A 72,089-nucleotide genomic window follows, 5' to 3' on the forward strand; every position below is an offset into this window, starting at 1 on the left:
TCCACAGATTGATTGGGCCAAGGGATGTATCGTAGGGTGGAGCACCCGTTGCCATGAGCAGTGTTTACGCTCTGCTGTGCCGGGTTGCATGTCAGACGATCTTGCGGGGCCGCCTTCTCGCCTCGACTTGTCAACCGTGCCAGCCGAATATCATGATCTAGGTCGAGTCTTTAGCAAAGACGGGGCCCAATCGCTGCCCCCCCATCGTCCGTACGACTGCGGGATTGATTTGCTCTCAGGCGCCCCCTTGCCCACTAGCCGACTCTACAGTATCTCGAAACCTGAGCGCGAGTCTATGGAGCGCTACATCACAGACTCCCTGGCAGCAGGCATCATCCGTCCCTCCACCTCTCCCTTGGGTGCAGGCTTCTTTTTTGTTAAAAAGAAAGATGCGTCCCTACGCCCCTGCATTGACTATCGGGGACTGAACAAGATCACTATCAAAAACAAATATCCTCTACCTCTGCTCACCTCAGCTTTTGAACTCCTTCAAGGAGCCACCCATTTCACCAAACTTGATCTCCGCAATGCTTATCACCTGGTCCGCATCCGCGAGGGGGACGAGTGGAAGACGGCCTTCAACACCCATCTGGGCCACTTCGAGTACCTGGTAATGCCGTTCGGACTCACTAACGCCCCTGCCATTTTCCAAGCCCTGGTAAATGACGTCCTACGAGATTTTTTAAACCACTTCGTGTTCGTCTACCTTGATGACATTCTGATTTTCTCCAGGTCCGGAGCTGAGCATGTTAAGCATGTGAGACTGGTGTTGCACCGCCTGCTGGAGAATCGGCTGTTTTGTAAAGCGGAGAAATGTGAGTTTCATGCCTCAACTGTCTCTTTTCTGGGTTTCATCATTGAACAGGGCCGGTTGCGAGCAGACCCGGCTAAGGTCAAAGCTGTGTTGGAGTGGCCTGTGCCCGGCACTCGGAAGAAGTTGCAAAGTTTTCTGGGATTCAGCAACTTCTACAGACGCTTCATCCGGGACTTCGGTAAGGTGGCATTGCCTCTTACCCAACTCACGTCGCCCAAACAGCCGTACCAGTGGTCTCCAGCGGCTCAGCAAGCATTCGACCGTCTCAAGAGCTTGTTTGCCTCGGCCCCCATCCTGGCCCAGGCTGACCTCGCCCTGCCGTTTGTGGTGGAGGTGGACGCTTCTGATTCTGGAGTTGGGGCGGTTCTCTCTCAGCGCAAGGCAGGTAAATTACACCCCTGTGCCTTTTTCTCCCGTCGGCTCACTCAGGCTGAAAGGAATTATGACGTGGGCGACCGGGAGCTTCTTGCCATCAAGTTGGCGCTGGAGGAGTGGCGGCACTGGTTGGAGGGGAGCGAACATCCTGTTATCGTGTGGACGGACCACAAGAACCTCGCCTACCTCCAAGCGGCTAAGCGCCTGAATGCCCGACAGGCCAGGTGGGCACTGTTTTTTGCACGGTTTAACCTAACCATCACCTACAGGCCCGGGTCCCGGAATACGAAGCCAGACGCCTTGTCGCGCCAGTTCACGCCAGACACGGACCCTGAGGAGAAGGAGAAACCCATTCTGCCAGCCTCATGCATCGTGGGGACCCTCACCTGGGAGATAGAAAGGGTGGTCCAAGATGCTCAGCGACAAGAACCCGACCCCGGCACCAGTCCAGCAGGTAGATTGTACGTTCCCTCAGCGGTCAGGGGTAAGGTCATCCACTGGGCACACACCGCACGGTTTACCTGCCATCCGGGCAGGAACCGAACTGTCACCTTCTTACAAAGGCTGTTTTGGTGGCCCTCTCTCTCTCAGGACGTCCGGGAGTATGTGGCCGCATGTCCTGTGTGCGCCCGAAATAAGACGTCCAACTCCCCTCCATCGGGACTCCTCAGACCACTGCCTGTCCCCAGCCGGCCGTGGTCGCACGTCGCTCTGGACTTCATCACTGGCCTCCCTCCGTCCTCTGGTAAAACTGTTATACTCACCATCGTTGACCGTTTTTCTAAGGCTGCCCATTTTGTTGCCCTTACCAAACTTCCCACCGCTCTAGAGACTGCCCAGCTCTTGACCCAACATGTTTTCCGCCTTCACGGCATTCCTCTGGACATTGTTTCTGACCGTGGGCCCCAGTTCACCTCGCGGGTATGGAAGATGTTTTGTACCGAGCTGGGGGTCCAGGTCAGCCTGTCCTCTGGGTTCCACCCGCAGACTAATGGGCAGACTGAGCGAGCGAACCAGGAGCTGGAGGCCATGCTGCGCTGCGTCGTTTCCTCCAACCAGTCGTCATGGAGTGAGCAGTTGGCGTGGGCCGAATACGCCCATAACTCTAGCACGTCGGCCGCTACGGGTGTCTCTCCCTTCGAGGCGTCCCTGGGGTATCAACCCCCGCTCCTCTGCATCACGGAGGGAGAGGTGGCCGTGCCTTCCGTGCAACATCACATGAGGCGCTGTCGACGGATCTGGCGGGCAACTCGAGCGGCACTGCTGCGTACGAGCGCTCAAAACAAGAGACTGGCTGACCGCCGCCGCGTCCCTACACCGGCCTATCGGGTGGGCCAGCAGGTGTGGCTTTCCTCTAAGAACATCACTCTGCGGACTGAGTCCAAGAAGCTGGCTCCCCGGTTCCTTGGACCCTTTTCTGTGCAAGCCATCCTGAATCCAGTGACTGTCCGACTGGCCCTCCCGCGCAACATGAAGGTACACGACGTGTTTCATGTTTCTCAAATTAGGCCGGTCCGGACCAGCCCGTTGTGCCCGCCTCCCAGGCCCCCGCCACCCACCCTGGATATCGCTGGCGCTCCGGCGTATTCCATTACTCGCATAATGGATGCCAGGCGCCGCGGTAGGGGCTTCCAGTTTTTGGTGGATTGGGCGGGGTACGGTCCGGAAGAGCGTTCCTGGGTGCCGCGGTCTGCGGTTCTCGACCACGCTATGGTGAGAGAGTTCCGCCGTCGGCACCCTGACAAGTTTCGTGGGTCGCCCGGGGGCTCCCGTTAGAGGGGGGGTACTGTCATGGTCGGACGGTCCTTCCCGGAGCGACCTGTCTGTGTGTGTATGTGTGTGCTTCTCTCTCTCTCCTCCTCCACCCAGTGGCTGACACACCTGCACCTAATTTGCCATCCAGCTGTCACTGATCATCCTCGTTGTGGACTGAGGTACTTAACTATGTGTCTGGATGGCAGTCGACGCTGGATTGTACTGGAGGCTCGGTAGTAAAGAGTGTTTTCTTACTTTTAACATAGCCTTAGCCGGCTACCCTTCTCACCTGTAGCTGTCGTCACTTGTTTATAGGAGGAAGTGATACGGAGCAGAAGGTTGGAGAGAAGGAGTCCGCTGGATTAAGCCCTCGGAGGAGAAACACACTCAGATAATCACTTGGGAGACTCACCTGCACACCACTGGGAATTTGGAGATGATCACCACCGTTGGATTTTTGTACTTCGCTTTGTGACTGTTTTGAGCACTGTAAATAAACGCACTGTTTGCTTCGCATCCAGAGCTCCGCGACTGAGTCTGTATTTCCCCCATTACCCGTGACAGAACAATCCAGCCAGCTATGGACTCAGCGGACTCAACCCCCGTCCAGCGCGAGCTCGCGCTTCAAGCTGAACGGTTGGAGCGGCATGAACAGATGCTGCAGCATGTTGCCAAGGAGCAGTCCGCGCTACTACAGGTGGTATCTGAACTGAAAGGTATGTTGCTTGCTACACCTAGGGCACCCATTCAACCACCAGAGCCCAGTACACCACCACAACCACCAGTGGAGCTTCTAAATATAGCGGCGGCCTGTCCCCTTCCCCCATCTCCGCCTCCGCCTCAGCGAGAACACACGTTCCCTATACCTGAAAAATTCAGTGGAGAGTTGGACAAGAGCCGGGGGTTTTTGGCTCAATGCTCTCTGATTTTTAGGCAGCAGACTCGAGCTTATGCCTCTGATATCGCCAAGATCACCCTCATGGTGGAGCTCATGACTGGACGAGCGCTACTCTGGGCTCAAGCAGTCCTGAGCGCCCAATCCTCCATCTCATATAGTGATTTTTTGAGCAAATTTCGGTGTGTGTTTGACAAAGGCTCTAACCCTGACAGTGCTGCTCATCGCATGTTTACTTTAAAGCAGGGCCGGCGAAGCGTGGCAGACTTCTCCGTGGACTTTTGGATCCTGGCCGAGGAGACGGGTTGGGAGGAAAAGGCGCTCCGAGGAGCATTCCTAAACAGCTTAAATGAGAATGTCAAACGTGAGTTGGCCACTAAAGAGCTTCCTAAATCGTTAAGTGCCCTGGTTAACATGTGTATCAGTCTAGACGACCATATGCGGGAGTTTGGCAGGCGGACTGGAGATGGGCGACGGTCAGTAGGGGTCGTAGGAGTTTCGACTGGACTCCCCTCTCTCGAGTGGAGAGAGGAGGGAACGGACTCACCTGCTGACGAGGAGCAACCCATGCAGCTCGGACGGACTAAATTCACCCGGAGCAGAAGACAACTGGTGGGTGAGTGTTTTGTGTGCGGGAAGAAGGGGCATTTCGCGGACTCCTGTCCCTCACGGCTAAAAGACTCAGCCCGTCAGTAAAGGTGGGGATACTGACGGGTGCGCCGGTGAATACATTCCTCCACCTCAGCTGCCCTGCTAAATTATGGTTTCTTTCCCGCACCCATTCTTGTGATGCACTAATAGACTCAGGAGCTGAACAAAGTTTTTTGGATGAGGCCTTGGCCCACAAGATGGGTTTGCCTGTTGTTCCTCTCCCGGAAACACTCCAGGTGTCAGCGCTTAATGGCAGGCCTTTAGCCGCTGTCACTCACCGCACTCAAGAAATCACACTCACTCTCTCCGGCAACCACACTGAACAGATGTTCCTGTTTCTCTTCAAGGCACCTGACACACCCTTAGTTTTGGGATTCCCCTGGCTCCAGCGACACAATCCACAGATTGATTGGGCCAAGGGATGTATCGTAGGGTGGAGCACCCGTTGCCATGAGCAGTGTTTACGCTCTGCTGTGCCGGGTTGCATGTCAGACGATCTTGCGGGGCCGCCTTCTCGCCTCGACTTGTCAACCGTGCCAGCCGAATATCATGATCTAGGTCGAGTCTTTAGCAAAGACGGGGCCCAATCGCTGCCCCCCCATCGTCCGTACGACTGCGGGATTGATTTGCTCTCAGGCGCCCCCTTGCCCACTAGCCGACTCTACAGTATCTCGAAACCTGAGCGCGAGTCTATGGAGCGCTACATCACAGACTCCCTGGCAGCAGGCATCATCCGTCCCTCCACCTCTCCCTTGGGTGCAGGCTTCTTTTTTGTTAAAAAGAAAGATGCGTCCCTACGCCCCTGCATTGACTATCGGGGACTGAACAAGATCACTATCAAAAACAAATATCCTCTACCTCTGCTCACCTCAGCTTTTGAACTCCTTCAAGGAGCCACCCATTTCACCAAACTTGATCTCCGCAATGCTTATCACCTGGTCCGCATCCGCGAGGGGGACGAGTGGAAGACGGCCTTCAACACCCATCTGGGCCACTTCGAGTACCTGGTAATGCCGTTCGGACTCACTAACGCCCCTGCCATTTTCCAAGCCCTGGTAAATGACGTCCTACGAGATTTTTTAAACCACTTCGTGTTCGTCTACCTTGATGACATTCTGATTTTCTCCAGGTCCGGAGCTGAGCATGTTAAGCATGTGAGACTGGTGTTGCACCGCCTGCTGGAGAATCGGCTGTTTTGTAAAGCGGAGAAATGTGAGTTTCATGCCTCAACTGTCTCTTTTCTGGGTTTCATCATTGAACAGGGCCGGTTGCGAGCAGACCCGGCTAAGGTCAAAGCTGTGTTGGAGTGGCCTGTGCCCGGCACTCGGAAGAAGTTGCAAAGTTTTCTGGGATTCAGCAACTTCTACAGACGCTTCATCCGGGACTTCGGTAAGGTGGCATTGCCTCTTACCCAACTCACGTCGCCCAAACAGCCGTACCAGTGGTCTCCAGCGGCTCAGCAAGCATTCGACCGTCTCAAGAGCTTGTTTGCCTCGGCCCCCATCCTGGCCCAGGCTGACCTCGCCCTGCCGTTTGTGGTGGAGGTGGACGCTTCTGATTCTGGAGTTGGGGCGGTTCTCTCTCAGCGCAAGGCAGGTAAATTACACCCCTGTGCCTTTTTCTCCCGTCGGCTCACTCAGGCTGAAAGGAATTATGACGTGGGCGACCGGGAGCTTCTTGCCATCAAGTTGGCGCTGGAGGAGTGGCGGCACTGGTTGGAGGGGAGCGAACATCCTGTTATCGTGTGGACGGACCACAAGAACCTCGCCTACCTCCAAGCGGCTAAGCGCCTGAATGCCCGACAGGCCAGGTGGGCACTGTTTTTTGCACGGTTTAACCTAACCATCACCTACAGGCCCGGGTCCCGGAATACGAAGCCAGACGCCTTGTCGCGCCAGTTCACGCCAGACACGGACCCTGAGGAGAAGGAGAAACCCATTCTGCCAGCCTCATGCATCGTGGGGACCCTCACCTGGGAGATAGAAAGGGTGGTCCAAGATGCTCAGCGACAAGAACCCGACCCCGGCACCAGTCCAGCAGGTAGATTGTACGTTCCCTCAGCGGTCAGGGGTAAGGTCATCCACTGGGCACACACCGCACGGTTTACCTGCCATCCGGGCAGGAACCGAACTGTCACCTTCTTACAAAGGCTGTTTTGGTGGCCCTCTCTCTCTCAGGACGTCCGGGAGTATGTGGCCGCATGTCCTGTGTGCGCCCGAAATAAGACGTCCAACTCCCCTCCATCGGGACTCCTCAGACCACTGCCTGTCCCCAGCCGGCCGTGGTCGCACGTCGCTCTGGACTTCATCACTGGCCTCCCTCCGTCCTCTGGTAAAACTGTTATACTCACCATCGTTGACCGTTTTTCTAAGGCTGCCCATTTTGTTGCCCTTACCAAACTTCCCACCGCTCTAGAGACTGCCCAGCTCTTGACCCAACATGTTTTCCGCCTTCACGGCATTCCTCTGGACATTGTTTCTGACCGTGGGCCCCAGTTCACCTCGCGGGTATGGAAGATGTTTTGTACCGAGCTGGGGGTCCAGGTCAGCCTGTCCTCTGGGTTCCACCCGCAGACTAATGGGCAGACTGAGCGAGCGAACCAGGAGCTGGAGGCCATGCTGCGCTGCGTCGTTTCCTCCAACCAGTCGTCATGGAGTGAGCAGTTGGCGTGGGCCGAATACGCCCATAACTCTAGCACGTCGGCCGCTACGGGTGTCTCTCCCTTCGAGGCGTCCCTGGGGTATCAACCCCCGCTCCTCTGCATCACGGAGGGAGAGGTGGCCGTGCCTTCCGTGCAACATCACATGAGGCGCTGTCGACGGATCTGGCGGGCAACTCGAGCGGCACTGCTGCGTACGAGCGCTCAAAACAAGAGACTGGCTGACCGCCGCCGCGTCCCTACACCGGCCTATCGGGTGGGCCAGCAGGTGTGGCTTTCCTCTAAGAACATCACTCTGCGGACTGAGTCCAAGAAGCTGGCTCCCCGGTTCCTTGGACCCTTTTCTGTGCAAGCCATCCTGAATCCAGTGACTGTCCGACTGGCCCTCCCGCGCAACATGAAGGTACACGACGTGTTTCATGTTTCTCAAATTAGGCCGGTCCGGACCAGCCCGTTGTGCCCGCCTCCCAGGCCCCCGCCACCCACCCTGGATATCGCTGGCGCTCCGGCGTATTCCATTACTCGCATAATGGATGCCAGGCGCCGCGGTAGGGGCTTCCAGTTTTTGGTGGATTGGGCGGGGTACGGTCCGGAAGAGCGTTCCTGGGTGCCGCGGTCTGCGGTTCTCGACCACGCTATGGTGAGAGAGTTCCGCCGTCGGCACCCTGACAAGTTTCGTGGGTCGCCCGGGGGCTCCCGTTAGAGGGGGGGTACTGTCATGGTCGGACGGTCCTTCCCGGAGCGACCTGTCTGTGTGTGTATGTGTGTGCTTCTCTCTCTCTCCTCCTCCACCCAGTGGCTGACACACCTGCACCTAATTTGCCATCCAGCTGTCACTGATCATCCTCGTTGTGGACTGAGGTACTTAACTATGTGTCTGGATGGCAGTCGACGCTGGATTGTACTGGAGGCTCGGTAGTAAAGAGTGTTTTCTTACTTTTAACATAGCCTTAGCCGGCTACCCTTCTCACCTGTAGCTGTCGTCACTTGTTTATAGGAGGAAGTGATACGGAGCAGAAGGTTGGAGAGAAGGAGTCCGCTGGATTAAGCCCTCGGAGGAGAAACACACTCAGATAATCACTTGGGAGACTCACCTGCACACCACTGGGAATTTGGAGATGATCACCACCGTTGGATTTTTGTACTTCGCTTTGTGACTGTTTTGAGCACTGTAAATAAACGCACTGTTTGCTTCGCATCCAGAGCTCCGCGACTGAGTCTGTATTTCCCCCATTACCCGTGACAGAACAATCCAGCCAGCTATGGACTCAGCGGACTCAACCCCCGTCCAGCGCGAGCTCGCGCTTCAAGCTGAACGGTTGGAGCGGCATGAACAGATGCTGCAGCATGTTGCCAAGGAGCAGTCCGCGCTACTACAGGTGGTATCTGAACTGAAAGGTATGTTGCTTGCTACACCTAGGGCACCCATTCAACCACCAGAGCCCAGTACACCACCACAACCACCAGTGGAGCTTCTAAATATAGCGGCGGCCTGTCCCCTTCCCCCATCTCCGCCTCCGCCTCAGCGAGAACACACGTTCCCTATACCTGAAAAATTCAGTGGAGAGTTGGACAAGAGCCGGGGGTTTTTGGCTCAATGCTCTCTGATTTTTAGGCAGCAGACTCGAGCTTATGCCTCTGATATCGCCAAGATCACCCTCATGGTGGAGCTCATGACTGGACGAGCGCTACTCTGGGCTCAAGCAGTCCTGAGCGCCCAATCCTCCATCTCATATAGTGATTTTTTGAGCAAATTTCGGTGTGTGTTTGACAAAGGCTCTAACCCTGACAGTGCTGCTCATCGCATGTTTACTTTAAAGCAGGGCCGGCGAAGCGTGGCAGACTTCTCCGTGGACTTTTGGATCCTGGCCGAGGAGACGGGTTGGGAGGAAAAGGCGCTCCGAGGAGCATTCCTAAACAGCTTAAATGAGAATGTCAAACGTGAGTTGGCCACTAAAGAGCTTCCTAAATCGTTAAGTGCCCTGGTTAACATGTGTATCAGTCTAGACGACCATATGCGGGAGTTTGGCAGGCGGACTGGAGATGGGCGACGGTCAGTAGGGGTCGTAGGAGTTTCGACTGGACTCCCCTCTCTCGAGTGGAGAGAGGAGGGAACGGACTCACCTGCTGACGAGGAGCAACCCATGCAGCTCGGACGGACTAAATTCACCCGGAGCAGAAGACAACTGGTGGGTGAGTGTTTTGTGTGCGGGAAGAAGGGGCATTTCGCGGACTCCTGTCCCTCACGGCTAAAAGACTCAGCCCGTCAGTAAAGGTGGGGATACTGACGGGTGCGCCGGTGAATACATTCCTCCACCTCAGCTGCCCTGCTAAATTATGGTTTCTTTCCCGCACCCATTCTTGTGATGCACTAATAGACTCAGGAGCTGAACAAAGTTTTTTGGATGAGGCCTTGGCCCACAAGATGGGTTTGCCTGTTGTTCCTCTCCCGGAAACACTCCAGGTGTCAGCGCTTAATGGCAGGCCTTTAGCCGCTGTCACTCACCGCACTCAAGAAATCACACTCACTCTCTCCGGCAACCACACTGAACAGATGTTCCTGTTTCTCTTCAAGGCACCTGACACACCCTTAGTTTTGGGATTCCCCTGGCTCCAGCGACACAATCCACAGATTGATTGGGCCAAGGGATGTATCGTAGGGTGGAGCACCCGTTGCCATGAGCAGTGTTTACGCTCTGCTGTGCCGGGTTGCATGTCAGACGATCTTGCGGGGCCGCCTTCTCGCCTCGACTTGTCAACCGTGCCAGCCGAATATCATGATCTAGGTCGAGTCTTTAGCAAAGACGGGGCCCAATCGCTGCCCCCCCATCGTCCGTACGACTGCGGGATTGATTTGCTCTCAGGCGCCCCCTTGCCCACTAGCCGACTCTACAGTATCTCGAAACCTGAGCGCGAGTCTATGGAGCGCTACATCACAGACTCCCTGGCAGCAGGCATCATCCGTCCCTCCACCTCTCCCTTGGGTGCAGGCTTCTTTTTTGTTAAAAAGAAAGATGCGTCCCTACGCCCCTGCATTGACTATCGGGGACTGAACAAGATCACTATCAAAAACAAATATCCTCTACCTCTGCTCACCTCAGCTTTTGAACTCCTTCAAGGAGCCACCCATTTCACCAAACTTGATCTCCGCAATGCTTATCACCTGGTCCGCATCCGCGAGGGGGACGAGTGGAAGACGGCCTTCAACACCCATCTGGGCCACTTCGAGTACCTGGTAATGCCGTTCGGACTCACTAACGCCCCTGCCATTTTCCAAGCCCTGGTAAATGACGTCCTACGAGATTTTTTAAACCACTTCGTGTTCGTCTACCTTGATGACATTCTGATTTTCTCCAGGTCCGGAGCTGAGCATGTTAAGCATGTGAGACTGGTGTTGCACCGCCTGCTGGAGAATCGGCTGTTTTGTAAAGCGGAGAAATGTGAGTTTCATGCCTCAACTGTCTCTTTTCTGGGTTTCATCATTGAACAGGGCCGGTTGCGAGCAGACCCGGCTAAGGTCAAAGCTGTGTTGGAGTGGCCTGTGCCCGGCACTCGGAAGAAGTTGCAAAGTTTTCTGGGATTCAGCAACTTCTACAGACGCTTCATCCGGGACTTCGGTAAGGTGGCATTGCCTCTTACCCAACTCACGTCGCCCAAACAGCCGTACCAGTGGTCTCCAGCGGCTCAGCAAGCATTCGACCGTCTCAAGAGCTTGTTTGCCTCGGCCCCCATCCTGGCCCAGGCTGACCTCGCCCTGCCGTTTGTGGTGGAGGTGGACGCTTCTGATTCTGGAGTTGGGGCGGTTCTCTCTCAGCGCAAGGCAGGTAAATTACACCCCTGTGCCTTTTTCTCCCGTCGGCTCACTCAGGCTGAAAGGAATTATGACGTGGGCGACCGGGAGCTTCTTGCCATCAAGTTGGCGCTGGAGGAGTGGCGGCACTGGTTGGAGGGGAGCGAACATCCTGTTATCGTGTGGACGGACCACAAGAACCTCGCCTACCTCCAAGCGGCTAAGCGCCTGAATGCCCGACAGGCCAGGTGGGCACTGTTTTTTGCACGGTTTAACCTAACCATCACCTACAGGCCCGGGTCCCGGAATACGAAGCCAGACGCCTTGTCGCGCCAGTTCACGCCAGACACGGACCCTGAGGAGAAGGAGAAACCCATTCTGCCAGCCTCATGCATCGTGGGGACCCTCACCTGGGAGATAGAAAGGGTGGTCCAAGATGCTCAGCGACAAGAACCCGACCCCGGCACCAGTCCAGCAGGTAGATTGTACGTTCCCTCAGCGGTCAGGGGTAAGGTCATCCACTGGGCACACACCGCACGGTTTACCTGCCATCCGGGCAGGAACCGAACTGTCACCTTCTTACAAAGGCTGTTTTGGTGGCCCTCTCTCTCTCAGGACGTCCGGGAGTATGTGGCCGCATGTCCTGTGTGCGCCCGAAATAAGACGTCCAACTCCCCTCCATCGGGACTCCTCAGACCACTGCCTGTCCCCAGCCGGCCGTGGTCGCACGTCGCTCTGGACTTCATCACTGGCCTCCCTCCGTCCTCTGGTAAAACTGTTATACTCACCATCGTTGACCGTTTTTCTAAGGCTGCCCATTTTGTTGCCCTTACCAAACTTCCCACCGCTCTAGAGACTGCCCAGCTCTTGACCCAACATGTTTTCCGCCTTCACGGCATTCCTCTGGACATTGTTTCTGACCGTGGGCCCCAGTTCACCTCGCGGGTATGGAAGATGTTTTGTACCGAGCTGGGGGTCCAGGTCAGCCTGTCCTCTGGGTTCCACCCGCAGACTAATGGGCAGACTGAGCGAGCGAACCAGGAGCTGGAGGCCATGCTGCGCTGCGTCGTTTCCTCCAACCAGTCGTCATGGAGTGAGCAGTTGGCGTGGGCCGAATACGCCCATAACTCTAGCACGTCGGCCGCTACGGGTGTCTCTCCCTTCGAGGCGTCCCTGGGGTATCAACCCCCGCTCCTCTGCATCACGGAGGGAGAGGTGGCCGTGCCTTCCGTGCAACATCACATGAGGCGCTGTCGACGGATCTGGCGGGCAACTCGAGCGGCACTGCTGCGTACGAGCGCTCAAAACAAGAGACTGGCTGACCGCCGCCGCGTCCCTACACCGGCCTATCGGGTGGGCCAGCAGGTGTGGCTTTCCTCTAAGAACATCACTCTGCGGACTGAGTCCAAGAAGCTGGCTCCCCGGTTCCTTGGACCCTTTTCTGTGCAAGCCATCCTGAATCCAGTGACTGTCCGACTGGCCCTCCCGCGCAACATGAAGGTACACGACGTGTTTCATGTTTCTCAAATTAGGCCGGTCCGGACCAGCCCGTTGTGCCCGCCTCCCAGGCCCCCGCCACCCACCCTGGATATCGCTGGCGCTCCGGCGTATTCCATTACTCGCATAATGGATGCCAGGCGCCGCGGTAGGGGCTTCCAGTTTTTGGTGGATTGGGCGGGGTACGGTCCGGAAGAGCGTTCCTGGGTGCCGCGGTCTGCGGTTCTCGACCACGCTATGGTGAGAGAGTTCCGCCGTCGGCACCCTGACAAGTTTCGTGGGTCGCCCGGGGGCTCCCGTTAGAGGGGGGGTACTGTCATGGTCGGACGGTCCTTCCCGGAGCGACCTGTCTGTGTGTGTATGTGTGTGCTTCTCTCTCTCTCCTCCTCCACCCAGTGGCTGACACACCTGCACCTAATTTGCCATCCAGCTGTCACTGATCATCCTCGTTGTGGACTGAGGTACTTAACTATGTGTCTGGATGGCAGTCGACGCTGGATTGTACTGGAGGCTCGGTAGTAAAGAGTGTTTTCTTACTTTTAACATAGCCTTAGCCGGCTACCCTTCTCACCTGTAGCTGTCGTCACTTGTTTATAGGAGGAAGTGATACGGAGCAGAAGGTTGGAGAGAAGGAGTCCGCTGGATTAAGCCCTCGGAGGAGAAACACACTCAGATAATCACTTGGGAGACTCACCTGCACACCACTGGGAATTTGGAGATGATCACCACCGTTGGATTTTTGTACTTCGCTTTGTGACTGTTTTGAGCACTGTAAATAAACGCACTGTTTGCTTCGCATCCAGAGCTCCGCGACTGAGTCTGTATTTCCCCCATTACCCGTGACATATTTAGAATCACCAGTTAATCTAAATTGCATGTCCTTGGACTGTGGGGAAAAGCTGGCATATCAGGAGGGGATCCATGCAAAACCAAATCAACCTGGCCAGCTACTGGATTAAAATTCCGAACCTATGATATGATGGTGCCACACCACTATGCTGCCAAAAATGATATCCTTTAATTAAAAAAAAGACAAGCAATGTTAGTAAACAGATGAGTCATTGTTGTGAACTACAGGCAGACAAACTGGTAAAGTGAGTTTTTCTACCTCTAGGAAAGAAGGAAAGGGATGGAGGATGTGCAAACTGAAAAATAAGAAGAGGAGCAAGAATCTTAATCTGCATTTTATAAATTGTTACCTTTCTATCTGCATTTCCTGGATGGCAAAGTTAGTCCATCTTTGGCTCAAACTCAAAAGCCCCAGCTACCTGTTGGCTGGGGCTTCCCTGTAGGCCAGCCTTTCTATTTATCCTTAAAAAACAACTATTTGAAGACTAGAAACACACGTACAGACGTTGAGAAGTTGGGGGTAAAGTTGACCTCAACCTACTATAGGACATCTCACCGAGGTTCATCCTGCTGGTGACTGCATTTCCCAAACACCCACATTGATGGTTTCGAATACGTTACCGTTTACTCTGATCACTCTTTACTTTACACAATATTACTCTGGTGTCTCTGTTTACATTACTTTGGTCATTTTGTTTAATCTACTTTCATTGCTCTGTTAATACATTGCTGTGCTAATATGGCACAAACACTGCACAATGTACATTTTTGTTTTTTTAATTTAAAGTTTCTGTTTTTACTTTTTAATTTAAATTTAGTTATTGTTCATAATGTTTTGCACAGTCAAGGAGCAGTTCAGGACAGATTTCACTGTGTGTTGTACTTGTATGACTATGCATGTGACAAATAAAGAATCTTGGAATCTTGAGTATCACACACCCATTTGTCACACCCATCATACTTTACCCACTTATTAAATTTACAGCCATATAGGGCAGGAGCCTGTTCGATCATAGTGGAAAAGACAGAGTACATCCATGCTTGGCACAAAGTCAAGCCCATTTCAATGAGTGCTGAAATCCACCAGGGTTGCCTCTTGTCTCTGATCCTGCTTTTGATTTTCATGGACAAGACCTTAAGGCATAGCCAGGGCAAGAAGGACATTTCTGGGGGGACCCTCATAATAGTAGTGTTGGGTTTGACTTTTATTTGGGATTAGTAGAATCTTTAGTTTCTTAAGGATTGAATAATTACTTAGAATCTTGCAGATATATCAGTATAAAGGAATGTGCCATGGCCGCTGTAGACATGATAACTGGTGCCTGGCAGCAGACAAAAGGAAAAGAATGACAGTCCCTATTGAACAGACCTTTTATTGGTGAAAAAGTTGGACGAAAGCAGTGATTTAAACCTATTGGTCTTCAGTACTGTGTCTCACTTTCATCTTCTGCACTGGGCTTGTCTAGCAAGAGAAGGCCAGACAACTCCTCCCTACTTCACATTGGGAGCCTCTTGTCCTCAAGTCATGTAGAGAGAGAGAGAAAACCCATCTCTAGAAGCGGTCTTCTTTCATTTTGTGGGGGTTTGTTTGTGAGTTTGTCAGAAACACTTTAAGGCCAACCAAAACTCGTGCTATGTTCCCACACACATATATATATATATACATACATATATACATACATACATACATATATATACACATATATACATACACATATATACATACATATATATATATACATATATACATACATATACATATATACATACATACATACATACATATATATATATATATATATATATATATATATATATATATATATATATATATATATATATATATATACACACATATATACATATATACATACATACATATATATATGTATATATATAGGGTAATCAGTTGACAGCTAAGGTTTTCTTTAAAGTCTTCTTTCATGATCAGTGATACCTATTTATCTGCAGTGATACAAACAATGAATAAAACATGATAAGGAAATTTAGACTAATTAATAGCACACATTAACCGCTATGTCTCATAAGAAAATATACAGTGGGGCAAAAAAGTATTTAGTCAGCCACCGATTGTGCAAGTTCCCCCACTTAAAATGATGACAGAGGTCAGTAATTTGCACCAGAGGTACACTTCAACTGTGAGAGACAGAATGTGAAAAAAAAAAATCCATGAATCCACATGGTAGGATTTGTAAAGAATTTATTCGTAAATTAGGGTGGAAAATAAATGGTAAAATGGTAAATGGCCTGTATTTATATAGCGCTTTTACTAGTCCCTAAGGACCCCAAAGCGCTTTACATATCCAGTCATCCACCCATTCACACACACATTCACACACTGGTGATGGCAAGCTACATTGTAGCCACAGCCACCCTGGGGCGCACTGACAGAGGCGAGGCTGCCGGACACTGGCGCCACCGGGCCCTCTGACCACCACCAGTAGGCAACGGGTGAAGTGTCTTGCCCAAGGACACAACGACCGAGACTGTCCAAGCCGGGGTTCGAACCGGCAACCTTCCGATTACAAGGCGAACTCCTAACTCTTGAGCCACAATCGCCCCACATAAGTATTTGGTCACCTCAAACAAGGAAAATCTCTGGCTCTCACAGACCTGTAACGTCTTCTGTAAGAACCTTTTCTGTCCCCCACTCGTTACCTGTATGAATGGCACCTGTTTGAACTCATCATCTGTATAAAAGACACCTGTCCACAGCCTCAAACAGTCAGACTCCAAACTCCGCCATGGCCAAGACCAAAGAGCTTTCGAAGGACACCAGGAAAAGTATTGTAGACCTGCACCAGACTGGGAAGAGTGAATCTACAATAGGCAAGCAGCTTGGTGTGAAAAAATCAACTGTGGGAGCAATCATCAGAAAATGGAAGACATACAAGACCACTGATAATCTCCTACGATCTGGGGCTCCACGCAAGATCTCATCCCGTGGGGTCAAACTGATCATGAGAACGGTGAGCAAAGATCCCAGAACCACACGGGGGGACCTGGTGAATGACCTGCAGAGAGCTGGGACCAAAGTAACAAAGGTCACCATCAGTAACACACTACAACGGCAGGGAATCAAATCCCGCAGTGCCAGACGTGTTCCGCTGCTGAAGCCAGTGCATGTCCAGGCCCGTCTGAAGTTTGCCAGAGAGCACATGGATGATACAGCAGAGGATTGGGAGAATGTCATGTGGTCAGATGAAACCAAAGTAGAACTTTTTGGTAGAAACTCAACTCGTCGTGTTTGGAGGAAGAAGAATACTGAGTTGCATCCCAAGAACACCATACCTACTGTGAAGCATGGGGATGGAAACATCATGCTATGGGGCTGTTTTTCTGCCAAGGGGACAGGACGACTGATCCGTGTTAAGGACAGAATGAATGGGGCCATGTATCGTGAGATTTTGAGCCAAAACCTCCTTCCATCAGTGAGAACCTTGAAGATGAAACGAGGCTGGGTCTTCCAACATGACAATGATCCAAAACACACCGCCCGGGCAACAAAGGAGTGGCTCCGTAAGAAGCATTTGAAAGTCCTGGAGTGGCCTAGCCAGTCTCCAGACCTCAACCCCATAGAAAATCTGTGGCGGGAGTTGAAAGTCCGTGTTGCTCAGCGACAGCCCCAAAACATCACTGCTCTCGAGAAGATCTGCATGGAGGAATGGGCCAAAATACCAGCTACTGTGTGTGCAAACCTGGTAAAGACCTATAGTAAACGTTTGACCTCTGTTATTGCCAACAAAGGTTATGTTACAAAGTATTGAGTTGTATTTTTGTTATTGACCAAATACTTATTTGCCACCCTGATTTACGAATAAATTCTTTACAAATCCTACCATGTGGATTCATGGATTTTTTTTTCACATTCTGTCTCTCACAGTTGAAGTGTACCTCTGGTGCAAATTACTGACCTCTGTCATCATTTTAAGTGGGGGAACTTGCACAATCGGTGGCTGACTAAATACTTTTTTGCCCCACTGTAAGCAAATGTCTGCTATTATCGGTCACCTTTACCAGAGTTTGCATTTAACACCTAAAATAAAATACAATCTGCTTAAAGCTTAATTTTCATGTTGTTGTTGTTGTTATATACACATTTAGATTTCTTAAAATGTAAAACTGCCATGTATTGGTCAAGATGAACAATAATTAAGAAGTGGCACATATAAACAGTTTGGGAAGTGGCCACTCAGTGACATTACACAGGCTGGATCACAACCTGATTATCTGAGTTTACCCATGACACACTTTCCTGATCAACACGTTCTCGGGCTGTCCTGATGAATTGAACAGAAACACTTTGAGGCCAACCAAAACTCGTGAGGAAATCTTGGTTCTGAGCAGGGTGAAGGAACTGCCTCTGATTTTGGTGGATGGTAGAGCTAGCTAGCACATCTGCTCTATAGCCCACCGTGCACCACTGCCTTGGCACAGAGACAGAGAAAAAGTGCCGGGGCATATTTTTCATCCACAACTGGAATAATTAGCTCCATGCGCTTGAAACATCCTTCAAGCGCATGGAGCTAATTATTCATTTTTGTGCACTGCAGTACACATTTAGTTTTTTCTTGTACCTCTCATACTCTACTTGCCACTCTTCTAAGTCCTGATGTTTCTTAGAGAGGACAACAGTACCTTTAAAATGATATCACATGTGTGGGGGTGTGGCCTTGCCAATTGTCTTTTTCCCACCTTTTCAAAATGGCTGGCATGCCCACAAGCACATTTTATGGAAGAAAGAAAGGTAAGCATGATATTTACATTTAAAATGTTTTTTGAAATCGGATTTTGATAAATTTTCAAAAATAAACATCTAGTAAGTAATTTGAGGTGTTTTTAAGAATTAAGCTTATTTAATTTCACAGAGGACTTTGTACTTATATTTATTTCACTTTTTCCTAGTAGACAACTCTTTGACAAAGGCGGAGAGAATTCTTAACAGAATCATTGAGGGAGATTCAAACATAGATTCTTCAGAAGATGAGAGTCATGTGAGCCAGATAGGAGAGGGTGAGAACCCAGGAGGAGCCACACAAAGATTATCAAGATGCAGTGGCAGATGTAATAGAGAAAGACACAGGGCCACCTGAAAACTGTCATTCTATCTGGTCCAAAACCAACATGTAGGAGAATCTGGAATTTTTGATTTTGAGTTAAAAATAAAATATGGGTAAAATGCAGGAATGTTTTCCAGTAAAGTAAAAAAACAAGAGTCGCAATTATAGCTGAATCCATGACACCTGATTGTTTCTACAAGATCACGTCGTTGCTGAAAGTTGTCAATGATCTCAATCTGTGAAAAGAACTCACAGTTTCTGGAGTTCAAGCTCCTCTTGGCTGAGAAACCTGGGAAAAAAACATGTGAACAAGACCTGAATAATACCAGTAATGAAGAGTTCTCTCCAAAAATCAAGAAAAGGAAGCCCCAACCAGATGAGAGTAACAAAATATGGTTCACTCCACTTGCCTGAAATGGTTAACAGTCCAAGGCATTTCAGTTGTAGAATGGTTGGGTGCAACAGTAAAACATATGTGAGATGTGGGAAGTGCCAAATGTTCCTTTGTGTCTCCAAATAAAAAAATCACATTAGTTCCTCAGATATCATAAATGAATTGACTTTTGTGAAATAGAAAGCCCAGTGCAATCACTTGTTCCTGAACCAGTGGCTTACAGCTAGTGAAGTGTCAGTGACTTCTAAGTTGACCCATGATCTACATTTTTATGATATTGTTATATAAATAAGTTTTAATATCCTGCTTACAAAAATTTCAGTGGAGCATTTAATTTTCTTAAATAGCTCTTGAATTTTGTTAGTTTCACATTCGTGATCAATGAACTCCCCTTGTGCACTGAAGTGCACATGTTGTAAAATTTAAATAAAATTAGTTAAAAACAATTTTGTTTTTGTAATGTGTTTTTTACCATCCCAACACTTGATTTATCTGGAAAAAGATCAAAATTAAAATACTTTTTTTCCCCTGGGTCTCAGGAGGATATGAAAGGCTGAATTGTAATTAGTTAGGCTACCCTTTGAGTGAGACAGAAACTATGAATGGATAACTACTCTTCACCTCTCCTTCATCCATTCATCCATACCTTCCTCACAGCTGTGACAGAATCCCCCCAGCCAGTTCATGGTTTTGAATTGAGGTGGTAGTGCTAATCACTGCACTTCCAAAAATGGTGTCCTTTAGTTCGCAATAACAATTGGTGTGCTTACTAATACTGATTGTCTTTTTATTAGAGGTAGACAAACTGGTCAAGTGAGTTTGTCTCCCTCAAGGAAATGAAGTCAAAGGAATCAAGGATGTATAAACTGAAAAATAAGAAAAGGGAAAACAATTTTTTTTCAGTGTTGTTTTAACTGTTTCCTTATTATCCACATTTCCTGGATGACAAAGTTAGTCTCTGCCACAAACTCACAAGCCCCAGCTAATTGTTTGCTGGAATGCAGACAAACTTTTTCAGCTCTTTCACATCTGTGAGTCCTACCCTACTAAGCATGTTATGTTTTTATTTTTGTCAGTGTCTGAACTAATTATTTCATGTGAGAGACCAACATATCAGAACCTCCGACTGTGAAGTTGGTGAAAACCAGCTGACTTAAACATTTAGTGATGCTTTGTTCTCCTGAGGTTATTCCTGCGATCAGTTATGTACATCTGGTTTTAACTTTTAATTACAGCATTTAATTTAATACAAAACTAATCTTATCTCTCTGCAATGATTTCGATGGGTGACTGAGTACTTTTGTCAAATGTGGTCTATTTGGGCAATCATTTTGAAGCACTTTTAAAACTAACTACAATTTCAATGAAAATAAAATTGCATATACAAAACCATCAGTCAAATATGAGGAAAAGATTTGCTGATCTTATTCCAATATAAGCTTTTTTTTCATACCATTTCTTTTTCTTAAAATGCCTCAATCATTAACTGAAGCTTGACTGGTTGATTGTGACTGTGAAAGTGAAAAAAAATTGCTGCCTCACCTAAGTGAAAGTGAAAGTATTCGCCTAACAATATAAAAGGAGAGCTCAGAATCACCATCAGTACACTGCTATAGGGACAGTAGCAGTAGACTGTTACAGGGATAGAAACAGAACAGCAGTTTTACTGTGAATATTGTAGAAAAGAGGAAAGAAGAAAGAAAAAGAACAAACAAACACTGGATCAGAGAACAGCATTTTGCCGTGATCAGATATCTACTATAAAGGTAGGTTGTTTTATAGTCTTTTTTTCATCAGTGATGCTTTCATTATGCATACGATTAGGAAGACAAAAACACAAAACAAAAAAACTAGCTAGTGAACCATCAAAACTGATTTTCCAGTCCATTGTGAAGCCACCTTTGGCACACTGACCACTAGCAGACAACCTAGGGAATTTATGCTTCCGTTACCTACACATAATCTGAAATGCACCTCTTGGTGATGTGCCAGCAAATACTGTTGCACAAGTATAAATGCTATAAATGCAAAAATGCTAAGAAGTGGATTGTTTGTTAATGCTTTCAGCCCATTCCAACTTTATACATGTCTCTCAATGTACTACAGGTGCCATGTTCCTATAATTACCCATTAGTTAAACTTACGTCTTATGAGCTTTAGTATTCTCTTTCCAAAGTCATAATAATTATTTTTACAGTATGTAAATTAGTGCTGCAGTGCAGTAATTTGTGTAAATTATTGTAAAACAAATACTTATTAATTATTAATAATTAAATTACTTTAATTTACATACTGTTAATTAATTAAAGTTCAACTCAATCTATCTTGTTTATTATGATCCAGGAATATAATACATATGATTGAAATGGGCTGGGTTTTCACCAGGGCTGGACTGGGACAAAAAATTGGCTCCGGCATTTCTGGTCCACAAGCCCCACCATATGCATACACATACTATGTATATATTTAATTTTGTTTATTAATAGATATTGAAACAGCTTTTAATCAGATTAGTACAGTCGTACACTGCACTGCAGTATGTACCAATGTCTCAATTAACAGCTACACTTTAGGTATTAACCCTGTAAGACCCAACCCATCAAAACATAGCCAGAAAATTCAGATTTTATGGAACTGAGATGTTTATATATATATATATATATATATATATATATATATATCGCATTTGATACATTGGACGTCTTTGGCAACTTTTTCTTAACAACAATGTTAATTTTAGACAAAAAAAAAAGAGTTATGTCCATAACAATTTGAAATTATAGCAAGTATTGATCATGTTAATGAGCTAGAGGTCTAAGAAGCTCATGTATCACATATGATACAAAGTGCATTATAGGGTTAATATGGCTCGTCATGAAAGCAGCCTTTTGTTTTTCCTGAATCCTTGAATCTCTCCCTTCTTAATTATGTGCTTCCATCTATTCCGGAAAATCATGATCAGTGTTTTCAGATCCAGTTTTCATATTTTCTCTTCTTGCCTTGTTTTTGAAATATATATATTTATATATGTTTTATATATCCAAATTAGACCACTACTCATTTTTTCACCCCTGCAAACTAGAAAACCAACTCCACGGAGAGTCGGGGAGTTGGTTGTCTAGTTTGACATTTGAGTTTCATTTTGACAGCTAAACTTCCATTTAGGAAATAATCTTTGAAGAATAATCACTTTACTTTCATTATAGTAATCAGAGAGACACTGCTGGAATAACCTAAAGCAACAGTGGGGTGTTAGGGACTGCACCCACAATGAAGGTAAGCAGCTACTTTGTACTTGAATAAAAAATTAGGAGATTATTATGTATTTGTTTTTTAATATAGAATTAATCATTTATCAAAAGAAAATCAGTGCCGAAGACTTGTTTGTTGAGCTTTACTGCGAGGAAGTAGAGACCCCTCCAACTCCATGCAGTATCTGCAAAGATCCCCGCCAACAGACTGATGCAGGAGGTAAAATACATTTTTATGCAATTTCATGTTTCAGCAAAAAGCTGCATGATGAAATCTCTATAAGTCGTTTAAGTAAAAACATTATCAATCACTATTACTATTATTTTTCCCACAGCTCCTTGTCATGTGAAAAAAACACTGTTTAATATCGACAGTGAGTTAGTGTCTCAGCATTTGGAGACTCCTGCTGGTGAAGCTAAGACCTACATTGTGACCAGCTGCAGCAGACATACACACACAAGTAAGTAAATTTAAGTCATAGCTATTTAAAATACAAAAAACAAACAAAAATGTGTTACACAGGGAACGGGTGCATGGACTTGCTAAGTCTCAGTGTAAACATGGAAATGTCTTTATAAAGTAATTTCATTATACTTTTTGTTTATTTGAAAAGTTGTGTGATAATACTGCACATTCAAAATAGGTGAAAAACAAACTTGTAGGTTGGAAGTAATATTTTAAAGTTCCACTGTAAGGTTATCCCAAATATAACAGTTATCAGTGTGAATTTAGCTAAATTTAATGCTGTTTCGTATAATTTGTCAAATCTAAATTTTAGAAATTTACATTCATGGTACAGATACTGAGAAAATTACTATTACCTATCCATCCATCTACCCATTTTCCTCGGCTAGTTGTTTAGTTTAATCTGTACAGTGGATAGCGTTTTTGAAGAATCTTAAAAATAGAGTTAGCCAATTTTGAACAGGATCTCTTTCCAGACGAGTTTACTATCTGAACAGCATAGTGGAATCTAACTTTAGTATTTGTAGATCAGCGAAATAGTATGACTAGAAAAGAAAGACACTCTAGATTAGCAATATTTAAAGAAGACGATACCCCTAAAATGAACCTATCAACACATCACTAAAACTAAGAAACTAAACTTAAAGAAATGCTTTTATAGCTTTTATTTGTTTTGTTTTTTAAAGCTTTTATAATACAAAACAAATCACAGTGATGAATACTTTGCATAAACAAGTAACTAAACATTGTTTAAACTAAGTATAAAAGACTAATTTGATGATTTTAATTTCTAGGAAAACAAACGATTTAAAAAACCCTCCCAATGTGTAGTAAACACTTGAACAATGATACGATATACCTTGCAGTATACCTATGTATATATATGAAAGCTATAAGACTACCACAGGAAGTGGTCGTTTTATGCGAACGATGTTATTAGATTTGTATGTGTAAGAAACATACCGGTAGTCATTAAGATGGTTACAGAAATAACAAAATTTTTTATATCAACAGGGAGGCACCTGGTGAGCATACTGGAGGACTTGAACTTGAAGCGGTACTACAGGGAGAAACAATCACGTAGCAAATTACTTGAGATTGATGAGCAGATGATTAATGATGAACCTGCCAAGTATAAATCAGACCTCCCATGGTATTTTCTAAAGGAACTGATGATGGTTAATGTCACAGCTAGAAATAGGATAAAACATAATGATCAATCATTGATCACAGACATGCCAAACCCACTCGACATAATCACTGCTCTCTTTCTGTGTTCTGATGGTTTTGTACAGCAGGAAATGGCACTAAAAATGTCCATGTGTCAGTTCTCTGTTCCTCTGCTGCTTCCCAATTGTGACACCAATCAGTGCACACTCATGCTGTGGGCCATGAGAGACATTGTTAAAAAGTACAGACCTCAGTCTCTGTCAGAGTCCAAGGGCTTCATTGAAGACAGAATCGTTCTCTCTGAACTTCCAATGATCTCTTTTGTCAGACTGGGTGAGTGCTCCTCGTCCAAGTCAGAGATTCTCAATAAGCTTCTGAGCAATTCTCAGCAGTACCATGACACCTTTGTTCACCGCAACATGGAGTGTGGTGACAGTCCAAGAGCAATATCCAACGGACTGACTGAGATTACTTGGTATCTTCCTGGTGGAAACACAAACATTGATATTTTCAGTCAGCCAGTGGCTGTAGCTAACCTTCGTGGGGACATTGAATCTTTTGAAACACAATACTCCTTTCTGTGTCAGACATCTGCAGCAGTTTTTGTGTTCTTCGGCGATTTGGATGAGTCTGAGTGCAGTCTACTCACTAACATAAACCAAAAGACACAGATCTTCTTGGTTGGTAATGGTGAAAGTAATAACGAGGTTTTAAGAACAGTAGCAAACAAATTGGGCTTGAGTAACAACAACATCATAACTAAGAAGAAACAGAAAAATGATGCAGATTTTGTACAAACTTTGAGAAAAAAAGTCAGAGATGTGGTGAAGAACTCAAAGATTAAGATGACAATAGAGCAGATGGCAGACATTGCCTATAAACTGGGAATCCTGGTTGATGAAGACTCTCCAGAGTGTCAGACTGCAAAGACAAATGCAGAAGCCATCACTGCTGAAATTCATGACATCCATAAATACAAAGAAGATCAGCTTCCACGTCAAGGTGAAATATGGAAAAAACTGACCTGCTTAGAGAAGGAAGAATTTCGACTTCAACATATCGGGTCTAGAAATATTGAAGATTACAGAAGTGAACTTCTGTTACAGAAAAAAGAACTGCGGAAAAAGCAGAACTCTTATAACATGTCGACAGCTATGACATGTTTCATCAATGCAATATCAAGCCCAGGAACAGAGAGGTTTTATTTCCTGAAATTGATGCAAATGAACCTCGATAACCTGTCTCATGTAAAATTGTCTGAACTTCGGGAAAAATATAAAGAAAAATTTAAGAACTCTGAGAACAAAGAAGAGATCAAGGAAATTGACAGACAAATTTCCAACAGCTCACTGGGGACTGAACACTTCTTCCGTGAAATGGGTCAGATCTATGAAGCCTCACTGTCCCTTCCACAAACAGATCCAGAACGTCAACAGCTGCAGCATCTGCCCAAACTGTGTGCACAGTTGTTGCTTGATGGATTTCCCCTTGAGCTTGTAGATGGAGATGCATCCAACATCCCTCTCAGATGGGTGAGTGATGTTCTCTCTCAGCTCAGTGACTTGGTTTCTCCAAACAGAAAGATCCTGGTAGTCACAGTTCTTGGAGTTCAGGGCACAGGAAAGTCCACTCTCCTTAACACCATGTTTGGAGTGCAGTTTGCGGTCAGCAGTGGTCGATGTACTCGAGGTGCTTTTATGTCGCTCATCAAAATCGATGAAGATATGAAAAAAGTCCTAAACTGTGACTTCATGCTGATCATTGACACTGAGGGCTTAAAGTCACCAGAACTTGCACAACTGGACAACAGCTATGAGCACGACAATGAGCTTGCTACACTTGTTGTGGGGCTGAGTGATGTCACCATTGTCAATGTTGCAATGGAGAATTCTACTGAAATGAAGGACATCCTACAAATAGTTGTGCATGCTTTTCTCAGGATGAAGGAGGTGGGCAAAAAGCCTAAATGTGTGTTTGTTCACCAGAATGTGTCCGATGTTTCAGCCCATGAGAAGAACTTACGAGACAGGAAACTGCTCCTGGAACAGTTAAATGAGATGACCCAGGCAGCAGCTAGAATGGAAAAGAAAGAGGAGAACAAGAGCTTCACTGATGTGATGGAGTACAGTCCAGACACTGGGAACTGGTACATTCCTGGACTCTGGAATGGAAACCCGCCAATGGCACCAGTCAGTGCAGGCTACAGTGAGGCTGTATATGAGCTCAAGAAACACATCATCCAACTGCTGGGAAACTGTCAGTCATCGGCCAAGGATATCTTGGATTTTAAAGAGTGGATGTCAAACCTATGGAATGCAGTAAAGCACGAAAGCTTCATCTTCAGCTTCAGAAACAATCTCGTAGCTGATTTATACATGAGACTCTGCACAGAATTCAACAAATGGGAGTGGGAATTCAAAAAAGAGATGTACACCTGGGTAACAAACGCAGAAACAAGAATTTCCAATTTTGGTACAATTGTAGCAAAATCTCAGTTTTCTGACATCAGAGAATTTCTCAAACGTTTGAAAATTGAAGCCTCCACAGTGCTGTCCACATGGGAGACAAGACTTCTAGAAAATCTGAGACAATATTTTAAGAAAACAGACGGTCATGTTCATCTTGTCGAAGGATATAAAGAGGAATTTTCAAGCAATGTAAAGAGCCTTCGGCGTGAAATGGAAAGGAGTGTTTTTAATCAACTCACAGCAGCAGCAGAAATCACACAGGAAATGATAGAAATTGATCGAATCAAAGAGAATCACATAAAAGAGATTGAAAATGCAGTTTGGCTACTGATTAATAAGTGTTGGAAAAATAATGTTCCGATGGGAGAGACAGAACTTGAAAATAAGTTTCTCAAGATGTGGTGTGAAACACTGAAGAAACTTCCTTGTTCTGAAAAGCAAGCTGAGCAAATCTTTACCAATGCATCATCTTATCTGAGAGAAAGCCTGAAACATAAAGGGGACGTTACACTTGAACTCTTAGAAAAAAGGCTGGAAGATTGTGGTTTGGTACCTTTCAGATATACAGCTGAAAGATACTCAAATAGAGTTGAGGAAGTAGGTATGTTTTTCGACATTCAAGATTACATAATGGCTGCACAAAAACTGGCTGACAGCATCATAGATGTTTGCACTCAGTTTGTGAGTGAAAAAGTGAGAAGGAAAAAAATGTACTGTGACACATACATCAAGGAGATCCTACACATCACTGATGAGAACCTTGAGAAAAACCAAGACGTCAAGGGAGACATTATGTTTGAAGTTTTTCTAAAACAGCACATCTGTGGAATTGCAGCCATAGAGTTTAAGAAAGTGTATGAAGAAAATGATCCCTACAAATGTTTGATTAAGAACAAGGACAGGTTTTGTGATGATTTCAAACATGTGGTTAATAAAGAAGACCAATGTCAAAAGAAAGCAGAAGAATTCACCAACCAGTGCTTGAAGCCTGCTGTTGAAGACTTTATCAATCAGTCCCTGGGTCCTAAAATCATTGATGAAATGCAGACATGTGAGCAGTTCAGCACACGAATGTCCTTCCAGTGTTCAATTTTACTGGATCTGCTTTCGAAGGAGGATTTTAAAAACTACCAGAGATATATTTTCTCATATCAGGATTATGTAAAGACATGGCTACTCAACCAAATACTGGAGCACTGCTCAACAATATCTGAGTTTGAGGACAGACATCTCCAGTCATGTATCAGAACCATAAAAGATGCCATCAACAAGGCAAAAACAAGAAAGAGTGATAATGTGAAGACATTTGTTGAAGATATTTGTAAAGAACTTGGTGATAAACTGGTAATTTCCAAAGATGCTCTTGGTGCTTTCATGTTTTTGAACAATGCTGACAAGAAACAATTTGCTGACTGGCTCACAGTGTCTGTGAATGAGATGGAACAAGTTCTGAGAAAAGAGTTTCAGACACTGAACTTTGAAGTGAAACTACAGCAGCTCCATGTGCAGCCTGAGAATGAGCTTTTCAACAAACTGGTTGGTTGTGGCAAACAGTGTCCATTCTGCAAAGTTGTCTGTGATGCAGGAGGAGGAAAACATAATGAGCATTTTGCTGCAGTGCATAGGCCACAGGGTCTGGGTAAATACACTTGGCATGTAACAAACAAACTTGTCACTGACATATGCTCTTCCTCTGTGATCAGTGAGCAGTGTTTTAGCTGCATTGATACAAATGGTAGATGGCACCCTTACAAGAATTACAAGGAAATTTACCCAGACTGGAAAATCCCTCCAGATTCGAGCCTTGAGGCATCAGACTACTGGAAATATGTAATGGCAAAGTACAACACGGACCTTGCCAAAGAATATAATGCAAACCCTGCTGATATTCCTGAAAGTTGGAATGACATCACAAAAGAGCAGGCAGAAAAAAGCCTCAAGAAATCATTTAACATCAAGTAACAACTTACATACCTTCTCATTTTTGTTCTTGTGTACAGAAGAACACATCCCAGATATTGTAATTTTTGATTTTGTGAGATAGAAAGAAAAACTAGTATTTCATAAGACAAACCTTAAAATATTTTAACACCCACATACATATTAAACAATATGATTTAAAGCAAGTTTTTTAAAGAAGTTTTTGGTTACTTTTACCTCTGTTTGAAAAATAATCTGCTCACAGGTTTTTTGCACTTTTAAGTAATTAATTCAAGTAATTATATTAAAACTAAAAAAAAATTTAACGCTAATCATTAGCTCATGTACATTCGCACATGCATATGAACATCCCTTTGCTTTGTTTCAGATAGTCACTATGTGTGTTATAGATGACTCAGTCTCCATTCTTTTAATAGGACAGTCAAAATGAAAAAGCTAACAGTGCTGTATCTGGGGGATCTGATGTAAAATATTTACATGTTTGAGGTTTTTGAAGCAAATCTGAGTATATGCTAAATATTTGACTTTGTTATTCTGTATTTAAAATTATCTTTTCCTGCTCTGACATATGTAATCTTATATGTATCTATATGTATTTTTTAAACGTTTTAATGGAACATTCATTCTATATCTGTCATGATCTGCAGAGTTAAACTTCGGTCAGTGTTAAGTTAAAATGACCTCAGTGATGTGGATTTAAAATTGTCTTTCTGTCCATAGAATGTCAATCAACAGATCTTGAAATTATGTTAGTGATGTATTATTGCCTTCATTTTTAATGTGTTGGGAGAATTTAATTAATTAATTCAGACAAACTGTGTGGCCAAAGACTCATTAGTGTTTCCACATTTGTCTGATCCAGTCCACTGAGATGGGTCTGAATATAGGCTTGGTTGAACCCCAAAAGAGACTGCTCAAAGCTTCCTGATGAGAGTTTTAGATCTAAAGCAGAACGTCTTATTTGCTTCCCAAGAATCAGAGTCAGGACTCAAATACGACCCAGCTTTTGTCCAGCGTATGTGTTTGCACACCATACTCACAGGCTTCCAGAGTGACAGTGTCAGGATAGATATGCAGCCACTCCTGTTAGACTCTAAGACACCTGATGAACTCCTGTTAGAGAGGTTAAATATGGCTTGTGCCAATGAGGCAGAAAGGAAAAACAAGAAGAGATGTTTAGCATCACAGACTGCTACAAGTGTGAGTGCAGTGCAGTCAGATGATGTGTCACCGGCTAAGAACCCTGTAAAAGAAGTTAAAGCTAAGATACCACCCGAGCTTTTAACTGAGTTAGCGGAGCTTAAGACAGGTGTAGCCTCCCTGAAAGGTCTCAGTGCAGAGATAGCTCAGATTAAAGAGACTCTACAGCAGCCGGTGCCTGGTCCTCAGTCATATGCCCCACCACCAGTTATGCAGTATGATAGGGACCAGCAGTATTATAGCTTCCAGGGCCCCCGTCAAAGACCACCACCCCCTCAGTATCCTGTACAGCACTACACAGGTAGTCCAGCCTGCTGTGAGAGGAGGTGCCACATCTGCCAGCAGAATGGAGTCAACAAGCGCTGCACCCACTGCTACCTCTGTGGGAGTAGAGAACACTTTCAGGCTGGTTGTAGAAGCAGAGGTATGAGACCATATAAAGAGAAACATTTAAACCAGCAATGGTTACCACCGAGGGACGAGTGTTAACCATGCCCATCATCCACAAGTCCCAACATTGCTCCAACTATAAACAAGAAAAGTCAGGCATGAGACAGTGTTCAGCATGTAAAAACGCACTTTATTGTTCAAGAACATGCCAGAAACAACACTGGAGACAACATAAGAGACAATGCACTGGCTTAAAGACCAAGAAAGAAAATGAGACTGTCCAGGTACCACTGTCGCCAGCTCAGGAAGGGCAGAGCAGACCCGGCCCCACTTTACATTCACGGGAGCTGTGTGGAGAGGGTACACTCCATGAGGTTTCTGGGCGTGCAGATATCTGATGACCTCTCCTGGACTGCAAATACTACGGCGGTGGTTAAAAAGGCCCAGCAGCGTCTCCACTTTCTGAGAGTGCTCAGGAGGAACAACCTGGAGGAGAGGCTGCTGGTGACATTTTACAGAGCCACCATAGAGAGCATCCTAACGTACGGCATAACAACATGGTATGCAGGGTGCTCAGCTGCGGACAGGAAAGTACTGCAGAGGGTCATCAACACAGCCCAGAAGATCACTGGCTGCTCTCTGCCCAGCCTGGAGGTCACTGCAAACTCTCGGTACCTCAGCAGAGCTGGCAATATCATCAAGGACCACTCTCACCCCAGCAACCAACTGTTTGAACTATTACTGTCAGGCCGACGGTACAGGTCACATAAAACCAGGACAAACAGATTCAGGGATAGCTTCTTTCCCAGAGCCATCACCGTAGTAAATAAGCACAAAAACAATTGAACCTATTCCATACCGTCACTGTCATTATATTATGCTGCTATTCATACTGTCATTATATTAATGATGCTATCCTGTATATATTGTACATACTATTGTTTGAGTACTTACGATTGTTTTTTTGTACTTTTTATATTTTACATTTATATTTATTATTGAAACTTGCACCAAGGGAGTGGCACTCCAATTTCGTTGTACTCTGTACAATGACAATAAAGGCTATTCTATTCTATTCTATTCATGTAAATTCCCCTCACAAAGTCACATCTCTGGTGGGCAGGCAATGTCTGGTTGAGTGTCTCCTGGACGGCCACAGGCTTCAAGCTCTATGGGACTCAGCCTCACAGGTATCAATCATCGATGAGAAGTGGAAAAAGTACTATCTGCCACACACAGAGCTGAGAGATGTAGCAGATATTATGGATACATCTGAACTCACCCTGACCGCAGCAAATGGGACCAACATGCCATATCTTGGGTGGGTTGAGACAACCTTCCAACTTGTTTCCGGAACTGAACAAACTGAGAAATTGACCATCCCCATGTTGGTAATGAAAGGTTTTCAGCTCACATGCCCTATTATAGGCTACAATGTAATTGAATACATTGTGAATAAGACTGACCAAAACTGTACAGCACAGTGAGAAAAGCATTTCCCAGCCTCAAAAGACACAAGGTGAAAGCTTTTATACAGGCTGTTCAGGCTGTTAGTGCAGATGCAGTTGACGAGTACAAAGTGATGACAAAGAAAGACTGTATTACTGTACCTAAAAAAAGCCACATGCATGTTGAGGGTCGTATAGCAGCAGGGCCATTTAAACAAGACATGGTCATGATATTTGACCCAGACTTAAGTAAGTAAGTAAGTAAACTTTATTTATTAAGCGCTTTTCGCAGACAGGCAATCACAAAGTGCTGTACACAAATATTAAAATATTAAAATAAACAATAAAATCAGTAGACATTATATACAATGTAAAAGATCAAATGTAAATAATGTAAAAAAAATAAAATAAAATATGTAGATCAACAAAAGGCTTGTTTGAACAGAAGAGTTTTTAACTGTTTTTTAAAAGAATCCACAGAGTCAAGCAAACGTAATTGTAGTGGTAAACTGTTCCACAGCCTTGGTGCAACAGACTGAAAGGCTCTGTCCCCTTTTGTCTTCAATCGTGTACGGGGAACAACTAAGAGACTCTGAGTCTGTGAGCGGAGATGACGAGCAGCAGTGTATTTTAAAAGAAGCTTGGATAAGTAATCTGGAGCCTGGCCATTTAGTGCTCTGTATGTTAAAACAAGAATTTTAAAGCGAATTCTAAACTCTATTGGGAGCCAATGTAGAGAATATAAGATGGGAGTGATGTGAACACGCTTGGTAGAGCGAGTTAGTAATCTGGCTGCTGCGTTTTGTATTGTCTGGAGGCGAGAGAGAGATGATTTATCCAAGCTTGTAAACAGGGAATTACAGTAATCTAAGTGTGATGACACAAATGCATGAATGAGTTTTTCCAGTTCAGCTGAGGAAACCATATGTCGCAGTTTAGATATGTTTCTTAAATGATAGAAACAGGAACGAGACAAAGATTTTACATGAGAGTCAAGGCCCAGAGAAGAGTCAAATATTACTCCAAGATTTCGAATATTTGACTTGACAGATGGACAGAAAGAGGCAAGAACCTGACTGATTTTAGAATGTAGCTCAGGAGGAGCTATGATCATGGTCTCGGTCTTGTTAGTATTTAGAACAAGGTAGTTGCTTGAAAGCCAATCAGAAACCTGGGTTAAGCACTGGACTAGGGTGGACAGCCTATCCAGCTGATGAGGCTTAAAGGACATATGGAGCTGAATGTCATCAGCATAAAAATGATAAGACAGGTTGCTAAAAGATTGAATGATACTAGCTAAAGGAAGCATATAAAAAGAAAATAGTAATGGACCTAAAACTGAGCCCTGTGGGACACCACAGGACACCACCTTGTGCCACGGCCGCTCTACCAAGAGATGAAAAGTTACCTGCATGATTTAATAGCACAAGGCTGGGTCAGAAAATCAGACTCGTCATACTCCTCACCAGTTGTTTGTGTTAGAAAAAAAGATGGTACTTTAAGACTGTGCATAGACTACAGAGACCTGAATCGGAAAACCCATCCTGATCGCCAGCCCAACCCAAGTGTCCAGGACATTATGGACAGTTTGGGTGGAAACTCCTGGTTTTCGCTTTTAGATCAGGGGAAAGCGTACCACCAGGGGTTCATGTCAGAAGAAAGTCGTCCACTCACTGCTTTTGTGACGCCCTGGGGATTATATGAGTGGATTTGCATCCCCTTTGGACTTATGAATGCCCCTGCAGCATTTCAGCGCTGTATGGAAGAGTGCCTGGATGGGCTTCGCGACAACATCTGCATCCCCTATCTGGATGACACATTAGTTTACAGCAAAACGTTCAAAGATCACTTGGAGGACGTGAGAAAAGTGCTCCAGAGATTGAGAGGCTTTGATATAAAGCTTAAGCCAAGTAAGTGCGACATGTTTAAGTCTGAGGTGCGCTATTTGGGCAGAATAGTGTCTGCAGAAGGCAGTAAAGTGGATCCTGCAGACTTTGAAGCAGTCAAAGCACTCAAAGGTATAAAACCACAAAATGTTGGTCAGCTCAGAAAAATGTTAGGCCTTCTCTCCTACTACAGACAATACATAAAAGACTTCTCAGTTGTTTGTATGAACTGTTAAAAGCTGACAAAACCCCAGAGAACTCAGACACCACAAAAGGGCCAAGGGCAAGACCAAAGAGAGCCAGTCAAGTTGTGCCCTCCTCAAAACAAATCGTGTGGACTGACCAGCATCAACGTGCGCTTGAGGAACTACTAGACTGTTTGCTCCACCCACCAGTGCTGGGGTTCCCAGATTTCACACAGCCGTTCATCGTACACACAGACGCCTCACACAAAGGTCTAGGCGCAGTGTTGTACCAGAGACAAGATGGTAAGCTGCGAGTTATTGCTTATGGCTCCCGTACTCTAACAGCGGCTGAAAAAAAACTACCACTTCCATGCAGGAAAACTAGAATTTTTAGCATTGAAGTGTTCTATCACTGACAAATTGAGAGACTATTTGTACTATGCCCCAACATTTACTGTCTACAGCGATAACAACCCGCTAACGTACATTCTGTCAACAGCCAAACTGAATGCCACCACATCAAGATGGGTTGCTGAGCTCGCTGATTTTCACTTCACCATTATGGTAAATGGCCTGTATTTATATAGCGCTTTACTAGTCCCTAAGGACCCCAAAGCGCTTTACATATCCAGTCATCCACCCATTCACGCACACATTCACACACTGGTGATGGTAAGCTACATTGTAGCCACAGCCACCCTGGGGCGCACTGACAGAGGCGAGGCTGCCGGACACTGGCACCACCGGGCCCTCTGACCACCACCAGTAGGCAACGGGTGAAGTGTCTTGCCCAAGGACACAACGACCGAGACTGTCCAAGCTGGGGCTCGAACCGGCAACCTTCCGATTACAAGGCGAACTCCCAACTCTTGAGCCACGATCGCCCCATTAAGTACAAACCAGGGAAGGAAAACAGTGATGCAGATGCTTTATCAAGAATGCCACTTGATGTAGAAACCTTAATGAGAGACTGCTCTGAGGAAGTGCCACCGGACACTATTGCAGCTGCTATCCAGGCCATTGAGGTACAGAAAGACACACCTGCCGCATGGACACTCTCAGCTGCAGCAATGTCAGTCACAGCAGAAGGTGAGCCAGCAGAAGCAACATTCACACCCATTCCAAAAGAACAGCTTAATGAAGCGCAAAAGTCTGATCCTGTTATAAGCCCTGTATTACAGTGTAAACAGACAGATTCAAAACCACTGCCCAAAGAGCTAAGAACATTTGACCCTAAGACAAACTGCTTGTTCAGAGAGTGGGGCAAGTTAAGACTAGATAACAATGGCACCTTGTACAGACTCACTTCTGCCCGGAAACAGCTAGTCCTACCAGATCAGTTCAAAAAGACTGTACTTGAAGAGCTGCACAATAATATCGGCCATCAAGGTGTTGATCGCACAGTGTCTTTGATACGTGAACGCTTCTTTTGGCCACACATGCAGGCAGACATCGAGCATAAAAGAAACCCAAAAAATGCCAAGAAGCTGTTGTATTATTAACTGCAATAGCTGGTCGCATGACAGCCATGGAAAGCCGACGGGTAAAGAGATCGTTTTTTTTTTTTATCGGATTACGTAGTTGAAGAGAAATTTTTTAAGCCATGTTTCCGAAGTAAGAGCCGACGGATGGTCTGGATATACCAAATATAACGTCCCAGAACACTCCAGCTCACATGTTAGTCTGCTCCAAGCATTCCCACAGAGTTTTGTAGTAGTTAATACGTCATTTTTCTTAACATAATTGGTGATATAGGTTACAAGTCTGGCGCTGAACAGAAATGGTCGCGCTATGCTCCTTTATTTATTGTGCATAAATAGTAAATTGTCCTGACACAATATTGCGTTTCGCTTCTGTTATTACCATGGTACACTGACAAAAACATATACTTTTATTCACAGGATAAAACTGTTGTTTTGTATCACTAATTCCCCAGTGCGATTACAGCATACAATATTATTGTCATTGCTACATTTCTGTAATGCTACCAGAAATTATTTCCACTACTAATTAATTACCGTTGAGCTCAAAGGTCCTATTAATAAACGGTTAACGAATGTGTATTTATGACAACGATTTGTGAGACTGGTAAACTTACCTTTGTTCGTACGATGGTCTTTCGTTCTACACGGTGCATTTCAAGGTCCTGCACCCATCCGTCGGTAAACTGTACCTGGGCTTGTTGCAGTGACCTGAAGTTACTAAACTTCATGAGTGTGTGCACTCACTCCAAGAACCGTATGATTATAAATATGAGCGTGGTGAAAGTTGGGCAGCACGCTAACGTCTTTTGTCCCTCTGTGTGCTCGTAAGGGTCTGACCCTTTCACTCCTTTGATTTTTCCTCGTATCTTTTCTTTGTCTTTTCGTCGAGTCTGTCTTTGTACGGACCAGCATTGTTCTCCTTTTGTTTTGTACATTCCTTTTTTGTGCGGCAAAGAAAAAACAAGAAGGTATTGGAACCGGAGAATGAACGTTTTGCGGTGCTGCAAACGCTTGCATTTAATGCGGTACTTGGATTGTTTTGCCACGAGTTCCCGGCATGCAATGCGCGAAAATCACGTGATTGCTAAATAGGGGGGAGGGTGCATCCGGCCTCCTCGGCTGTAATTGGTCCAGCCCAGAGTCGATCATGACCAATTGGCCAATCCAACACCTTTCATTATATATACCCTTCCTAAAAAAAAAAAAAAAAAAAAAATCCATCGGCCCATAAAAACAAAAAATCGCCAGCGGCCCACCGGGCAATTGCCCGGTATGCCCGATGGCCAGTCCAGCTATGGCTGGTGTGTATAGACTTTCTCCATCTTGAAAAATGCAAAGGCGGTTATGAATATATTCTAGTGATAACTGACCACTTCACACGTTTTGCCCAAGCCTATGCCACCACCTCAAAGTCAGGCAAAACTGCTGCAAACCTGATATTCAATGACTATGCCCTAAAGTTTGGCTTCCCCTGTCGCATTCACCATGACCAAGAAGGTGAATTTGAAAATCAGCTATTCAGTCAGCTCAAGAAACTTTGTGGCATGGCCGGTTCTAGGACAACACCCTATCACCCAATGGGGAACGGTCAAGTTGAACGTATGAACAGGACATTGTTGCAAATGCTTAGAACGCTAACTGAAACACAAAAGTCAAACTGAAAGGAATCTATCAACAAGTTAATGTATGCATATAATTGCACACGTTGCGAAGTCACTGGCTACTCCCCATTTTACCTACTGTTTGGACGGTCACCCAGGCTACCAGTAGATATGCTCTTTGGACTGTACTCAGAAACAGATTTTAGTGACCACAGAGACTATGTTGAAAAATGGAGAAAGGGCATGGAACAAGCATACTCTATAGCAAAATGAGAATGCAAAGAAAGCTGCTGAAAAGGGCAAAAGACACTACGACACAAAAGTAAGGAGTTCTGTGTTACAACCTGGCGAGAGAGTTCTGGTCAAAAACCTGACACCTAGAGGAGGCCCAGGGAAACTGAGAGACTATTGGGAGGACACTGTTCACACAGTAGTCAGAAAAATGGGGCCTGACCTCCCCATCTTTGAGGTAAGACCGGAGAGAGGCAGAGGGCACTCTAGAGTGCTTCACAGAAACTTGCTTATGTCATGTGACCACTTACCTTTTGAAAAAGTGCCTGAAAAAGATAATCGTACAAGACATGAACAGAAAAAGACTGATAAACCTGTCGCTGTTGTGCCAGACTCTGATGATGAGGGCAGTGTTGATGAATACCGCTGTCATTACGCACCACCTCAACCTGTGTCCCAGCCATCAGAACAAGAACTTCTCACAGCAACGTCTCAGCCTGCAGCTTCAGCCCCTACTCTTGCACCAACACCAACACAGCGAGAGAGACACCCGCCAAGACGGATGACGTATGACCAACTGGGCACCCCATCTTGCTACAGTGTTCAGCCAGCACTGCAACTGCTTCCTGTGTACCTGGGCCTGGTTCCATGGTTTCCAGCTGTGCAGTCATACTGCCCTGTATGGACTCCAGCAAATGTAAGTTGACACTTTTTCACTGATGACTTGAGAACTGTACTTACAGACTGTCATCAAGAAAAAGACATGAACTTTTCCCCATCTGTGGATTATAACCATAGACAATAGACTTTGTGAAGACTCACATATGGACTGGTTATAGACTTTGTCTTCAATCACCAGTGATGGACTGTGGTGAAACAGATCTTAAACCTACAGAATTGAGGACATTGGTTCACCCTACTGTTGATGTCCTGACTACAAGAGAATATAGACTGAAAAGCATCTTGTTGGTATAATGTCGGGACGACATTTTTTGAGTGGGGGAGAGTGTGACAGGTTGAAGGACTACTGCGTATAAAACTGTTCAGTTAATACTAATTCATATCAGTTGATATAAGGATGAAAATAATGTAAATATGGTAAGAAAATGGTTAAGAGTTTATTATTTTTCATGTTATATTAATGGCTTTCATGTTACTTAAGAGAACTACAATCTATACATCAGTGATCGGCTAAGCCTTTTCTGGGATTGATTAGTAGTGTCTCTATTCCCCACTAGGGGGCTTTCGCGCGTTCTCCTCACTGCAATAAACTACTGCATGAGAGACGCAAGTCATAATCACTCTCATGATTCTTTTCAGAATCAGAATCAGAATCAGAATACTTTATTGATCCCTGGGGGAAATTATTTTTTGTTACAGTGCTCCATTTTAAACCAACATTAAGACAAGACAGACAATACGCTAACTAAGAATAGTACAATATATACATATACATACATACATACATACATACATAAGTCACTTATAAATAAATAGTTGGAAAAGAAACATGTGTAGTTGTAGCAGCAAACAGTGTGTTAAGTGGATGCGTTGTACAGGGAGATGGCCACAGGCAGGAAAGATTTCCTGTGTCGTTCAGTGGTGCTTTTCGGTAATCTCAGTCTCTCACTGAACGAGCTCCTGTGACTGACCAGCATGTCATGGAGTGGATGGGAGGTGTTATCCAACATTGTCTTTATCTTGGACAGCATCCGCCTCTCCGACACCACCTTGAGGGAGTCCAGCTCCATCCCCACAACATTGCTGGCCTTACGGATTAGTTTATTAAGTCTGTTGGCATCTGCGACCCTCAGCCTGCTCCCCCAGCATTTTCCCCCTGTTTTCAGGTAAAAAGTGTTTAAAAGTTGATATATTTCCAATGTGTACACTGTTAACATATTTAAGAGGTAATCCTTCATTGTTTTGTAAGCGTTAGAAGCATTACATTACAGTTTTGTGCACATATACGTGGCGGTTTTGAGCTGTGTTTTGTACTGTGTAATGGCCATTAAGATAACTGCAGGAGCTAAAAATGCTGCGATTGTCAGCCATTTTGTCAGGAAACCTGCTCAAGTATATGTATAGTAAGCACTTCAGTATTTCGGTTTATTATTTAGTGTTTTTCTTCCACCGTGTGACATTTAGCAGTACAGAATGTGAAACATTTCTGCTCATTTTTGCTGCAATAAACTACTCCATGAGAGACGCAAGTCATAATCACTCTCGTGATTCTTTTCCCCCTGTTTTCAGGGGTGTAACAATTCTGATGGTTTTCTACAGCAGGAAATGTCACTAAAAATGTCCATGTGTCAGTTCTCTGTTCCTCTGCTGCTTTCCAATCAAGACACGAAACAGTGCACACTCATGCTGTGGGCCATGAGAGACATTGTTAAAAAGTACAGACCTCAGTCTCTGTCAGAATCCAAGGGCTTCATTGAAGACAGAATCGTTCTCTCTGAACTTCCAATGATCTCTTTTGTCAGACTGGGTGAGTGCTCCTTGTCCAAGTCAGAGATTCTCAATAAACTTCTGAGCAATTCTCAGCAGTACCATGACACCTTTGTTCATCGCAACATGGAGTGTGGTGACAGTCCAAGAAGAATATCCAACGGACTGACTGAAATTACTTGGTATCTTCCTTGTGGAAACACAAACATTGATATTTTCAGTCAGCCAGTGGCTGTAGCTAACCTTCGTGGGGACATTGCTTCATTTGAAACACAATACTCCTTTCTGTGCCAGACATCTGCAGCAGTTTTTGTGTTCTTTGACCATTTGGACTCTGAGTGCAGTCTACTTACTAACCAACACCACAAGGCACAGATCTTCTTGGTAGGTAACTATGAGAGCCAGAGCTTCAGTTTAGATACTTTAGAAACAGTAGCAACAATGTTGGGCTTGACTAACAACAACATCATTATTAAGACAAAACAAAAAAATGCTGCCAATTTTGTCAAAGGCTTGAGGAAAACAATCAGTGATGTAGTTGAGATGCAAACAGAGCAGATGGCAGAAATTGCCCATGAACTGGGAATCCTGGTTGATGAAGACTCTCCAGAGTTCCAGATATCAAGGAAAAATGCAGAAGCCATCACTGCTGAAATTCAAGATATCCATATATTCAAAGAAGATCAGCTTCAACGGCAAGGTGAAATATGGAAAGAACTGACCTGCTTAGAGAAGGAAGAATTTCGGCTTAAAAAAGTTGGCTCCAAAAATATAGAAGATTACAAAAGTGAACTTCAGCTGCAGAAAGAAAAACTGAGGAAAAGGCAGAACTCTTATGACAAGTCCACAGCTATGACATGTTTCATCAATGCAATATCAAGCCCAGGAACAGAGAGGTTTTATTTCCTGAAATGGATGCGAATGAACTTGGATAACCTGTCTTGTATAAAACTGTCGGAACTTCGGGAGAAATATAAAGAAAAATGCAAGAACTCTGAGAACAAAGAGGAGATCAAGGAAATTGACAGACAAATTTCCAACAGCTCACTGGGGACTGAACACTTCTTCCGTGAAATGGGTCAGATCTATGAAACCTCACTGTCCCTTCCACAAACAGATCCAGCACGTCAGCAGTTGCAGCATCTGCCCAAACTGTGTGCAGAGTTGTTGCTTGATGGATTTCCTCTTGAGCTTGTAGATGGAGATGCATCCAACATCCCTCTAAGATGGGTGAGTGATGTTCTCTCTCAGCTCAGTGACTTGGTTTCTCCAAACAGAAAGATACGTGTAGTCACAGTTCTTGGAGTTCAAAGCACAGGAAAGTCCACTCTCCTTAACACCATGTTTGGAGTGCAGCTTGCAGTCAGCAGTGGTCGATGTACTCGAGGTGCCTTTATGCTGCTCATCAAAATCAGTGAAGACATGAAAAAGGTCCTAAACTGTGACTTCATGGTGATCATTGACACTGAGGGCTTAAAGTCACCAGAACTTGCACAACTGAACAACAGCTATGAGCACGACAATGAGCTTGCTACACTTGTTGTGGGGCTGAGTGATGTCACCATTGTTAATATTGCAATGGAGAATTCAACTGAAATGAAGGACATCTTACAAATAGTTGTGCATGCTTTTCTCAGGATGAAGGAGGTGGGCAAAAAGCCTAAATGTGTGTTTGTTCACCAGAATGTGTCCGATGTTTCAGCCCATGAGAAGAACTCACAAGACAGGAAACTGCTCCTGGAACAGTTAAATGAGATGACCCAGGCAGCAGCCAAAATGGAAAAGATTTTCAACATTCAAGATTACATAATGGCTGCACAAAAACTGGCTGACAGCATCATTGATGCTTTCACTCAATTTGTGAGAGAAAAAGTGAGAAGGAAAAAGATGTACTGTGACACGTAGGAGATCCTACACATCACTGATGAGAACCTTGAGAAAAATCAAGACGTCAAGGCAGACCGTGAGTTTGAAGTTCTTCTAAAAAAGCATGTCTGTGGAATTGCTGCCAGAGAGTTTACAAAAGCGCATAAAGAAAATGATCCCTACATATGTTTGATTAAAAACAAGGACAGGTTTTGTGATGACTTCAAACATGTGGTTAATAAAGAAGACCAATGTCAAAAGAAAGCAGAAGAATTCACCAACCAGTGCTTGAAGCCTGCTGTTGAAGACTTTATCAATCAGTCCCTGGGTCCTAAAATCATTGATGAAATGCAGACATGTGAGCAGTTCAGCACACGAATGTCCTTCCAGTGTTCAATTTTACTGGATCTGCTTTTGAAGGAGGATTTTAAAAACTACTAGAAATATATTTTCTCAGGATTATGTAAAGACATACTCAACCAAATAGTGGAAACTCAACCAAAACTGTGTCAACAACATCTGAAGATATTCACAAAGAACTTGGTGATAAACTGATCATTGCGCTTGGTGCTTTCATGTTTTTGAACAATGCTGACAAGAACAGTTTGCTGACTGGCTCATAGTGTCTGTGAATTAGATGGAAAAAGATCTGAGAAAAGAGTTTCAAACATTGAACTTTGAAATGAAACTACAGCATCTCCATGTGCAGCCTGAAAATGAGTTTTTCAACAAACTGGTTGGTTGTGGCAAACAGTGTCCATTCTGCAAAGTTCCATGTGATGGAGGAGGAAAAGTCCTTACTAAGCACTCTGCTTCAGTGCATAGGCCAGAGGGTCTGGGTAAATACACTTGGCATGTAACAAAGAAACTTGTCACTGACATATGCTCTTCTCTCATGATCAGTAACGGCCGTTTTAGATGCAGTGCTACAAAAAGCACCCTTACAAGTGTTACAAAGAAATTTATCCAGACTGGAAAATCCCTCCAGATTCAGACTACTGGAAATATGTAATGGCAAAGTAAAACAAAGACTTTGCCAGAGAATATAAGGCAGAACCTGCTGATATTCCTGAAACTTGGAATGTCATCACAAAAGAGCAGGCAGAAAAAAGCCTCAAAAAAACATCAAGTAACAACTTATATTCCTCCTCATCTAGAACACATTCCAGATATCATGTCATATCATTTAGTTTCAGTTTTTGTCATATAGAAGAAAAACTAATATTTCATAGACAAACTTAAATACATTTCTCATGCACTTTAATGACTATCATTTAAAATAAGCTTTAAAAGTGCAGTTATTCAGGTTTATTTTATGTGTGTTTGCTTTTACTCAAGAATTTTTTAGTTACTGATTTAAGTAATTATAATAAAATTGAAGAAAATATATAAGGCTATTCACAAGCTTATTGACAGATGTACATGAGCTTATTTTTGCTTTGTCAGATAATAATTATGTTTGTTATAGATGACTGATTTATTTGTTATTTGTTATTTGTTTTATTAGGACAGTTAATTAAAAAGAAGTCCATACAAATTGTCTGTTGCTGAGGGATCTGATGGCAAGTATTTACATCTTTAGCATTTTAAACAATCATATATCGGTTATAAGTATGTGACTTTCTTACTCAGTATTTAGAATTTACTTTTCTTTCACTTGCATATGTGATCTTACATATTTTCCCTTTTTAAATTTTTTACAGGATCATTTTATATCTGTATGGTCCACAGAGTTACATTTTCTCTTATGTTAAATCACTGAATTGTAACCTTGGTTACCTCAAGGTACCTTTTTATAATTTTCCCATAGATTTTGCCATTTTCATTTTGTAATTTATTTATAAATTCCATGCATTCTGCTGGCCCATACTGCAAATAAAATCCTCTTCTGTGCTCATGTACTGAATCTTTGGCTAAATAATCAGCTCCTTTATTGCCTTCAAATCCTGCATGTGATGGAACCCATATATTCTGATTTCTTTCTCTTGCTTGCATAAGTTAACTTTGGAATGCACATCAGCCATGATGTGCAATTAACCAGCAGACTGGCCACACATTGAAGTTCACAACTGCTCACATATGTTTTGAAATTCCTTGCTGATCCCACATATTTCCAGTGTTGGCTAAATAGGGTTTAAATTTGAATAATTTCATTCTGTCCTTTTATTTGTATTAAGTACTTCAGTTTAAGTTTATTTATTTATTTTTTTTCTTTTTCTTTTCTTTTCTTTTTTCTTTTCTTTTCTTTTTTTTGCAATTTCACCCATATCTAGTAAAAGGGACTGGCCCTTACAGAATTTTTAATTGGGGTGATAAAAAATGCTACTTGTAGACCTTTAGACTGAAAGCTCTACAAGCTTCTTGAAGGGGCAGCTGATCCATATGCCATACAACCATTGTGAATGATAGATTTTATCTTTATGTTGGCTCTATATATCATTAACAATAACTCTGTATTGGTACCCCCATTCAGATCCTTCCAATAGTAGGGTGTGTGATTTCCTTGGAAATGAAAGTGAAACTACACCCTAACCTTACTGAGATAAAACAATGACAATTTGCAGTAGTTTTGGTTTTGTTTTCATGCAAGCTTATTAATCATGCACTGTTCCTAGGGAAAAAAAGTTAAAGTAACTATCCTCAGAGATGATTGCTCCAAATGCACAGAAAAAACATAACATATGTTAGCTTAATTGGTTAAAATTCATTTACCACTTTAGGGAGTAGTTCATGCAAGACCCAACAAGTCAAAATTAATGGTCAAAGCCATCATCATGAGATTCAAAGCCAGATTTAAAAATGGTATGCACCAGCGCAAAAACCCAGCTCAGAAATGAATGCAGCCAATGAAAGAGTGTGAGGCGGGGAGTTTTGTCTTAACAAAAATAATAAAGTGTAAACGCAGGTTTTACATGTGTTTCTCTCTGAAAACAGCAAGGCAGTTCAGATAAATTAACAAAAGCTGGAGAAGAAAATCAATATGGTTTTATATAAAGGTCAATGTGTCTGTTAGTTGTTGGTGTGATGTGAAAGATAATGAGGAGACTTATCCAGAGTAGAGCTGCATTATCAGAAACTATTACACCATATAAACCTGTGTGTAACAGCTGACCTGTATGATGTATAGACAAACATGAAAAATTATTTACCATCTACTCCCAAGCCATCTCTGTCTAAATACAAATACTGTTACAGTGCCATCATTGCTCTGTTTTTTTCTCCAGGCTATTCGAGGCTGCAGGTACTTCTTAAAGTCTGACACACTAATAAGGCCAAATTTTGACAGACAGAAGTTTTAAAAAGAAACTATGTGAACGTCACTCTGCATGCATGTAATTTTATGTACCGATCTCCATGTGTAAATGCAAACAGCAACTCATAAATGTTTTTTCTTCTTTCCCCCCATTCATCCATTTTTGGATCCAAACTTTGAGTTGCCAGGGTGCTGGAGCCTAACCCATTTGTCATAGAGTGACACAGGGATAGATAAGAATATAGCCATAAAGATTCTCTCTCTCAGGCTTTGGACAAATCCCCAGTCTATGCAATAAGAAACAGGCAAAGAAAAAGAAAGAGATTTCACTTAAACCACACCCACATCACTCCAACACCAGGGTGTGTGATTTCCCAGGAAACGAAAGTTAGCATGACTACATCCAGCAGAATAAAAGGGGAGGGCTGAATTTGCTAAGGGATAATAGTTAGGCTGCATTCCTGCCCAGTGCTACTGGTGATGTTTGACAGGGATCAACTCCAAGACGAAAGAACTGCACTTTTCTGATTTTTGGACATGAAAATTTTTCTGTCAAAGGTAAGTCACTATTCTTAAAATTCTTCATTTATCTTCTTGTACTCCGAAATTATCAAAACCATTAAAGAAAGAAAAGAAGAGTTCAGCTGAGGTCTGCTCAATTTCAATAAAATACTGGTATTGCTACTATATTAATAATTAATACTCTCCTCCCAAAGTTTTGCTCTGTGAAAAGGAAAGTCCTAAAAAAATACCCGTGAAATAAGAAATAAGAAATAAGTTTGTCAGAATGCTTTAACTGATAGGACTCAAAGAACAGAAATGTCTCAGAATAGTCTGTTTGCACAGGTGGCTGGTTGACACCCGGCTCTATAATACCTTTAGAGTTACTGGTGAGTTACTTCTCAGGTGAACTGAGTTGCTCTTATCTTTGTGTGTGTGTGTGTGTGTGTGTGTGTGTGTGTGTGTGTGTGTGTACAGTGGTCCCTCGTTATAACGCGGTTCACCTTTCGCAGCCTCGCTGTTTTTTTGTTTTTGTTCTTTTTTATTTATTTTTTTTTTTTGGGGGGGGGGGGGGTAGAGCGCATTGTGTTCTGCGTCCTGATTGGCTGTCAATCAATCGTGCCGTGCCTCCTGTACAGTACAGATTGCGTTCAGCTTGTCAAATTTACGTAAATCTTCGATCGCTAGCAGTCTGACTCTGAAGTGCTGCACTGCATGTTTGTAAGTTCGCTCCCCAACAAACACAACAACAACGTTTTGCACCATCAAAGGCACCAGCAATAGCACCCAAAAGGCAGAGGAAGATGCTAACCATCACACAAAAAGTTGGACTTCTGGACATGCTAAAGGAAGGTAGAAGTTACCGTATTTTTCGGCACCGTCAAAGGCACCTGCGGGTCCCTTTTATTTCATTCTAAAACATCGGCGAGTGCCTTAAAACATCTATAATAATTGTAAAAAAATAAAGTTAGCTACTTCATGAATTTCACCTATCGCAGGTTATTTTTACAATGTAACTCCCCCAATACATGAGGGATCACTGTACACACAAAAACATATGGCATTAACAAAATAACAAACTGCACAGTAAGTAGAGCACAATTTCCTTTGCTTGCCATTGTGAACTGATAAAGAGTATGCTATAATACTACCAACTTATGCCTAAACAAACTACAAAATAGTTAATGATGTCAAGGACAAGGTCATAGTAAGCTAAGTCATGGTTAATTAACATGTTTCCTGTCTATAAACTCAGTCAGAATAGAACAGAATAAGAATGATATCTATATTGCCACACGTGGTACATTAGTAAACACCTGAGAACCTTAAATACAGGAAATAATACACTGTAGATCAGGGGTGTCAAATGAGCCGCGGGCCACTGCTGGCATTGTCATCTCATTGGAGGGCCACTTTAGTGTTCAAGTAGAAACAAACAAACAAGAACACCCTCACTAATATTTCCTAAAATGTAGTGTTTTGTTTGTTTGTTTGTTTTATTTAAAATATCGGATAATAAGACAAAACTGCAAACGTGAAAGCTTCCAAGCAAACTAGACTGGTTTGCTCAGAAGCTTTACTCCAATTGCCCCACCTATGCTGTCAGCAATTTGTTCTCCAGTCTAGTCACATATCACTACAACAACATGGTCTCTTATGAAGTCCCAAACACAAGAAAAGACTTAATAGGTCCAAATCTTTCACAAACTACTCACTTGAATAAATACTAAGCATTAGATGGCAAACAGGAAAAGACAATGATGATGTGTGCATTTTAAACATGACACAGTTACTGTGCAACTTTAATAGGTGGAGAATCTGACAGTAAATGTTTCTTCTGTATACTGTACAGTTCAACTATAGCACTGATATAACAGAAGATTACAATGTGGAGTAGTTTGTCATAAATGATTTATCTGAATGAATTCTATGTAGCTGTGTCTTTAACTCTTTAATTCAAAGTACATCAGAGAGTAAGTGAGTGAGAGAGACAGCATCAAAGATAGATAGGGAGTGGACAACTATTGCACAAGAAAGAATAAATGAGAAGACACACGAGAGTGCTGAAAATAACATGTAAGAGGTGATGAAAAAGGTGTAATGGGTGACTTTATAAGTTCTTAAATTCATTATTATTTTTGGTTTTAACTTTTTAAATAATTTATTTTTAATAAGAATAAATCTAAAACTGCTAAACAACAATCTACTTCTATTGTGGTTTACCAGGATAAACTGCAGAATGAATATACAATAGTACTCATACTGTAGATTTATTCTGTTTCCTTTTAGGTGCATGTTTTCTAAAGTTAACCTTTCAAGCCTTTTTCCTGCTGCTTGTAGTGAGACTACCTTTGAACAAACTGGAACACATGTGGGATGACTGACAGTCGATTCACAATGAATGATTCAGAGGAGGAAGAGGTAAACAAATGTATGATATGGGAATAGAACTGTATTAGAATATAACAGCATAATAACTGAATAACTCATGAACTAATTTAAAGGAGTTCCATGATGCAGTGGATACCTTCGTTGAGCCGGAAGAAGATTCTCTGATTCCCTGGCTGCACCAGGTCATTCCCGATGAGAATGCTTCCGTGGAAGGCTTCCACACTGTTCGGGCGGACAGGGACAGCATCGCTAGCGGTAAGCGTAAAGGAGGTGGGCTTGCTGTTTTAGTTAACAACCGGTGGTGTAACCCTGCCAACATAACAATCAAAGAAAGGATTTGTTGCCCGGACACTGAACTGTGTGCTGTTGGACTCAGGCCGTATTATTTACCCAGGGAATTCTCTCACGTCATCTTGGTGGCTGTCTATGTTCCCCCCTCTGCTAACCCCACAGCTGCATGTGACACTATCCACTCTGCCATAGCTCGGCTACAGACTCAGCACCCGAGTGCCTTTATTGTGATCTCGGGTGACTTCAACCATGTATCACTGGACAATACACTACCAACATTCAAACAATATGTGGACTGTCCCACCAGGGGAGAGAAAACTTTAGACTTACTGTATGCTAACGTCAAGGATGCATACAGCTCCTCCTCCCTCCCCCCACTTGGTAGGTCAGATCATAACCTGATTCACCTCACCCCCCGCTATGTGCCAATTGTGAGGAGGGAACCTGTGACCACCAGGACTGTCAGGAGGTGGTCAGAGGAGGCAATAGCGGAACTACAGGGCTGTTTCGAGGTGACCGACTGGGAAACACTCTGTGAGCCTCACGCCGAGGACATCAATGGGCTTACTGAGTGTATCACAGGCTACATAACTTTCTGCACCGACTCCATTGTTCCAGCTCAGACTGTTCATTGTTACCCAAATAACAAGCCGTGGGTGACTAAGGACATCAAAGCCCTCCTCAACAACAAGAAGAGGGCTTTCAGAGGGGGCAACAAAGAGGAGGTGAGGAAGATCCAGGTGTTACTAAAGGACAAGATCAGAGAGGCTAAGGACAATTACAGGAGGAAGCTGGAGTGGAAACTCCAGCAGAACAGCATGAGAGAGGTGTGGAGGGGCATGAAGACCATCACTGGATTCAGGCCAACCAACAGCAGGGGAGCTGAGGGAGGTGAGAATAGAGCCGACGAGTTGAATCTGTTTTTCAATAGATTCGACACCACAGTGTCTGCTCCTACCCCCACAACCTCACCTGCAGTCAGCCTGGAATCCAGAGCCACACCACTGTGCCAGCCTCTCTCTTCACATGTTGCCTCCTGTGAGATTCCTGAAACCCCTCCCCCACCCATCACCTTCACTCAATACCAGGTTGAGATGCAAATGAGGAGACTTCACTCAGGCAAGTCTGCTGGACCAGACGGAGTGAGTCCCCTTGTCCTCAAGACCTGTGCCCCCCAGCTGTGTGGAGTCTTTCATAAACTGTTTATGCTGAGTCTGAGTCTGCAGAGGGTCCCGGTGATGTGGAAGACATCATGCCTCGTCCCTGTACCAAAGACGCCTCGTCCCAGTGGCCCCCAGGATTACAGGCCCGTGGCACTGACCTCCCACATCATGAAGACCCTGGAAAGGCTCATCCTGGACCAGCTGCGACCCATTGTAAGACCACATCTGGATCCCCTTCAGTTCGCTTATCAGCCTCGTCTCGGAACAGAGGACGCCATCATCTACCTGCTCAATCGTGTCTACACCCATCTGGACCAGCCGGCGAGCACTGTGAGGGTCATGTTTTTTGACTTTTCCAGTGCTTTCAACACCATCAGGCCGACCCTCCTGGGTGATAAGTTAGCAGCGATGCAGGTGGATGCTTCTCTGGTGTCCTGGATTGTTGATTACCTGACAGGAAGACCACAATATGTACGTCTCCCACAGTGTGTGTCTGACAAGGTGATTAGCAATACAGGGGCACCACAGGGGACTGTCCTCTCCCCCTTCCTCTTCACCCTCTACACCACAGACTTCAGCCACTGCACAGAGACCTGCCATCTTCAGAAGTTTTCTGATGACTCTGCGGTGGTTGGATGCATCAGCAGGGATGATGAGACAGAGTACCGGGCTGTGGTCAACTCCTTTGTCACGTGGTGTGAGCAGAATCATCTGCAGCTCAACGTGGCAAAGACCAAGGAACTGATCGTGGACTTCAGGAAGACCAGGAAACACTTGACCCCTGTTTCAATCCAGGGGGTCAGTGTTGACATTGTGGAGGACTATAAATACCTTGGAGTACACATTGACAATAAACTGGACTGGGCTAAAAACACCACAGCACTTTACAGGAAGGGCCAGAGTCGTCTCTATTTTTTGAGGCGACTGAGGTCCTTCAACATCTGCCAGAAAATGCTGAGGATTTTCTATGAGTCTGTTGTGGCCAGTGCGATCCTCTATGCTGTTGCATGCTGGGGGAGCAGGCTGAGGGTCGCAGATGCCAACAGACTTAATAAACTGATCCGTAAGGCCAGCAATGTTGTGGGGATGGAGCTGGACTCCCTCAAGGTGGTGTCGGAGAGGCGGATGCTGTCCAAGATAAAGACAATGTTGGATAACACCTCCCACCCACTCCATGACATGTTGGTCAGCCACAGGAGCTCGTTCAGTGAGAGACTGAGATTACCGAAAAGCACCACTGAACGACACAGGAAATCATTCCTGCCTGTGGCCATCTCCCTGTACAACGCATCCACTTAACACACTGTTTGCTGCTACAGCTACACATGTTTCTTTTCCAGCTATTTATTTATAAGTGACTTATGTATGTATGTATGTATATATATGTATATATTGTACTATTCTTAGTTAGTGTATTGTCTGTCTTGTCTTAATGTTGGTTTAAAATGGAGCACTGTAACAAAAAATAATTTCCCCCAGGGATCAATAAAGTATTCTGATTCTGATTGATTCTGATCATCACACTAAGTGAAAAAACTTCATGAGTGCAGATTCAGATAAACAAAATGCACCAAATACTACAGTGCTCAAGTGTTAAGGTTTTTTAATCACTTTTTGTTTTAATAATCTTTCATTGATTGGCCATTAGTTAACTGTCCTTTGAAGACAATGCATTTGTTAAAAAGTAGTTCAATCATCTATGTGGAAGTCCAAAGGAATCCAGGTGGGAGTAGAACACCACTTTCCTGTCCTGAGTTCTCTGACAGTTCGCCAGAATTGCTTGAAGGCAGACCAACAGATTTTTTGAGTTGGTTTACTCTTTGAACTCCTCCCACACCCTGAGTTTTTGTTTCAGCCACCACCAGAGCCATGTTCTGCCTATCCAAAATTGATCATTGACCTGAGACATGTCCTGGTGTCACATGCACTTATAGATACCCTTATGATCAAACATGGTGTTCATTATGCACAAGCTGCAGCTGTAATTTCAGTCAAACTTGAAAATGTTGATTTAGGAGTAGAAGCTTCTTTCTTGGTCAGGGGTTTTCTGGGGTTTTTGACTATAGAAAAAATGCTCCATTTAAACTTGTTAGTGTGGAGATACTGAGCAGCTTTTTTATTTTCTGACAGATAATCCTCCAAGAGGAGAATTAACTGCTCTCCATGCTGGCAGTGAGGCTGTTCCTCTAGGCATGACACCTATTGGAGAAGACTGTTTGACTGTAGCCATTCAGCAACTAAATCTGGGGACAGTGCATGTAAGGGTAGCAGAGAACGGAGAGGAAGTCCCAGCAGCTTCTGTCTTTACAGGTAAATCTTGATATCAGTTTTATTGCTCTAATGTATAAAGCAGTTGTATAATATGCATAATATGTCCTTTAAGTTTAGCATTTTTCTGTGCTCTTAACATGCTATAGTATGTTAGTCTACTTCTTACTTCTAGCAGACTTCTTCAGGTGTGCTGTGAGTTTAATTTATAAAAGATTTGTCAAACTAATGTGAAAGCAACCAGGAATTTTAAATACTCATAAATGTAAAACTTAGCATGTCAAACCAATTTTTTTAAATGTCAAATTTTGTCAAATTCATTTTGTCATTTTCACAGAGCCCAGCCCTCCTATCCAGATTATTGCAAATGAGGTATGCAGTGATTCGGTGTCTCTGCAGTGGGACACTCCTGATGGTGAAGTAGTGAGCTACACTGTGACTTGTTGCAGCGAGGGGAAAACTGTGCAAGAGCTAGCAACAGACACAAACAGTCTGACCTTCAGCTGCCTGAAGCCAGGGGTGTGTTACTCCTTCCATGTATCTGCACAGCTTAAAAATGGAACGCAAACCAAGCAAACAGTAACATCTGTTAAAACAAGTAAGTGAAAATTTGATTATGACATGACATGATTTAAAATATGATTGTGAAAAAAATTTAATTATATCAGTAAGAAAACTGTATTCAGTAACCATACAATCACATCTATCAATCTATGGAATATTATTTGGACAGACAGATCTAAATTATTATCATATGCGAATGATCATTACATTCATTATAAAATTACATATGGTTCCATCAATATTACTTTTGATTAAAAATATTTTTGGGGTATTTACTGAAACATCTTCCTGTTTCAGTAATTGCTGGTTTCATATAGAAAAGTAGAGAAGCCAGGATTTGTTTGTCGCTGTTAAATTTTCCCTCTTTATCATGGAGAGGTCTAATGTCCAAACTTATATCTGTAGGGGATGCGTTATAGGGATGCTAAATTGAGGTCCTTTATGTTTCAATTTTTAACAAATCATATTATTATCTGTGCCCTTATCGGGCATAGATGGGATCTTGTGGCATTTGCCATTTCTTTATACTATAACACTGTGAAAAAATACTAATCATAACTAATTCCTTTGTTCCTCAGATCAGTCAAATTTGGTATCAAATGAGGAACAGTTTAAAAGAACCAGAATTTCTGTTTTAATATAACATCTAATGTATTTTAGAAAGCCATATATTCAATCTGATACAAAACATTTTTTTTTATTTCTGAAAGTATCATGTCAGAAGTTCATAATGTGTGTAGTGCCTATACTCATCAACGAACAGACACAATAACCCACATAGCAGGTCTGGCCCGGATCTGGTATTAAGCCGGCACTGCTGACTAACTTCTGGCATGATAAGACGTATGTCATCCAGATATGGGCCAGGTCTGGCAATGATGCCACTGAACTATGCAAGAGCTAGCACTTTCAGACACTGAGATTCACCCTATAGCTGTCAGCGATCATGCTCCTGTATCTTTAACACTAATGCACAAGAATAATACTACGCCAAGTAAAAACTGGAGATTTAATACATCACTACTTAAAGATGAAGACTTTATTAAATATTTTAAAAAAGAGACTCAAACAGTCTCAGTCAACAGACTTTAGCGAGCAAAGTTCAAAGAGAGGGAGGCAGTCCTAAGCAGCAGCCCCCAGAGTGAAAGATCTTCAGCCTTTTGTAGCCATAGGTGAGCACAATGGAGCACCACAGGATCCCTAGGCAGCCATTCGTCTATGTCGGTTGACATACTTAACCTCTGCATACAGGAAGGCTGGCATGGGACTCCAGCTAACCAATGGTCAGCGAGTCCTGACACTCTTAGATTTCCTTGAAGAGAAAAAGGCTGTCCCACTCCTTCCGAGGCTCAGGGCCGTAACACCCTTCCCAATAAATAACAAAACTAGATTTTGTATACACAGACTTCACAGTTCACAGCAGAAAATAAAACAAGTCATACTCACAACCTGGACAGGCCATCAGCTAGTATATTTTCCGATCCTTTTTCATGCCGAATCTCTAAGTTGTATTCTTGCAGATAGGGCCCATCGCATGAGGAGTTGATTGTGGTTGAACATTTGAGCAAAGAAAACAAGAGGGTTGTGATCAGTGTACAGGGCTCTAGACTAACTTTTTGCCATGGGCGTACCGGTACACCTAACTTTAAAAAGTTAGGCGTACCGGCACAAAAGTTAGGCGCACACAAATTTTATAATAATTGATATAATATAATGTGTTTTTCTGGATACACTGTGCTTTTTCAGCATTCAAAGATTGATGACACCGTGTCAGAGCACTGGCTATGAATTTCAGAAGGATCAGGCCTTAACAGAAAAGTTAGCAATAGTTCTTTTCCTATTACAGCTACATCCACTTCTGTCGTGCCTAGGCTGCTCACTAAGGCTGGGTATCATCACTGATTTCTATAATCCATTCGATTCTGGTTTTCAAAGTCCCGATTCGATTCAACTTAGCCTCAGACAGTCAGAAATATTATAACTCTGATCATTTATCAGTACTGACTTCATCAGAATTGTGAACATCACAGCAGATGCCTTTGAGTGAAAGTAACTGAGAATAAAACAGAAAAACATGAAGGAGATTTTCCTGGTCTGGCTTTTTATAGCAGATAACCTTAAAAAATATTCTACAATGTTCTGCATATAAAGTTTAAATTACTTCAGTATTGAACAACAGAAAAAATAGGCTTTCTTGTCCGAGGTCATTTAAGTGAAAAAAAGAAAAAGACAGCAGCCGACAGCGCTGTAAACAACGGTAGACTGGTGGGTAATAAGCGAATGAATAATACAGAAAACAGAGATTGGAGACGGGAAACTGTTCTTGAAGTACAGAGAGAGATAGAGAGAGAGCTAGCTGTGCACGAAGTGTGATTTTAATAGTCGTGGAAGCAAAACAGCAAAATTCATGACGCATTGATCAAATGTGAAGCGCAGTTTGCTGCTTCTTTTGCTGCTGGCTCGGTGAATTTTGGTTGGAGAGACAAAACCTGCAGCTCAGAATCAGCGCAAAAAGACGTAATCACAGCGTGGACCGGACGCATCAGAACCGCTAAGCTCCGACAGCGTGTCCGTCTACGGGCCGTCGAGTGAGAAAGCCGAGAAAGACAAAGTTGATTGTGATGCGTCGGTCCGCTCTGTGTTTACGTCTTTGTGTGGAATCCGTGTACCTGCTCTCATTTGCTGTTTGGTTGTTGTTGAAATGGTTTTGTGAGCTTTAATCTGAGAATCTGGCGTTTCTGGCAAAACACAGTTATATTTAAAAGTCGATTCAGGATTTAATGAATTGATATCGCTTTATTCAAGCTACTCACCTCCCACTTCCACCTGCACTTTCTTCTGGACCACGGCCAATCAGAGAGGTCCCGCCCCTGACTATCTCTGATTGGTTTAGTCCACGATAGGGGCATAATGTGTGTCTGTTGTTGACCACAGGGAAGGTTGAAGATTTTTTTTTTTTTGCTACCCAAACAGTTGGTCGCACAGGTGCAACCAAATTTTTTTTTTAGTCGCACCACTGAAAAATTTGGTCGCACTCTAGAGCCCTGGTGTATACTACAATGGGTAATTCAATTCAATTCAATTCAATTTTATTTATATAGCACCAAATCACAACATAAGTTGCCTCAAGGCGCTTCATAGATACAGAGAAAAACCCAACAATCATATGACCCCCTATGAGCAAGCATTTTGGCAACAGTGGGAAGAAAAAACTCCCTTTTAACAGGAAGAAACCTCCGGCAGAACCAGGCTCAGGGAGGGGCGGCCATCTGCTGCGACTGGTTGGGGTGAGAGAAGGAAGACAGGATAAAAGACATGCTGTGGAAGAGAGACAGAGGTTAATAACAGATATGATTCAATGCAGAGAGGTCTATTAACACATAGTGAGCGAGAAAGGTGACTGGAAAGGAAAAACTCAATGCATCATGGGAATCCCCGGCAGCCTATGTCTATTGCAGCATAACTAAGGAAGGATTCAGGGTCACCTGGTCCAGCCCTAACTATATGCTTTAGCAAAAAGGAAAGTTTTAAGCCTAATCTTAAAAGTAGAGATAGTGTCTGTCTCCCGAATCCAAACTGGAAGCTGGTTCCACAGAAGAGGGGCCTGAAAACTGAAGGCTCTCCCTCCCATTCTACTTTTAAATACTCTAGGAACAACAAGTAGGCCTGCAGAGCGAGAGCGAAGTGCTCTAATACGGTGATATGGTACTACAAGGTCATTAAGGTAATGTGCTGGACCCCAGGTAAACATGGAAGTCCTGGAGAGCTAGCAACAAAGCCAAGACAAAAACACAGGGACACTATTTGGTCTGGTCTCTATGTGTCCTGTTCCCGTCTCTGTATTTGTTTACCTCTCCATGTTGCCGTTCGTGTTTTGTTACTTCCTGTTTTATTTTGATAGTCCCTTGTCTGTGTTCAGTTTTGCTTCCCCTGTCCTGTTAATTAGACTGTAATCTGTTGTGTTTCCCAGATGTGCCTACTCTGTCCTAATCTCCTCCTGTGTATTTAAACCCTCAGCTTGTGTCTGTTCTTTGTTGTGTCCTCTCTCATGTTGTATGTGCGTCTCTAAGTCTGTTTGTCTCTTGCCTGTAATCGGTTTACTCCTGTTCTGCCGTGTTAGCATTTTTTGCTACTGTGTCAGCTATAAGCTAATAAAAGCAGTCTTTTTAAGTTCGGTCTGTCTCACGAGTCTTGCACTAGGGTCCTAATCCTTCATGCCAGAGAACGGTCACATGACTCTTGTTTTACTGAGTCAACACTACAGATATAATTATTATACCGGGATGACTTTAAGTTTGGATCCAAGCATATTGAGAAAATTAACTAACCATACAATATGTTTAATAATCACTGTCTTAATCCACAGAAACACAGTTTGAGAGCTTACTGAAGGATCTTGGCTTGGACCAGCACTACACCGTGAAGTTGTCACTCAGCAAAATACTTGAAATTGATGAGAAGACCATCACTGATCTACCTGCCAAGTGTGAAACAGATCTTCCATGGTACTTTTTAAAGAAACTGATGATGGGTAATGTGACAGCTAGGAATGTGAAATATATACCTGTTTGTGACTCAAACTGTGACGATCAATTAGGGAGTACAAAGTTAGATCTTAAAAATATAGTCCATAGCCCAAAGACAGGTGTTATGTTAAATCCACTCGATATAATCACTGCTCTCTTTCTGTGTTCTGATGGTTTTCTACAGCAGGAAATGTCACTAAAAATGTCCATGTGTCAGTTCTCTGTTCCTCTGCTGCTTTCTAATCATGACATGAAACAGTGCACACTCATGCTGTGGGCCATGAGAGATATTGTTAAAAAGTACAGACCTCAGTCTCTGTCAGAATCCAAGGGCTTCATTGAAGACAGAATCGTTCTCTCTGAACTTCCAATGATCTCTTTTGTCAGACTGGGTGAGTGCTCCTTGTCCAAGTCAGAGATTCTCAATAAGGTTCTGAGCAATTCTCAGCAGTACCATGACACCTTTGTTCATCGCAACATGGAGTGTGGTGACAGTCCAAGAAGAATATCCAACGGACTGACTGAAATTACTTGGTATCTTCCTTGTGGAAACACAAACATTGATATTTTCAGTCAGCCAGTGGCTGTAGCTAACCTTCGTGGGGACATTGCTTCATTTGAAACACAATACTCCTTTCTGTGTCAGACATCTGCAGCAGTTTTTGTGTTCTTTGACCATTTGGACTCTGAGTGCAGTCTACTTACTAACCAACACCACAAGGCACAGATCTTCTTGGTAGGTAACTATGAGAGCCAGAGCTTCAGTTTAGATACTTTAGAAACAGTAGCAACAATGTTGGGCTTGACTAACAACAACATCATTATTAAGACAAAACAAAAAAATGCTGCCGATTTTGTCAAAGGCTTGAGGAAAACAATCAGTGATGTAGTTGAGAACTCACAGATAAAGATGCAAACAGAGCAGATGGCAGAAATTGCCCATGAACTGGGAATCCTGGTTGATGAAGACTCTCCAGAGTGCCAGACTGCAAAGACAAATGCAGAAGCCATCACTGCTGAAATTCAAGATATCCATATATTCAAAGAAGATCAGCTTCCACGGCAAGGTGAAATATGGAAAGAACTGACCTGCTTAGAGAAGGAAGAATTTCGGCTTAAAAAAGTTGGCTCCAAAAATATAGAAGATTACAAAAGTGAACTTCAGCTGCAGAAAGAAAAACTGAGGAAAAGGCAGAACTCTTATGACATGTCGACAGCTATGACATGTTTCATCAATGCAATATCAAGCCCAGGAACAGAGAGGTTTTATTTCCTGAAATGGATGCGAATGAACCTCGATAACCTGTCTCGCATAAAACTGTCTGAACTTCGGGAAAAATATAAAGAAAAATGCAAGAACTCTGAGAACAAAGAGGAGATCAAAGAAATTGACAGACAAATTTCCAACAGCTCACTGGGGACTGAACACTTCTTCCGTGAAATGGGTCAGATCTATGAAGCTTCACTGTCCCTTCCAAAAAAACATCCAGCACGTCAACAGCTGCAGCATCTGCCCAAACTGTGTGCAGAGTTGTTGCTTGATGGATTTCCTCTTGAGCTTGTAGATGGAGATGCATCCAACATCCCTCTCAGATGGGTGAGTGATGTTCTCTCTCAGCTCAGTGACGTGGTTTCTCCAAACAGAAAGATACGTGTAGTCACAGTTCTTGGAGTTCAGAGCACAGGAAAGTCCACTCTCCTTAACACCATGTTTGGAGTGCAGTTTGCAGTCAGCAGTGGTCGATGTACTCGAGGTGCCTTTATGTTACTCATCAAAATCAATGAAGACATGAAAAAGGTCCTAAATTTTGACTTCATGGTGATCATTGACACTGAGGGCTTAAAGTCACCAGAACTTGCACAACTAGACAACAGCTTTGAGCACGACAATGAGCTTGCAACACTTGTTATAGGGTTGAGTGATGTCACCATTGTCAATATTGCAATGGAGAATTCAGCCGAAATGAAGGACATCTTACAAATAGTTGTGCATGCTTTTCTCAGGATGAAGGAGGTGGGCAAAAAGCCTAAATGTGTGTTTGTTCACCAGAATGTGTCCGATGTTTCAGCCCATGAGAAGAACTTACGAGACAGGAAACTGCTCCTGGAACAGTTGAATGAGATGACCCAGGCAGCAGCCAAAATGGAAAAGAAAGAGGAGAACAAGAGCTTCACTGATGTGATGGAGTACAGTCCAGACACTGGGAACTGGTACATTCCTGGACTCTGGAATGGAAACCCACCAATGGCACCAGTCAATGCAGGCTACAGTGAGGCTGTATATGAGCTCAAGAAAAACATCATCCAACTGCTGGGAAACTGTGAGTCATCTGCTAATGATATCATGGAGTTTAAAGAGTGGATGACAAGTCTCTGGACTGCAGTAAAGCATGAAAACTTTATCTTCAGCTTCAGAAACAGCCTCGTAGCTGATGCATACATGAGACTCTGCACAGAATTCAACAAATGGGAGTGGGAATTCAAAAAAGAGATGTACACCTGGGTTACAAACACAGAAACAAGAATTTCCAATTTTGGTAAAGTTGCTGTAAAATCTGAATCGTCTGACATGAGAGAATTTCTCATATGTTTGAAAAGTGTAGCCTCCACACTGCTGTCTAGATGGGAGACAAAACTTCTCGAAAATCTGACACAGTATTTTCAGCAAACAGAGGGTCATGTTTATCTGGTTGAAGGATACAAAGAGGAATTCTCAAACAGTGTAAAGAGCCTTCGGCATGAAATGGAGAGATCTGTTTTTAATCAGCTCACAGCAGCAGCAGAAATCAGAGAGGGGATGAGAGAAATTGAAAAAATTAAAAAGAACCATACACAAGAGATTGAAAATGCAGTTTGTGTGTTGATAGATGAATGCAAAAAGAAAAAAGTCCAGATGACAGACAAAGAGCTGGAAAAAGAGTTTGATAAGATGTGGAATGAAACACTGGAGAAACTTTCTTTTTGTGAACAAAAGACCTTCAGTGTCTTCACCAGCGTATATCACTTCCTGCGAATCAATCTGTCACACAGGGGGAGTCATGCATGTGAATTATTAAGTCAACAATGTCTGGAAGATTGTGGAAAAAAGCCTTTCAAATATACAGCTGAAGGATTCTACAACAAATGTAAACACAAACTCAGCAAGATGTTCAACATTCAAGATCACACAATGGCTGTACAGCAATTGGCTGACAGCATCATCAATTTTTGCACTCAGTTTGTAAGTGAGAAAATGGAAAGCAGAAACAATTACCATGAGACCTACATCCAGGAGATCCTACACATGATTGATGGGAGTCTACAGTACAATCACGATGTTAAGACAGACATCGAGTTTGAAGTTTCTCTGAAACAGCACATCTGTGGATTTGCAGCCAGAGAGTTTCAGAAAATGCACGAAGATTTCATCCAAGCAAATGATCCCTACAGATGTCTGATGAAAAACAAGGAAAAGTTTCGTGAGGATTTCAAAGACATCTTTAATAAAAGAGACCAGTGTCAGAAGAAGGCAGAAGAATTCACCAACAAATGCTTGAAGCCTGCTGTGGAAGACTTTGTTAATCGCTCCCTGGGTCCTAATATCATTGATGACATGCTGACATGTGAGCAGTTCAGCACACGAATGTCCTTCCAGTATTCAGTTTTATTGGATTTACTCTCAAAGAATGATTTAAAAAACTATCTGAGTTATATTTTTTCATATGAGGATTATGTAAAAGCATGGATTTACCACCAAATAGTGGAGCGCTACTCAAATGTGTCAACAGCATTTGAATTTGAGGACCGACATCTCCAGTCATGTATCAGAAGCATAAATGATGCCATCAACAAGGCAAAAACAGGAAAGAGTCATGACTTGAAGACATTTGTGGAAAGCATTCGCAAAGATCTTGATAAACTGGTCATTTCCCAGGATGCTTTTGATGCTTTCATGATCCTAAACAATGCTGATAAGGAACAGTTTGCTGATTGGCTCACAGTGTCTGTGAATGACATGGGAAACATTCTTACGAGTGAATTTAAAAAGTCAAACTTTGAAAGAAAGCTAAAACAGCTCAATATGAAACCACACAATGAGCTTTTTACCAGAGTGATTGGTTGCGGCAAACAGTGTCCATTCTGTGGCGTGCCCTGTGAGGCAGGAGGAGGAGCCCATTATGAGCACTTTGCTTCACTGCATCGACCACAAGGTCTGGGTTCATATAGGTTTGTTAGAACACAAAAACTTGACACTGAAATATGTTCCTCTCTTGTGATCAGTGATGCATGTTTTTGCAACAGTATTACAAATGGTAAATATCATCCCTATAAGTGTTACAAGGAAATGTACCCAGACTGGAATGTCCCTCCAGATGCGAGTCTTGAAGCATCCGACTACTGGAAATATGTGATGGCGAAGTACAACAAAGAATTTGCTAGTGCGTATAATGCCAGACCTGCTGATATTCCTGCTGCTTGGAAAAATATCACAAAACAGCAGGCAACAGAAAGCCTTAAAGTGTCCTTCTGGATCAAGTAAGATGGACTTTGTCTGATAGAACTGATTTTACGTGATTGATAAATAGATAGATATTGTTTTTACATTATTGATACTTTTTCCAGTTTAATTAAATTACTTTGAATACATAACAACAACAACAATAATAATAATCATTGTGAATGATTTATGACATTTACTGCATATTTACTTTTTACCTAATGGTTCAAATTGTACAAGGATCTTGAAGATTCAAACTGGGATTTTCATTATGATGAATTATAATATGTTACAGACTGGACCTCAACTGAGTGTGGTCATTTTGTGAGTGAGCACAACCTGTCCTTGTTAATGACCTTGAATATGTATGTTTTTCTTTTTAAATATAACATATCAAATGTCTAAGATAAACCAAATAGTTTCCAATAGTATCCTTTCTGGCACCACTGCATTGACAAAAGTATTGGGGCCCACCTCTTAATCTTTGAATTCAAGTTTTTATAAAAATTAAACACTTGTGCAGTGTCTTTACAAACATTTGGGGAAAAAAAGTATAATTCTAAAGAGCTCACAGAATTTAAGTGCAGTATTTTAATAGGATGACACATATCATAGTGATAGCTGTAGTAGGTTTAGTAGTGGCTCCATAGTGTAGTGGTTAACACTTTTGCTTAACAAGTGAACGGTTTCTGGTTTAAACCCAATTAGAGACACAAATCCCTTTTGGGTTTGCATCACAGTCTGCTGTGCACCAGATGTGCTGTAGTGTATTTCTTGTGGTTCTCCACTCTGCCTTGGTAGACCACCATGTCTATTTTTTACATCAACCTTGCACAGAGAAGGAAAAGGCAGCAGGAAGTCAGGTACAGATACATAGAGAAGCCTTTCAAGTTTCAAAATAAAAGATTCACTGCAGATGCTGTTCAGCATACTGAATGAATGAAGCCAACACTCTTCCTTCAACATAAATGGTAAAAGAAAAATTGTCTTTATCCAGTGGACCATGTTTTCAAAAGCACAGTATGGGTAATCTTAAGCTTTTTGTTACATAATTTTGAAAGTTTTACTGTTTCTGTGATAATTACAATACAAATATTTGGTAGTGCCGATACAAAAGCAGAAATATTTTGTCTAACACTGCTAAAAAAAATGGTACTGCTAGACATACCAAAGGATCCAATCTGGACCTGCTTTACAAAATATGAAAAACTACTTCAATTGTACGATAAAGTGAACTACTACTCTTTCTGTGGCGATGTCTGCATTAGAACAGAGGAGTAAAATTTTATTCCTAGATCTAAACAAGCTGTATGACAAAACTATGGTTTATGTGTAAAAGCTGTACAAGTGAAGGTTTTGTGCTTTTCTATTGTGATGTGCAAATTGTAATGTCAGCAGATCAATAAATATGAAAAAATGTTGAAACTGCTATTACAAAAAACAGTGAAAAATTTTCTTTCATCATTCTTCCCGATTTCTTTCATTTACTATAACAAAATTCTTGATCACGTAGAAGAACTGAGCCCTAATTTTGAAGTTACACTTCTTTTTCTTATAATAAGATTTCTCAACAAATTCTATTTATTCTATGCATTGACAGAAACGGGAGTTTCACTGGTCCATACCATTTAAGTTCAGTGGGCTGTGTGTGGTCCATGCCATAAAATGAGTTTGACATACCTTTTCTAAAGCAAAATAAATATCACAACTGCGTTTATAATATAATTTCATTTTTTTAAATTATCACCTTACTGTTCTTATCATCTACCTTACTAATGTGTGCTTCGCACTACCGTAATTCATCGACCATTTTAGCTAGAGAAAAAATTCACACAGTTACTGAAAGAAGAGAGGCTGAGCTTTACGGGACTATTTGGTGTATTATGGTAGCACAAACCGTTCGCAAGCTACTGCTCTGAAAAAAGAAAAGTCAACCCCACTTAGGTGTGCTTCGCGCGACCATAACTCCTTGGACATTTGGGCTAGAAAGACATTTCAAACAGTTACTGAAAGATGAGAAAACCAGCTTTACAAAACTTTATGGTGCATCATAAGAAAGCATAGCAGCGACAGTCCAATCACATGTAAGAATTGATGACGCACGGAGCAGAGTGGCGGGTGTGGAGAAGTGACAATGCCCCAAAAAAGGCCTGGAGATTTAAAAAACTGAGTGGCCTACGCTCAAAAAAGATGAAATTGGGTGGTTGTTACATGTACAAGATTCAAACTTGTAATGTGAACTAAATAATTTCATGTTTCCATGGTGAACGTAATTAAATCATGTAATTAAATCATATAATTAAATCATGTAGCATTTACAGGGTGGGCCATATAAATGGCCACAATCTGGCTGGTTTGCAGTGTGTAATTAGAGTTAGGTTAATTGTTGGTTCTAAATTACCCATGAATGTAAGTGCAAATGGTTGTTTGTCTCTATGAAATCATCAGCCCCTATATTGGTTCATTAAGCAAGACTAGCAGTAATTGCCTTGATTGACAGTAGTTGTTTAAACAACAAGATTTCATTGTGTTTTCCTAAAGTTTGTAATTTGTGTAGAATGAAGTAAAACAAATTTCACTCTACATACTTAAATAAATCACTTCAAGTCAATGCAAATATACTACGTTGATCCAACGTAATCTGATTACATAAACAACCAAATGACGCATGTGTTGGTTTGACATGGCCAAAAATGGGTTATTGTACTTGGTTAAATCACGTGGAAATAGGCACTATGATTAAATTGTGTTGATCCAACGACAGATTTTTTTGAGTGTAGGCTCAAAACCTTTATTGTACATATGTATAGTTCATATTTAAGTTGATGTTGTGTTACATTTTGTTCCTGTTGAATATCAGTTTCTACTTACTATAAATCTGAAAAAAGTCAGTTTTATTGTTTTTTCCACTTTAAGCTGTTGTTTCATTGACATAAAAATACAATAAAGTGAAATGAAAGCTGAGGTCATTCTGAAAAAAGCAAACGAACTCACTTACAGTATGATTTCTGGCCCTTTTACAGCCAAAATTATCAAATAAATAACATCCATGTAGGTGTCCGGTTTGTTGTCAATGTGTACTCCAAGGTATTTATAGTCCTCCACAATGTCCACATCGACCCCCTGGATTGAAACAGGGGTCAAGTGTTTCCTGGTCTTCCTGAAGTCCACTATCAATTCCTTGGTCTTTGTCACGTTGAGCTGCAGATGATTCTGCTCACACCACGTGACAAAGGAGTCGACCACAGCCCAGTACTCTGTCTCATCATCCCTGCTGATGCATCCAACCACTGCAGAGTCATCAGAAAACTTCTGAAGATGGCAGGTCTCTGTGCAGTGGCTGAAGTCTGTGGTGTAGAGGGTGAAGAGGAAGGGGGAGAGGACAGTCCCCTGTGGTGCCCCTGTGTTGCTGATTACCTTGTCAGACACACACTGTGGGAGACGCACATATTGTGGTCTTCTTGTCAGGTAATCAACAATCCAGGATACCAGAGAAGCATCCACCCGCATTGCTGTTAACCTATCGCCCAGGAGGGTCAGCCTGATGGTGTTGAAAGCACTGGAAAAGTCAAAAAACATGACCCTCACAGTGCTCTCTGGCTGGTCCAGGTGGGTGTAGACACGATTGAGCAGGTAGATGATGGCGTCCTCAGTTCTGAGATGGGGCTGGTAAGGGAACTGAAGGGGATCCTGATGTGGTCTGACAATGGGTCGCAGCTGGTCCAGGATGAGTCTTTTCAGGGTCTTCATGATGTGGGAGGTCAGTGCCACAGGCCTGTAATCCTGGGGCCACTGGGACAGGGCGTCTTTGGTACAGGGACGAGGCATGATGCCTTCCACAGCACTGGAACCCTCTGCAGACTCAGACTCAGCATGAACAGTTTATGGAAGACTCCACAAAGCTGGGGGGCACAGGCATTGAGGACGTGGTGACTCCGTCTGGTCCATCAGACTTGCCTGAGTGGAGTCTCCTCATTTGCATCTGAACCTGGTATTGAGTGAAAGTGATGGGTGGGGGAGGGGTGTCAGGACTCTCACAGGAGGCAACAGTGCTATGTGGAGAGAGAGGCAGGCACAGTGGTGTGACTCTGGATTCCAGACTGACTACAGGTGAGGTTGTGGGGGTGGGAGCAGACACTGTGGTGTCGAATCTGTTGAAAAACAAATTCAACTTATTAGCTCTCACCTCCCTCAGCTCCCCTGCTGTTGGTTGGCCTGAATCCAGTGATGGTTTTCATGCCTCTCCACACCTCTCTCATGCTGTTCTGCTGTAGTTTCCACTCCAGCTTCCTCCTGTAATTGTTCTTAGCCTCTCTGATCTTGTTCTTTAGTAACACCTGGACCCTTCTCACCTCCACTTTATTGCTCCCTGTGAAAGCCCTCTTCTTGTCGTTGAGGAGGGCTTTGATGTCCTTAGTCACCCACGGCTTGTTATTTGGGAAACAATGGACAGTCTGAGCTGGAACAATGGAGTCGGTGCAGAAAGTTATGTAGTCTGTGATAACACTCAGTAAGCCCATTGATGTCCTCGGCGTGAGGCTCACAGAGTGTCTCCCAGTCGGTCACCTCAAAACAGCCCTGTAGTTCCACTAAGACCTCCTCTGACCACCTCTTAATATTTCTCGTGGTCACAGGTTTCCTCCTCACAATTGGCACATTGTTACAACCCGGCTCAAAAGCCGCAACTTAAAAAAAAAAAAAAAAGAACACCAGAGTGTTAGTGAGAAGAGTTTTTTTCTTAAAATGGAATACCAGGTTGGCTAAAATGGCTAGTTCCACCGAGGCAAAGACAAGTGAGCTTCCTGGAAGCTTGCCTCCGGTATGCTTTGCTAATTGGCCACACCTGACTAGGTGTGGCCAATTAGCACCAGCTGAGGGATGTAACACACATAGCGGGGGGTGAGGTGAATCAGGTTGTGATCTGACCTTCCAAGTGGGGACAGAGAGGAGGAGCTGTATGCATCCTTAATGTTAGCCTAGAGTAGGTCTAAGATTCTCTCCCCCCTGGTGGGACAGTCCACATATTGTTTGTATGTTGGTAGTGTATTGTCCAAGGTGACATGGTTGAAGTCACCCGAGATCACAATGAAGGCACTCGGGTGCTGAGTCTGTAACCGGGTTATGGCAGAGTGGATAGTGTCACATGCAGCTGTGGGGTTAGCAGAGGAAGGGACGCAAACAGCCACCAAGATGGCATGAGTAAATTCCCTGGGCAAATAATACGGCCTGAGTCCAACAGCACACAGTTCAATGTCCAGGCAACAAATCCTTTCTTTAATTGTTATGCGGGTAGGGTTACACCGCCGGTTGTTAATAAAAACAGCAAGCCCACCTCCTTTCCGCTTACCGGTAGCGATGCTGTCCCTGTCCGCCCGAACACTGTAGAAGCCTTCCATGGATGCGTTGTCATCCGGAATATCCAGGCGCATCCATGATTTGGTGAAACACATCAAGCTACACTCTTGGTGTTCCCTCTGACTCCGTACCAGCGCTGAGAGCTCATCAATTTTATTTGTTAATGATCGCACATTTCCCATTATGATAGACAGCAGACACGGTTTGTACCTTCTCTTCGCTTTGAGCAACCACTGTCTCTACGTCTCCTTTCTTGTTCTTTTCTGTCCTCGACCTCTGCATCCCCAATGTGTTTTTCTCCAAATTTCAGCTGGTATGTCTGGGGGTCTGGCTGGCGAGCCAGCCAGCATCGGGGCAATCAGCTGATCTCTGGAGTAAACAGTCCGTGCAGTATGTTGTGCCGCGGTCCCATTCCTCGATAAAAGTAACAGTTTCGCGGCCACCAGCAGAACAAAAACTCTCTCAATCCACATGATTGAGGGAAAGATAATAAACAGATGAAAAGCTAAACTAACGAGAAAAAGCAGGAGCAACTGTAACAGGCTGGTTGGTGCATGCGCACCAGCATGGAGGCCAAGCAGAATGCGGCGCAGGCGGTGGCTGAAGCAATAACTCGGGTGTCGGAAGATTTTGGAGAGCCAAGGAAAAAGACTTTCATGCTACCTGCACTGTGTATAGTGCGGGTGGAGTGCTGCTGACTTCGACTGGAAAAAAAGGAATACTTCGAGGACCTCCTTAATCCCACTGGCACGTCTTCCGTGGCAGAAGCAGAGTTGGGGACGAAGGGGATGGCCCACCAATCTCTGGGGGGGAGGTCACTGAGGCAGTTGAACAACTCCTTGGTGGCAGAGCCCCTGGGGTGGATGAGGTTCCCCCTGAGTTCCTGAAGGCTCTGGATGTTGTAGGGCTGTCTTGGTTTACACGCCTCTACAATGTTGCGTGGAGTTCAGGGGCAGTACCCCTGGACTGGCAGACCGGGGTGGTAGTCCCCATCTTTAAAAAAGGGGACCAGAGGGTGTGTTTCAACTACAGGGGATTCACACTCCTCAGCCTCCCTGGGAAAGTCTATGCCAGGGTGGTGGAGAGGAGAGTCCGTCCGTGAGTCGAACCTCGGATACAGGAAGAACAATGCGGTTTTCGTCCTGGTCGTGGAACACTGGATCAGCTCTTTATCCTCTCAAGGATACTTGAAGGTGCATGGGAGTTTGCCCAACCAGTCTACATGTGTTTTGTGGATTTGGAGACCCTGTCCCTCGGGGGGTCATGTGGGGGGTGCTCCAGGAGTATGGGGTGTCTGGCCCATTGCTACGGGTCATTCAGTCCTTATACAACCGTTGGAAGAGCTTGCTCCGCATAGCCGGCAATAAGTCGGACTCATTCCTAATGGGTGACGGGTTCCACCAGGGCTGCCTTTTGTCACCGATTCTGTTCATAATTTTTATGGACAGAATTTCTAGGCATAGCCAAGTGGCGGAAGGCTTTCACTTGGGTGGTCTCAGGATCTCATCTCTGCCATTTGCAGATGATGTGGTTCTGTTGGCTTCATCAGGGGAGGGCCTCCAGCTCGCCTTGGAACGGTTCGCAGCCAAGTGTGAAGCGGTGGGAACGAGAATCAGCACCTCCAAATCTGAAGCCATGGTGGGTGGAGTGCCCACTCTGGGTCAGGGACGAGTTCTTGCCCCAAGTGGAGGAGTTTAAGTATCTTGTTCACGAGTGAGCGGAAGAAGGGAGCGGGAGATCAACAGACAGATTGGTGCAGTGGCTGCAGTGATGCGGACGCTGTACCGGTCTGTTGTGGTGAAGAGATAGCCAAGCGTAAAAGCGAAGCTCTCAATTTACCAGTCGATCTATGTCCCTACCCTCACCTATGGTCACGGGCTGTGGGTAATGACCAAAAGAATGAGATCGTGGATGCAAACGTGGAAATAGGCTTCCTTCGAAGGGTGGCTGGCCTCTCCCTTAGAGATAAGATGAGCACAGGTAAAAAAGACGTGCAACATCGCTTACCAGCCAGACCCCGATGCCAGAACAGCCTGAGCTTCACCTAGACACCTGCTCTTCTCACTCTTCTCCGTGCTCCAAGGTCCGAGGGCATCGCTGAGGTCACCAGACAAGGATCAAGCCACCCGCAGAGGATTGAACATTCCGACACAGGACAATGAGACATCTTGACCCATCATTGAAGATTGAATAGATAACAGTGTCAGAAAAACTTAAAGAAGTATCCACACACCAAGGGGGTTGGAGTCATACCCCGCACATATGGAATATGGTCTAGTACATGTCACAACCCCATGTTCAGCCTCACTCCCCACTTCAATAGAAAGTGGGATGGCTGCCATCAGACATGGTATCAGAGTAAGTTAACAGTTCGTTTGCATATTTTAATGCAACTTCTGTATCTTTACTGTAGACACGTTTATTGACATTGGACTTTGCTGATCAGGTGGTTTGATGGACTCGCACTGTTGCAGTGGATTTAAGGAGTAGATTTGCTGGTTCATAAAAAGATGTGGCCACCAGGAGGCATTGGTTAGAATGCAGCTCTTTTATTGAAATCAAGTGCAAATAATACTTCTGCTCTTGTTTCTAGATAGAGTGGTGCAGTTCTGTAAAGACGAATAAATCACAAAATAAACCAAATGTTAGTTGTGGCATAAACATGCAGTGCAACTGTCAGGTTTCTAAAATCAGGACCCAAACGCAGGACTTCCTGAGCTGACAGTGTTTTTATCTACCGTGAATCAAGACAAACAGTGTAAATAATCCACATCCACAGTGAGCGATCGCTTCTTGTGATGATTCCCAGGTCCCGTGCAGTGACTTCTCCCCGTGGTCCGTGGTGAGAATACTACTCTCAGGTATGTCTAGGTACAATGGTGCTCAGCTCCCTCCACACATTCCCATAAATCTCCTTGGAAAACAAGATGCTACAGTAGATACACTTTTCAGTACATTCGACTGAGACACTTTCACCTTGTGAGCTGGAATGCTGACTGTGTTCCTGTTAAGTAGTGAGCCCTTAACGAGGCTGATCAGCATCAGATGAGTGTGATTACTCAAAAGGTGTGGCCAGCTCCAAAGCAGGAAAACTCTCCAGGCCTGGTTTTGCACCAAAAACACAAACACCAACTAGAGATGGCACAATACCACTTTTTTATGTCCGATACCGATATCATAAATTTGGATATCTGCCAATACCAATATGAATCCGATATAGTGTGTTTTTTAATTAATAAAACTGCTTTTTTTAAATTTCATATTCAAGTTTAAATAAACAACAACACTAAAGCTGTTATACCTGTATGTAAAAAATACACTGCACCCAAAATGTTTCATAGTTCAGCAATACTGATCAATCTAATAAACTTTAACCTACTCAATCCTTCCTATTCTGGTATTTTAAAGAGTACTTAGCAGATATATTAAGCAACCTAACTAATAGGGTTGCAAACTCCCAGCAAAAAAAAAATAGGGAACCCCCCACCCTCCACCTCATGATGCTTAATCGCCATAATCAACTTTAATTTGATGCAGTGTGAAAAAAAAATGCACAGAATTAAATTATTTTTCAAGAATAATAAAATAGATTCAACATCTTTCTTCAATAGAATTGCAGACTGCACAGATGGTACCTTCCCAAAGGAAAAAGTAGTATAGCTATAGTATATTAGACTTAACAGTTACTATATATAGTAATGGACTTCTATACATTTTACATCAGAATAAAACTTTGGGTGTAAGATTCAGATAATTATTTATTAAAAGCTAGACATTTTAAATGAGAATATGAAAGAAAAGTATGTCTTTGTGCCCCCTTTTCCCTGTTAATGCCCTATCGGCCCCCCTGGCTAAACTTTGCTAGATCCACCCCTGCAGTTACCAGCGTCAGCTACGTAGAAAAGGATCCTGGTGTAGAAAGTAATATTAAATAAATTCTAACAACAGCTTATCAAGCTTAAACGTGCTGCTGTTGTTCAGCCACTGGTTTCCTCTTTCTGGTGCAAAGTGGGCCAAAAACAAACAAGAGAGACGGACTCCTGACAGAAAAGCCAATCAGCTGATCATTAAGCAGTTTCATGATTGAAGTAGCAGCAGGAGAGAGAGAGAGAGAGGCAGTCGCTCCATGTATCGGTTGTTAAGTTTAACATGGGAATGCTTTACAAACATTCAGAGATGAACTTACACACTTGCTTTACTTCAGTCCACTCCTCCTCACTTTCTCAGAGATGAAATGCCGGTTTGGTAGCGAGGCTACAAATACACACAGCCGCTCTATCGCGTGACGCACACTGCTCCGACGTGCTACGGTTATGAGCCGAGTTACGCCGTGTTGCAAGTTTTGTGAGGTGCTTTTTTGATATTTAATGGATTGTATTACATTTTTTATTTATTACATTTATTTTATTTATATCCGATCCAGTAATTTACGTCAGTATCAGACCGATACCGATACGTAATATCAGATCGGTCCATCTCTAATACCAACTATGTCCCACTTCATAAGCCGGATCCTTCGGAGGACCCGGCCTTCGCAGCCTATTCAGGTCTGTTTAAAATGAGAAAAATTATAACCTAATATTACTATAAAACACTACAGATGGAACAAACCAGTGAACACCTGCATTAGCTTAAAATGTTATCAAAGTGACATTGTGAATAATGTAATATTACTATTAGATTTGCACAAAGATGTCTGTAACTTTCTGAAGTCAAACTCAACAGAAACTCAACAGCTTTGTTTCTTTCTATACTGTTTGTGTATAATATACAGTCGTTTTTTAAAAATATGAAAATCATATTAGATTCAGATGTATGGTCTTTACATTGAAATGACACTTAATAGAATACAAAGAAGGTAAACTGCAGTATAATATAGCATATTAGGTGGAGCTACGTAATAGAATAGAATAGAATAGAATAGAATAGAATAGAATAGAATAGAATTCAACTTTATTGTCATTGCACATGCACAGGTACAGGGCAACGAAATGCAGTTTGCATCCATCCAGAAGTGCTTAGTGATATAGATATATTACAATATATATTAGCAATAATATAGATATGTAAGTATATTACAGAAATGGGTCTATTATGGTATGTTATAATGTACACGGTATGAAGTATGTTGTGAATATTCTATAACTATAAGTATGTACAGGCTGTAGTGAGTACAAGCTATGTACAGGATATGAACAGGATATAAATATGAAAAACTATACAGAATATGAAATAAATAACTTTACAGAATCTGGGATATACAGCTATACAGAAATGGGAACTATGCAAGTTGTAAACAGTTGTAGGGTTAAAAATTATCGTATGTACAGAATGATTGTTTACACAGGGCTATACAGTAGTGCAGTTAAGGTAAGTGAGGGTGTGGATAATTTCTACAGAGGCTATATAAAGTGCTAGTGGTTGTGAGTGGTGGTTCACTCCATGTTATTATTGTGTGTTTGAGGGTACAGTTGTCCATTGTGTGTGTGTGTGTGTGTATGTTCAGTCCATGAGTTAACGTGGGTCAGATGTCAGGAGGCAGAATAATAGAAGAGCATATAGTATTAACTTTCATGATGTGCACTTTAACACTGATTTGAAGTTTAACCCTATAAACACATAGTTTAACAAATATGATACACAAAGGAGTGGAAGGAAGGTAAATATTAGCTAACCAGAAGTCAATAAAAATGTAGACAAATCTAACAAATGTAACACGTGCTGAATAGATCTAATCTTCACAAACTTCCTAAGGAATTTAGGGTGGGAGAATTCAGCTACATTACTATTTTCCATAACAGCCTACTCCTTCCCTGACCTTTAATTTTACAATAGTGTAACTGATGTTAAAACTAGCTATTTACTGATTAGTAAACCATGTTAGCCTAAAGGCTACTACCATTCAAAACCAAATTAGTAGGTTAACACTAGACTCGGCTAGAAAACTAAAGCAACATACAAATAGTTTTGTCATATTATCTTTACTCTCTCTCTCTCCCTCTCTGGCAACAGGCATCTGTAACCGAATGTCAAAAAATGGTGGTGGAGGAGGTACGTTGAGGAGGTACTTTGACAGGAGGAAACAGCCATACATGCCAGAGCGGTAGCGCTGGCTAAGCAGGGTCACTGGATGAATTGGGAGAATGGGAAAGGAGTGAAATCTGGTTGGTTGTAGGACTAGCTTTACTCAAGGCAGATACACATGGAGACACAACCAGGTCCTTAGGTGTCTAGCTGGGAAAGTTGAGTGCAAGAGGAAATACATCAACGCTCAACCTTTCACGAACCAAGAGGAGCATCCATGTATCCATCAGCATTTGTCCAGGAGAGGGACAAGCCAAAGACTAGCCCTTCAACCCCAGACCTGGGCCCGCTGGAGGTCGCCAGGGATTGGCAGATGCAAGTGGACTTGGATCAGAGGCTAATTTTTCCCAAAGAAATAGCTACTTTGCGACCAGACCTCGTCCTTTGGTCTAACTCCCAAAAGTCTACATATGTCATTGAG

General features: G+C 43.4%; 2 protein-coding genes and 1 pseudogene across 2 annotated transcripts; all 3 read left to right on the plus strand.

The window, feature by feature from the left end:
* The first annotated feature begins 23,649 nt into the window (after positions 1–23,649).
* LOC146636805 (interferon-induced very large GTPase 1-like) lies at positions 23,650–28,077 on the plus strand. Its single transcript, XM_085349694.1, has one exon. The coding sequence runs from the start codon at positions 23,650–23,652 to the stop codon at positions 28,075–28,077; it is 4,428 nt and encodes a 1,475-aa protein (XP_085205820.1).
* Positions 28,078–29,187: 1,110 nt separating this feature from the next.
* LOC146636806 (uncharacterized) lies at positions 29,188–42,926 on the plus strand (annotated as a pseudogene).
* A 1,586-nt stretch (positions 42,927–44,512) lies between these two features.
* On the plus strand, positions 44,513–60,426 carry LOC146636807 (interferon-induced very large GTPase 1-like). The gene is made up of 6 exons (XM_085349693.1): positions 44,513–44,606; positions 46,890–46,970; positions 47,054–47,195; positions 50,525–50,704; positions 51,000–51,260; positions 55,593–60,426. The coding sequence occupies exons 2-6, from the start codon at positions 46,926–46,928 to the stop codon at positions 60,269–60,271; spliced, it is 5,307 nt and encodes a 1,768-aa protein (XP_085205819.1). The 5' UTR covers positions 44,513–44,606; positions 46,890–46,925; the 3' UTR covers positions 60,272–60,426.
* Positions 60,427–72,089: the final 11,663 nt, after the last annotated feature.

This window comes from Diplotaxodon limnothrissa, linkage group LG3 (genome assembly GCF_057381915.1).
Source record: "Diplotaxodon limnothrissa isolate DT_005_m linkage group LG3, D_limnothrissa_male_GT1.1, whole genome shotgun sequence".
Lineage (NCBI taxonomy): Eukaryota > Metazoa > Chordata > Actinopteri > Cichliformes > Cichlidae > Diplotaxodon > Diplotaxodon limnothrissa.

Bases quoted from the DNA above. Each gene is read 5' to 3' on its own strand.
- LOC146636805 (XM_085349694.1), top strand. From the start codon at position 23,650: ATGATGGTTAATGTCACAGCTAGAAATAGGATAAAACATAATGATCAA.
- LOC146636807 (XM_085349693.1), top strand. From the start codon at position 46,926: ATGACTGACAGTCGATTCACAATGAATGATTCAGAGGAGGAAGAG. The intron at 50,705-50,999 runs GTAAATCTTGAT...TCATTTTCACAG, and splicing joins AGCAGCTTCTGTCTTTACAG to AGCCCAGCCCTCCTATCCAG. The intron at 51,261-55,592 runs GTAAGTGAAAAT...CTTAATCCACAG, and splicing joins AGTAACATCTGTTAAAACAA to AAACACAGTTTGAGAGCTTA.